General features: G+C 53.5%; 5 protein-coding genes and 1 long non-coding RNA gene across 16 annotated transcripts in view; 3 read left to right on the top strand and 3 right to left on the bottom strand.

Annotated features, from left to right (window-relative positions):
• Positions 1-18,092: 18,092 nt before the first annotated feature.
• Positions 18,093-24,142, bottom strand: LOC113247397 (leukocyte immunoglobulin-like receptor subfamily A member 2). 2 transcript variants are annotated; one of them, XM_044380099.3, is made up of 9 exons: positions 23,909-24,140; positions 23,713-23,748; positions 23,222-23,506; positions 22,465-22,767; positions 21,976-22,272; positions 21,421-21,729; positions 19,084-19,134; positions 18,821-18,950; positions 18,093-18,242 (listed from the first exon to the last, which is right to left on the bottom strand). In XM_044380099.3, the coding sequence occupies exons 1-9, from the start codon at positions 24,042-24,044 to the stop codon at positions 18,182-18,184; spliced, it is 1,608 nt and encodes a 535-aa protein (XP_044236034.3). In that variant the 5' UTR covers positions 24,045-24,140; the 3' UTR covers positions 18,093-18,181. The 2 variants fall into 2 exon arrangements, with proteins under 2 accessions (XP_044236034.3, XP_057170020.1); XM_057314037.1 differs by lacking the exons at positions 18,093-18,242; positions 18,821-18,950; positions 19,084-19,134 and adding an exon at positions 19,873-20,525 and having other exon boundaries at positions 23,909-24,142.
• A 10,286-nt stretch (positions 24,143-34,428) lies between these two features.
• Positions 34,429-39,008, top strand: CDC42EP5 (CDC42 effector protein 5). 3 transcript variants are annotated; one of them, XM_044380100.3, is made up of 3 exons: positions 34,441-34,743; positions 34,968-35,126; positions 38,455-39,008. In XM_044380100.3, the coding sequence occupies exon 3, from the start codon at positions 38,455-38,457 to the stop codon at positions 38,914-38,916; it is 462 nt and encodes a 153-aa protein (XP_044236035.1). In that variant the 5' UTR covers positions 34,441-34,743; positions 34,968-35,126; the 3' UTR covers positions 38,917-39,008. The 3 variants fall into 3 exon arrangements, with proteins under 3 accessions (XP_026344317.1, XP_044236035.1, XP_026344316.1); XM_026488531.4 differs by having other exon boundaries at positions 34,462-34,743; positions 34,994-35,126; XM_026488532.4 differs by lacking the exon at positions 34,968-35,126 and having other exon boundaries at positions 34,429-34,743.
• Positions 39,009-40,001: 993 nt separating this feature from the next.
• Positions 40,002-41,799, top strand: LENG9 (leukocyte receptor cluster member 9). The gene is given in 3 exon segments (XM_057314656.1): positions 40,002-40,432; positions 40,435-40,815; positions 40,952-41,799. Coding segments are annotated over 3 exon segments (1,374 nt in total). The 5' UTR covers positions 40,002-40,287.
• An 85-nt stretch (positions 41,800-41,884) lies between these two features.
• On the bottom strand, positions 41,885-53,838 carry LENG8 (leukocyte receptor cluster member 8). 4 transcript variants are annotated; one of them, XM_057314002.1, is made up of 17 exons: positions 53,732-53,838; positions 52,280-52,372; positions 51,384-51,558; positions 50,919-51,020; positions 49,833-49,943; positions 48,720-48,972; positions 48,347-48,488; positions 47,917-48,105; positions 47,627-47,647; positions 47,243-47,521; positions 47,009-47,149; positions 46,611-46,896; positions 45,938-46,039; positions 45,794-45,862; positions 45,575-45,704; positions 45,285-45,492; positions 41,885-43,158 (listed from the first exon to the last, which is right to left on the bottom strand). In XM_057314002.1, exons 2-17 carry the CDS (start codon positions 52,315-52,317, stop codon positions 42,996-42,998), a joined length of 2,409 nt encoding a protein of 802 aa, XP_057169985.1. In that variant the 5' UTR covers positions 52,318-52,372; positions 53,732-53,838; the 3' UTR covers positions 41,885-42,995. The 4 variants fall into 4 exon arrangements, with proteins under 4 accessions (XP_057169985.1, XP_026344180.1, XP_057169984.1 ...); XM_026488395.4 differs by lacking the exon at positions 47,627-47,647; XM_057314001.1 differs by having other exon boundaries at positions 41,885-45,492.
• The window catches only part of LOC113247444 (uncharacterized), a 40,674-nt gene continuing 27,153 nt past the window's right edge, over positions 53,741-67,261 (top strand). For 2 of the 4 annotated variants that reach the window (XR_007191113.2, XR_008960071.1), the window contains exons 1-2: positions 53,741-54,247; positions 63,059-63,687. This is a non-coding gene — a long non-coding RNA (uncharacterized LOC113247444). The remainder of the gene's footprint in view (positions 54,248-63,058; positions 63,688-67,261) is intronic. The other 2 variants (XR_008960070.1, XR_008960072.1) reach the window with 2 other exon arrangements.
• TTYH1 (tweety family member 1) overlaps positions 57,627-67,261 on the bottom strand; it is a 13,880-nt gene continuing 4,245 nt past the window's right edge. The window contains exons 3-14 of one of the 2 annotated variants that reach the window (XM_026488458.4): positions 66,300-66,411; positions 65,351-65,571; positions 63,302-63,397; positions 61,949-62,021; positions 61,539-61,614; positions 61,005-61,060; positions 60,784-60,876; positions 60,533-60,625; positions 58,412-58,554; positions 58,240-58,285; positions 58,068-58,148; positions 57,627-57,960 (exon numbers count right to left, since the gene is read on the bottom strand). In XM_026488458.4, coding sequence (XP_026344243.1) covers positions 58,110-58,148; positions 58,240-58,285; positions 58,412-58,554; positions 60,533-60,625; positions 60,784-60,876; positions 61,005-61,060; positions 61,539-61,614; positions 61,949-62,021; positions 63,302-63,397; positions 65,351-65,571; positions 66,300-66,411 — 1,048 coding nt within the window. In that variant the 3' untranslated portion in view covers positions 57,627-57,960; positions 58,068-58,109. The remainder of the gene's footprint in view (positions 57,961-58,067; positions 58,149-58,239; positions 58,286-58,411; positions 58,555-60,532; positions 60,626-60,783; positions 60,877-61,004; positions 61,061-61,538; positions 61,615-61,948; positions 62,022-63,301; positions 63,398-65,350; positions 65,572-66,299; positions 66,412-67,261) is intronic. The other variant, XM_026488457.4, reaches the window with a different exon arrangement.

Raw genomic sequence — 67,261 nt, forward strand, 5'->3', positions numbered from 1 at the left:
GTGGAAGACACCACTGCCTTGTGTCTCTCCGAGTTCTTGGTGGTGTATGAATCTGGGCAGTCTCTCCAAGAGTGAGAGTTACTTTTGTTTCACAGTTTTGGTAGGGAGAGGCATTTCCAGCACCTTCCACCTGGCCTTTCCTTCACCGAATCTCTTACTCCACACATCAGAAAACCAGTGTCCGCTGTTGAGGATGTCTCTTCAGTCTAAGGATTCCAGCAATTAGAGAAATAACCACAAGGGTGGGTCCGGGAACCCACCAATCACACCTCCTCCTTATGTCTTCACTCTCCCTGGTCCACTCAGATGGCCGTGGTTTGGGGGTCTCCAGAAGTAGTTGAGTATTTAACAAAATGGTAAGATCAACAAAGCACGTTTTAGTAAAAAAAAAAAAAAAAAAAAAAAATCCGCAGGAGACGACAGATTACTATTTTACCAATAGAGAAGGCAATGGCACTGTTTTTAAATGAGGAGAGAGAAAATGCTGAAAACGCACAGGGAATAGTGACTCTGTCCATCGTCAGCTTCCTACAGACCTTCCAGAACCTGCATGTGCGTGAGGTATGGCGCATAGAACTTCCTCCTCTCTGGAGAAGCAGACTCTATCGGAAAGAACTCCTCATCCCCATTTCTCCTGCTCAGAAATTCCCACTCTGTGACTTCCCATTTCAGAGTAGACACCAGATCTGAATCTGTCTCTCTTGGTGTCCTCACTCCCATCTCCCCTGAATTCCCCCCCCCAGAGCCAACATCATTTCACCTGGTGTCTAGGACCTTCATGGAAGTGACTAATTTTGCATTTCAAACGGATTTTATGCTATTTACACATTCAGTGTCTCTCCCTGCCTCATAAGTAATTGTCCCTGATAGGGTAGGTGGTGTATCTGAGGATTCGTTGTAACGATTCTGTAAGCAAGCGAAAGGCGTTGAGCAATAAGTTGCCCCATGGAATTCTAAGCCGTTATCTTCTCATTGCTAAATCGTGTAAAAGACAATAAAGGAACATTTACAGAGAAAATAACTACATTATTAATGATTGGTTAATAACGGCTTAGTTGATCACCAATGCTTAATGTAAGACTATTTATTAATGAGTAGTAAATTGATAATACACCCCTGAGAAGATAATTTGAGGGGAATTTTAAAGCGGAATTCGAGGCTCATTCTAAAAGTACAAAATGATATCATAAAAATATGACTCACTTTCCTTCCCTGCGGTGTAAGGCAGAGCAGGGTGGTGAGTTTCGCAACCTCGGTGACTTTCCTGCCTGCCCCAGCTGTGCGGAGGGGCCCGGGGTCAGAGCCTAGAAGGCCACACTGAGCAACAGGATGCATGGGTAGTCGTCCATTACCCTCCCATCCCGCTCGTGTTTCGACACTGACGTTCTACCGGAAGCAGAACTGCTACTTCCTCATTTGTCAGTCTCTGTAGTGGTCCCAAAGAAGACGTGGACTTCTCCTTTCTCCGAAGACCATTTCTTACCTGTCATAAGGGCACAGTTCTGCATTTCAGGCACTGTCCAAAGGTGCCATCGAGTGAAGACCGCCCCACACCTGGTTCAGAGCCGGACGGTCAGAAGATTCGTGGGTCCTGCCCAGGTCACCAGCTCTCCCCACACGTGGGTGGTGTGCGTGCATCTCCAGAGCTCCCTAGCTCATGGAGTCCCATCCGGATTAATGAAGTTTGAAACAAGTGCATGAACAGAGACCTTGGGTGCCTGTCCCCACAGCCGTTGGTCATGGCTGGGGTGGTGAGGTGAGAGACCCAGGGCGGAGGAGAAGGGGGAGGCTCTGCAGAGAGAGAAACCATGATGCAGACAAAAGAAGAGCTTTGTCCAAGGGAACCTCCCGTTTGGATTCAGGTTGTGCACTTGGCGTGGATACCACGCCAGTGACATTGTCCTTATTTTTCCTTAGGGGTGATTTTTGCTTTCATAACTTGGTTAATTTGACATCCCTCAGGTTTCTCCACAGTAAAGTTGCTATTTGCCCTTTGTAATGAATAACTGATCTGCGGGGAGATATTTTGGGAGTGTGTATATATCATGTTCCCCATTAAACTTCCACTTAGCTAATTCTACCAGCCGCTGACCGTTATGCTGAAGCAAACGCCTTCTCTTCATCCTACTGGATTCATTTCTATATAAATGATATTGTTGATAGTATCTCGCTGCTTTTAATTGCTTGTGAAATGTGGCCGATGCTCCTTGTATTTCTTTCTGCCATAATGAGCAGAGGCATCTAGGCTTTCTGATTTTCCTATGTCTTCATATTGATTTTTTTTAAAAGATTTTATTTATTTATTCGACAGAGAGAGAGACAGCCAGCGAGAGAGGGAACACAAGCAGGGGGAGTGGGAGAGGAAGAAGCAGGCTCATAGCGGAGGAGCCTGATGTGGGGCTCGATCCCATAGCGCCGGGATCACGCCCTGAGCCGAAGGCAGACGCCCAACCGCTGTGCCACCCAGGCGCCCCTTCATATTGATATTTGATGTTCTTAACCAACAGAGCCACCCAGGTGCCCCTTGATAGTTGATGTTCTTACAGCACTATTTTACTTCTCTTTACTATTTCCTCCTTTTCATTTAAACACCCACCCTAAAATTCACTTTATATAAAGATAACTTTCTTTCAAAAGAATGAAACTGGACCACTGTCTTAACACCACGCACAAAAATACAGCCTAAATGGATTAAAGACCTTGAGGTGAGACCTGAAACCATAAACATCCTAGAAGAGAATACAGGCAGTAATTACTCTGAAAGTGGCCATACCAACATTTTTCTAGATATGTTTCTTCAGGCAAGAGAAACAAAAGCAAAATTAAACTATTGGGACTACATCAAAATCAAAACTCAGCAAAGGAAACCATCAAAAAATAAAAAGGCAACCTATGGAATGGGAGACGATATTTGCAAATGACATATCTGATAAAGGGGTTAATATCCAAAATATATAAAGAACTTACACAACTCAACACCAAAAAAACCATAAATAATCCAATTACAATTGGCAGAAGGCCTGAATAGATATTTTTCAAAGAAGAAATCCAGAGAGTCAACAGATCCCCGAAGAGATACTCAACATCGCTCATCATTAGGGAAGTGCAAATCAAAACCACGGTGAGGTGTCACTTTACACCTGCCAGGATGGTTAGAGTCAGAAAGAGAAGAGACAACAAGTGTTGTTGAGGACGTGGAGAAAAAAACACCCCTCTTGCACCACTGATGGGAATGCAAACTGGGGCAGGCACTGTGGAAAACACTACGGAGGTTCCTCAAAAAATTAAAATAGAAATACCCTATGACCCAATAATTCCACTACTGGATATTTATCCCAAGAAAACAAAAACACTATTTTGAAGAGACATATGCACCCCTGGGTGCTCAGTTGGGTCAGTGGCCAACTCTTTATTTGGGCTCATGTCATGATCTTGGGGTTGTGAGATCGAGCCCCAAGTTAGGCTGCAAGCTCAGCGGGGTGTCTGCATGAGATTCTCTCTCCCGCTCCTTCTGCCCCTCCCCCCACTTGCTTGCTCTCTCTCTTTCTCTAAAATAAATAAAATATTTTTTTGAAAACATTTGCCCCTATGTTTACTGCAGCATTATTTACAATAGCCAAGATATGGAAGCCATCCAAGTGTGGGTAAGGGAGATGTGATGTAAGTATTCATATACACGTAATGGAATATTACTCAGCCTTGGGATGAGATTTGCCATTTGTGTGACACAGATGGACCTAGAGGGTATTACGCTAAGTAAACTAAGTCAGAGGGAAAAAGACAAGTATCATACGATTTCGCTTATATGTGGAATCTAAAAAACAAAACGAATGAATGAACAAAAAAACAAAAACCAGATTCAGATCTATAAATACAGGGAACAGACTGGTGGTTGCCAGAGAAGATGGGAATGGAGGGGGATGGGCAAAAGGGGTGAAGGGGAGTGGGAGGTACAGGCTTCCAGTCATGAAATGAGCAAGTCCTGAGAATACAAGGCACAGCCCAGGACGCCTGGGTGGCTCAGTCGGTTAAGGGTCTGCCGTTGGCTCAGGTCGTGATCCTGGGGTCCTGGGATAGAGCCCCCCATCGGGCTCCCTGCTCTGTGGGAAGACTGCTTCTCCCTCTCCCTCTCCCTCTGCCCGTCTCTCTTTCTCTTTCTCTCTCTCTCTCTGTCTTTCATGAATAAATAAATAAAATCTTAAAAAAAAAAAAAAAAGCACAGGGGCGTCTGAGTGGCACAGCGGTTAAGCGGCTGCCTTCGGCTCAGGGCGTGATCCCGGCGTTCTGGGATCGAGCCCCACATCAGGCTCCTCCGCTATGAGCCTGCTTCTTCCTCTCCCACTCCCCCTGCTTGTGTTCCCTCTCTCGCTGGCTGTCTCTATCTCTGTCGAATAAATAAATAAAATCTTTTAAAAAAAAAAAAGCACAGGGAATATGGTCAATGATACTGTAATAGCGTCATGTGGTGACCGACGGTTAGCTACACTTGCGGTGAGCACAGCTTGATGTGAAGAGACCTTAAATCGCTATGTTGTGCACCTGACACTAATGTAACATTTGTGTCAACTACACTCCAATTAAAAAAAAAAGCTCACTTTCTCTTGCCCTGCTCAGTGGTAAACGGCTCCACGTTGAGATGAACCTGCGTTTATTTAACTCAATTTCCCGATATTTCACAAGTACAAACAATACTTCAATCAGGAGCCTTGGGATATATCTTTTCATATTTTTGGCAGGCATTTCCTGGGGCAAAGGCATAATTTGCATATGTTGTTTGGCAAATAATGACAATTTCCCCTAAATGTGAACTGTCCCTTTCCCCCCCAGGCTTTCTTTTCTTTTCTTTTTCTTAATAATATTTATTTTGTTATATTAGTCACCATACAGTACATCCCCAGTTCTTGATGCAATGTTCCATGATTCATTACTTGCATATAACACCCTGTGCACCATGCAATACGTGCCCTCCTTAATACCCATCACCGGCCTATCCCATTCCCCCACCTCCCCCCTCTGAAACCCTCAGTTTGTTTCCCAGAGTCCAGAGTCTCTCATGGTTCATTCCCCCTTCTGTTTACCCCCCCTTCATTCTTCCCTTCCTTCTCCTACCGATCTCCCTGCTATTCCTTATGTTCCATAAATGAGTGAAACCATATGATAATTGTCTTTCTCTGCTTGACTTATTTCACTTAGCATAATCTCCTCCAGTGCCGTCCATGTTGCAGCAAATGTTGAGAGCTCATTCTTTCTGATAGCTGAGTAACATTCCATTATATATATGGACCACAACTTCTTAATCCAGTCATCTGTTGAAGGGCATCTCGGCTCCTTCCACAATTTAGCTATTGTGGACAATGCTGCTATGAACATTGGGGTACCTATGGCCCTTCTCTTCACTATGTCTATATCTTTGGGGTAAATACCCAGTAGTGCAATTGCTGGATCATAGGGTAGCTCAATTTTTAACTTTTTTAAAAAAATATTTTATTTATGTGACAGAGAGACAGCCAGCGAGAGAGGGAACACAGCAGGGGAGTGGGAGAGGAAGAAGCAGGCTCCCAGCGGAGGAGCCCGGAGAAGCCCGATGTGGGGCTCGATCCCGGAACGCCAGAACCACGCCCTGAGCCAAAGGCAGACGCTTAACGACTCCGCTACCCAGGCGTCCCCAATTTTTAACTTTTTAAGGGACCTCCACACTGTTTTCCAGAGTGGCTGTACCAACTTGCATTCCCACCAACAATGTAGGAGGGATCCCCTTTCTCCACATCCTCTCCAACATTTGTTGTTTCCTGCCTTGTCCATTTTTGCCATTCTAACTGGTGTAAGATGGTATCTCAAGGTGGTTTTGATTGAATTTCCCTAATGGCTAATGATTTTGAACATTTTTTCATGCATCTGTTAGCCATTTGTATGTCTTCAATGGAAAAGTGTCTATTCATATCTTCTGCCTATTTATTGATTTGATTATTTGTTTCACGTGTATTGAGTTTGAGAAGTTCTTTGTAGATCTTGGATACCAGTCTTTTATCTGTACTGTTATTTGGAAATATCTTCTCCCATTCCGTGGGTTGCCTCTTTGTTTTTTTGACTGTTTCTTTGGCTGTGCAGAAGCTTTTTATCTTGATGAAGTCCCACACATTCATTTTTTCTTTTGTTTCTCTTGCCTTTGGAGATGTGTCATGAAAAAAGTTGGTGTGGCTGATGTCAAAGAGGTTGCAGTCTATGTTCTCCTCTAGGATTTTGATGGATTCCTGTCTCACATCGAGGTCTTTCAACCATTTAGAGTTTATCTTTGTGTATGGTGTGAGAGAGTGGTCAAGTTTCATTCTTTTGCATGTAGCTGTCCAATTTTCCCAGCACCATTTACTGAAGAGACTGTCTTTTTTCCACTGGATGTTTTTTCCTGCTTTATCAAAGATTAGTTGCCCAAAGAGCCGAGGGTCCATTTCTGCACCTCTATTCTGTTCCATTGGTCTATGTGTCTGTTTTTGTGCCAGTACCATGCTGTCTTTGTGATCACGGCTTTGTAGTACAGCTTGAAATCCGCATTGTGATGCCCCCAGCTTTGTTTTTACTTTTCAACAGTTCCTTGGCGATTCGGGGCGTTTTCTGGTTCCACACAAATTTAAGGGCTGTTTGTTCCAGTTCTTTGAAAAATGTCCTCGGTATTTTGATCGGGATGGCATTGAAAGTGTAGATTGCTCTGGGTAGCATAGACATTTTAACTATGCTTATTCTTCCGATCCATGAGCATGGAATATTTTTCCATCTTTTTGTGTCTTCTTCAATGTCTTTCAAGAGTGATTTGTAGTTTCTAGAATATAGATCCTTTACGTCTCCGGTTAAGTTAATACCGAGGTAACATATGATTTTTGGTGCTATTGTAAATGGGATGGATTCCCTAATTTCTCTTTCTTCAGTCTCATTGTTTGTGTATAGAAATGCAACTGATTTCTGAGCATTGATTTTGTATCCCGCCACATTACTGATTGCTCTATAAGTTCTAGTAGTTTGGGGGTGGAGTCTTTTGGGTTTTCTATATAGAGTATCATGTCATCTGCAAAGAGAGACAGTTTGACTTCTTCTTTGCCAATTTGAATACCCTTTATCCCTTTTTGTTGTCCGATTGCTGTTGCAAGGACTTCTAGTACTATGTTGAGTAATAATGGTGAGAGTGGGCATCCTTGTCGTGTTCCTGATCTTAAGGGAAAGGCTTCCAGCTTTTCCCCATTGAGAATGATATTCGCTGTAGGCTTTTCATAGATGGTTTTTATGAAATTGAGGAAGGTACCCTCTATCCCTACACTCTGAAGGGTTTTAACCAGGAAAGGATGCTGTATTTTGTCAAATGCTTTTTCTGCATCTATTGAGAGGATCATATGGTTCTTGACTCTTTTTTTGTTGATATGATCTATCACACTGATAGATTTGCGAATGTTGAACCACCCTTGCGTCCCAGGGATGAATCTCACTTGGTCATGATGGATTATCCTTTTAATGTACTGTCGGATCCTATTAGCTAGGATCTTGTTGAGAATTTTGGTGTCCATATTCATCAGGGAAATCGGTCTGTAATTGTCCTTTTTGATGGGGTCTTTGCCTGGTTTGGGGATCAAGGTAATATTGGCCTCATAGAATGAGTTTGGTAGTTTTCCTTCTGTTTCTATTTTTTGAAACAGCTTCAGGAGAATAGGTATTATTTCTTATTTGAATGTTTGGTAGAATTCCCCGGGGAATCCGTCAGGCCCTGGACTCTTGTTTTTGGGGAGGTTTTTGATCACTGCTTCAATCTCTTCATAATTAATCGGTCTGTTTAAATAATCAGTTTCTTCCTGTTTCAGTCTTGGTAGTTTATAGGTTTCCAGGAAGGCATCCATTTCTTCCAGGTTGTTTAATTTATTGGCATAGAGCTGTTGATAAAAGTTTCTAATGATCCTTCCTATTTCATTGGTGTTGGTTGTGATCTCTCCCCTTTCATTCATAATTTTATTAATTTGGGTCCTTTCTCTATTCTTTTGGATAAGTCTTGCCAGTGGTTTGTCAATTTTATTTATTCCTTCAAAGAACCAGCTTCTAGTTCTGTTGATCTGCTCTACTGTGCTCCTGGTTTCTAATTCATTGATCTCTGCTCTAATCTTGATCAACTGCTTTCTCTTGGGTGAGTTAGGCCTATTCTTCTGTTCCAGCTCCAGCTTCTTGAGGTGAGAGTATAAAAACTGCATTTTAGACTTTTCTATTCTCTTGAGTGAGGCTTGGATGGCTATGTAATTACCCTTAGGACCACCTTTGCAGTGTCCCACAGGTTTTGGACCAATGTGTTTTCATTCTCATTGGTCTCCAGAAATTGTTTAAACTGATTTTTAATTTCCTGGTTTACCCAATCATTCTTGAGCAGGATGGTTCTTAGTTTCCAAGTGTTTGAGTTTCTTCCAAATTTTTCCTTGTGATTGACTTCCAGTTTCAAAGCATGGTGGTCTGAGAATATGCAGGGAATAATTTCAGTCTTTTGGTATCAGTTGAGACCTGTTTTGTGACCCAGTATATGGTCTATTCTGGAGAAAGTTCCATGTGCATTCGAAAAGAATGAGTATTCTGTTGTTCTGGGGTGTAGTGTTCTATATATATCTATGAGGTCCATCTGTTCCAGTATGTCATTCAAAGCTCTTGTATTTTTGTTGATTTTCTGCTTAGGTGATCTGTCTATTGCTAATAGTGGAGTGTTGAGGTCCCCTACTATTAATGTATTATTATCTATATGTCTCTTTATTCTGGTTAAGAGTTGGCTTATTTATCTAGCTGCTCCCCTGTTGGGGGCATAGATATTTATAATTGTCATATCCACTTGTTGGATACATCCTTTAAGAATAATATAGTGTCCTTCTGTATCTCTCACTACAGTCTTTAGTTTAATATCCAATCTGTTTGATATGAGAATTGCTACCCCAGCTTTGTTTTGAGGTCCATTGGCATGAAAAATGGTTTTCCATCCCTTCACTTTCAGTCTGGATGTATCTTTAGGTTCAAAATGAGTCTCTTGCAGACAGCAAGTGGATGGGTCATGTCTTTTTATCCAATCTGCAACCCTGTGGCATTTATGAGAGCATTTAGGCCATTCACATTGAGAGTGATTATTGAGAGAGATGATTTGAATGATGTCATGTTGCCTGTGAAGTCTTTGTTTCTATAGATTGTAAATTTCTGTTCTGTATCACTCTTGGGGCCTTTTTACTTTTATAGAACCCCCCTTAAAATCTCCTGTAGGGCTGGTTTGGTGGTTACGAATTCTGCCGATCCTGGAAGGTCCTTATCTCTCCATCAATTCTGAATGACAGCCTTGCTGGATAAAGGATCCTTGGCTGCATGTTCTTCTCAGATAGAGCTTTGAAAATCTGCTGCCACCCCTTCCTAGCCTGCCAGGTCTCTGTAGACAGGTCTGACGTTATTCTGATATTTTTCCCTCTGTACGTAAGGATTTTCTTCCCCCTGGCCGCTTTCAATACTATATCCTTGGATCTAATATTTGCGAATTTCTCTATGATGTGATGTGGTGTGGGTCTGTTCTCATTGACCTTGGGAGGGGTCCTCTCTGCTTCCTGGACACGAATGCTTGTTTCCGTTGCCAGATTAGGGAAGTTCTCAGCTACAGTTTGTTCAAATATCTCTTCTAGACCTCTCTCTTTCTCCACCCCCTCGGAGATGCCGATGATTCTGACACTGGAACGTTCCACTGAGTCAGTAATCTCCCGTAATCTACATTGTTGAGATTGGATTTTTTTGAGGCAAGTTTCTGTTTTAACTTTCTCTTCTACCATCCCATCCTCCAATTCACTTATTCATTCTTCTGCCTCATTTACCCTGGTCGTCAGAGCGTCTAGTTTAGACTGCATTTGATTCATAGCATTTTTAATTTCTGCCAGACTCGCTCTCATTTCTGCCCTTAGAGAGTCTATATTCTCGTTAGTATTTTCATTAATAGTTTTTTCAAGCCTACATATCATCTTGACCATTGTTACTCCGAACTCCATTTCTGACAATTTGGTTATATCCATATCCATCAGTTCTGTGGCAGAGGCCACAGACTGATTATCTTTTCTTTGCTTGGGGGGATTTCTCCTTCTCATCATTCTGATGAGGAGAGGTTGTGGGGATGCCCAGAGCCCAAGTTATTGACCAGGACACAGGCAGTGTCACTTGTTTTATAGGGACCTTAGGGATGTCGGCTTCCTGATTTTTCAGCCTGCCTTCTGGGCGAGGGGCCTGCCGCGCTGATATTCAGGAAACCCTGTTTGGGTTGAGTTGCCCCATCCCCTGCGAGGGGGTATAGGGCTGGGCACACTGTGAGCCAGTATTTCCGGGCTTTTGTTCTCTGGTGGCTTTCCCTGGCAGTTTTCTGTGCCTCTTCTGAGAGTCAGAGCAGCAGTAGCTGTATCCTAGCCTCTGTCTCAGAACAGAGAGATCACAGTCTGCTCTCCACTGAGCTCTCTTAAGCCACTTTAACTCTGTTTCTATCGGTACTGCTAAAAACCCTGCAGCGACCTGGGATGTGCGTCCCACAGCCTGTGTCCCAGCTCTCACTTCCCGGGCTGGGGCGTCTCTGTCCTTTATGCTTCTAACACCGCCAGCCGCCCCCAGTTCCCACGCGCGCTCCCGAGCTCCCTGTTTCAGTATGGTTCGCGTGCGCTCTGGAGCGCCGGTTTTCAGTCTGGTGGCGCGCGCTCCCGGCTCACGGTCTCAGTCCGCTCTCTCGCGGGTGCCCTCCGAGAGTCCGCCCGCTCCCCATGCAGGTGGCTACCGCTTCCCGGAGCCCGCCTGAGCGCGGAGACTCCCTCCCCCTTCCATTTATCTTCCTATATCTGTGCGCGGATGCACAGCTCCCCGTTTCATACCTCAATACTCAGCGCTGGAGATGTTCCTTTGTAGAGATCCAGATGCATCTTCCTGCGTCGCAGGCTGATTCCGTGGGTGTTCAGGATGGTCTGGTATGTATCCAGCTCGACTCAGGACCAGCTGAGAAAGGGGTCCCCTGCTCCTCCACCATCTTTTCTCCTCCTTGCAGAAAGTGGTCGCTTTTCTGTTCAGTTTCTGCTACTCTTTTCTTCGTTCTCCGGTTGCGCTCATAGGTATTCAGAATGGCTCGGTAGCTCTGTAGCTGAATTCCAGGGACCAGACGAACGTTAGGTCTCCTGCTCCTCCGCCATCTTGGAACGCCGAGCTGGAGCTCAACTCCTGTTTTAAACTGGGTTTCTTGCAGAAAGTGGTCACTTTTCTGTTTATAGAGTTGCTGCCATTCTTTTCTTCATTCTCCAGTTGAGTTTGTAGGCATTCAGAATGGTCTGATAGCTACCCAGCTGAATTCCGGGGACCAGACGAAGTTTAAGCCTCCGGCTCCTCCGCCATCTTGGACTCCTCCCCCCCCCCTTTTTTTAACGCAAAAAAGCAATCCCTTCATTTTAAGGAAGTTAATATTTCCCAAAGGTGTAGGACTTGGAGGGTCTGGGTGGCTATGTATTTTGATAAATACTAGCATAAGACTGGAAATTTTCTTTCACTACCTACCTTTGACACATGCCAGCTTTCTGTGTGTCCATGTTTCAATTTTGCATTCCTACCAACAATACGAGAGCATTTCTGTTTATTCTCAGATTTGTAAAAGCAAGCTGGCAAGCTTTAAATTTTTGCCAAACAGAAAAAATAACATGTCGGTTTAGTTTAAATTTGCATTTCTTTTTATAGAAGTAAATCTGAACAGATTTTCATACGTTAAGGTTCCATTTTATTTTATTTTTATGCTGTAGAAGAGTGTTCGTTTTTGTGGAAAATATTAAAATTAATTTGGAAAAGAATAGAACACATCGTGAAAAACTTGTATTGGGTTACTCCTTTTGTCATTGTGGGGTAAAAATATTCTGGGTTTTTTTTATTATTTTAATTTTTTTATGTTTTTATTTTTTTAGGATTTTTTAAAAACATTCCATAATAGTTAACATACGGTGTTGTATTAGCTTCAAGTGTACAATATAGTGATTCAATACTTCTATACATCACCTGAGCTCATCACAAGTACCATTTTAACCTTTTAAAAAATTTCCTATTCGTATAGTTTGCCATTTGTCTATTTTTCTTCAATAATTCACGTTCATATATATATAATGTCCACATATGTGTATCTGCATGTACATAGAAATACATACAGAATCTCTGATATATGTTATAAATATTTCCTCTTAGTCTCCATCTGTGTTTTGACCTATTACTTTTTGTGCCATGCAAAGATGTGCTTTATTTTTATGTAGCCTAATTTCCATTATTTCTTGGCACTGCATCTGGATTGTGAACTCTATTTTATTTTCTTTTAAAGACTGTATTTATTTATCTGACAGAAGGAGAGAGAGAGAGAGAGAGAGCACAAGCAGGGGGAGCAGGAGAGGGAGAAGCAGGCTCCCGCTGAGCAGAGAGCCCGATGTGGGGCTCGATCCCAGGACCCTGGGACCATGACCTGAGCTGAAAGCAGACACTTAACCGACCGAGCCACCCAGGCGCCCTTCTATTTTATTTTTAATTTTTTTTTTTAAGATTTTATTTATTTATTCGACAGAGAGAGAGACAGCCAGCGAGAGAGGGAACACAAGCAGGGCGAGTGGGAGAGGAAGAAGCAGGCTCCTAGCGGAGGAGCCTGATGTGGGGCTCGATCCCAGAACGCCGGGATCACGCCCTGAGCCGAAGGCAGACGCTTAACCGCTGTGCCACCCAGGCGCCCCCCTTCTATTTTATTTTTAAAAAATTTTCCCAGCTTTATTGAGGTATAATCAGCATATAACTGAATGACATCTTGAAAGTCATGTTTACTTTACATGCCTCTGAGGGACGTTGCTTTACCTATTTTATATTTATATCTGATTTGTTGGAAATGTAATCTGTGTACCGTGTGACCTACAGATCTAGCTACATCTCTTTCTCTCCGAATCCATCTTTGCCCCAGCGACTTGATACACTATCTCGTTAGAATCTATCACACCCTGAATTTCCGCATGCACTGGAGTCTACGTCTGAACTTTTTATCGTGTTGTTTTTTCTATGATTGTGTCCATAGCAACTTGGTTTAGTTACATGGTCACTTTTGGTTGAGCCAGCCCAGTCCTATCTCCACGGCTGTGCTTCTTTGGTGTTTTCCTAGCTTTTCTTCCTCTTTCGTTTTCCCATGTGGCTTTTCGTGTCAACTTGCATGGTTTGAGAAGGAAAGCTCCCCAGTAATATTTTGGGGACTCGAGGACATTTAAAAATTCAGTTACGGAGAACTCACATCTTTACGATGCTGAGTCAGTCTACCCAGTGATCAGGCACGTCTCTCCTTTCCTACAAGTCAAGTGTTGGTGTCGTTCAGTAATGTTCGAAAGTTATACCTTTGTGTGTGTCAAGTTATGCACATTTCTTAAAACATTCATTCCTTAGAATTTTCTTCTCTGGCTGTTGATATTCAAAGTGGGGTTGGGATTTATTTGTGCATATGAGGAACTGTTGGTTCCTAGAAATTAATTTTGTAACAGCTAACACATTTGATATTTTTTATTTACTTAAATTCAATTAGCCAAGTTATGGTACATCATTAGTTTTTGATACAATGTTCAGCGATTCATTACTTGAGTATATTTGACATTTTTTACTGCTGGGTGACTTTTATCATGGAGTCCCTAGGGCTTTCCAGGTTGTTTCCCTTCTTGCCATGCACTCTCACTCACGATAGAGCCCTCCTCACCCACATCCTTGTTTGCCCAATTCCCTAAGGACTTCGCACTCAAATTCTCCAAGTCTTCAAAGACCTGGCTCATTCTGCATTTCCAGCTCTGTTTTCCACTCAATATCCCTACCAGAGTAGAACCACCACGATCCATGTGAGGGTGAGGTCTTGCATTGCCAAAATTTCGGTAAAAACAAAAAAATGGCTATGGTCCATTCTAAGTCTTATCATAGACCCTCCTTGTTTTTCCTTGGCGACTGGCCTGGGTTCCTAGCGCAGGGCACAATGAGAAATTTGTGGAAATGCAAGCATTGTAAATATAGTCTAATCTGGAGAGTCAATGATGTTACAAAATTAGAATCCAAAAGTTGAACATTACATCAAAAACTAATGATGTAATATGTGTTGGCTAATTTAATTTAAAGTAAAAAAAAAAATCCAAAAGAACAAAAGGATGAAAAAAACAATAGGAATAAATGCTTTCTCCTAGGCCAGAATTTTCAGAAGTAGTTTCTTTTTCCTTTCCTTTCTTTTCTTTTCTTTTTTTTTCTTTTGTAATCTCTACTTGGGCTTAAACTCATGACCCTGAGATTGAGTCACATGCTCTTCTGGCTGAGCGAGCCAGGATCCCCTCCAGAAGTTTCTTTAAGAGCTGACGGAACCCAGTGAGGCAGGATCCTTTCTTTACCTTGGCCTTCTGGAAAATTCTTAGATGTTCCTTCCCAGAGCATAATCAGCCCCCTCCACTCCAGGTCGCTCCTATCGGAGCTCTCAGCTACCCCTGAGCATACACCAGCGGTGCGGGCAAGCAACCAGTGCCCGCTTGTCTTTCTGCCTTGCTCAGACAGCTGCCTTCACTGGCCAGGATGTGGTTTCCACCATCAGATGTCTGCTTGTGGTGGGCCCTGCAAGCATCTATCTCCAGATGACCATCAGTTCCAGCGGGTATGGCCTGGAATGATCTGGTATTGTGTCTGTTCTAGGTTGCCGTTCAGCTCTGTTCTCCCTAAAAAGGGTGAGAGGCGCTTCCAATTTCAGAAGTGAAACAGAAGATGGAAGGGAAAGAGGAAGCAGGGCTCAAAGCAAAAGTCAAGTCATTTCCATCTCGTGGTCCAGAAGGCAAAGAAGCAGAGGTTTGATAAAAGCCAAAGCTGAAGGTTATCCGCAGGCTGACCTGTGTGTTCGCTGTGGAAATCGAGGGCTTTATTTCCTACATTTGTGGGAGCGAATTCCGGCTTCTTGGGTCAAGTGACTGGGTCTTCAAAGACACGCAAAGCAAAGGGGACAATTGACCAGTGAGCTCTGTGCTGCCTGAGGTGACTGTTTATGACCCCTGAAAAGTGGAAATACCCTGAGTACCCACCTTTCAGTAAAGATATGGTCAATCCAGTTCCGGTTACAGACGACCTCCAGCCAATTAAAATCAGAGTTAAGGACATTTAATCATCTGAGAAGAAACACACCTTACTGAGCAAAGAAGTCAGGGAATGAAGGGACGTATATTTACAGGTGATCTTAATTTTTTATTATGCTCACGGGGAGAAAAGACTAGCAGGAAAACACCAGGATTAACGCAGGTTGATTTGAATTATGGGATTATTAGGTTTTTATTTCTTCTTCCTACTTCTCTGTGATTCCTGAGCGTTCTGGCATGAATCAATTTTTTATATAATAATAAAATACACACGAAGGCATTAAAAAAAGGAAACTTGCAGGAGGGCTAGGAGTCAAATTAGCAGATACTGCATTAAATCCACTGAATTTATGTTTTAAAGCATCGCCATTTCAGCTCCCTCTGGGTGACTACTGACTTCCTATTAGACCTGGTTGGCAGCTCTGCACGTTTCGGGAACATGTGTGTGTCACCCCATCTCAAGGATGTCCATGTAGCTCTCCACATTTGGTGTGAGGACTTCTTCAGAAGCAATTTCAACCCCAAACCGAAGGATCTAACAATTCCTGGGGGGAAACTCAAAGCAATAGGGAATGGGAGCCCATAAATATATGCCCGAGTGTCTCATCCTTTGGAAGGAAAATTCTGGGTGGTATTCTGTTCTCTCTTAGAGATCTCGGGGGAGTCTTATTCACATGACCTACTGCAGTGACCTCAGGAATGCATCCCTATTTCAGGAACCCCTCTCCCCATACCCACTCATTCTTGCTTCCAAATAAGCCACCTGCTCTCATATTCTTGTCCTAGACCCTGCCTTTGGAGTCACTCACACTAATTCAAGGACTAGAAAATGCCATGAGGCTTTTTCCCCCCCAATGATATGACTCCTTACCATAACCAGCCCAAGATTTCTTCTTACTCATTTATTCACCCATTCACCATTCAGGAAGTCTTACCCCTGTACATTTCAGAAATATGCATGTCAACCCGCAGCCTCCCCAGGAAATGAAGAGATAACGTTGAGCAAAGCAGATATATCTTCTGCCCTCACGCGAGGTCTAGTGTCATTAGGAAAGCCCAATTAATACACCAAATACAAAGAAGCCTAACATAGGAACAAGGATTAGTCCCACAGAGGAAAGGTTTAAGGCAACAGGACAACATAAGATAAAGAAATAACCTACTTAATGGACTTCGGATTGAAGATGATGAGGGAAAATTAAATTATGTCAGTTACAGCTAAATGCCAAGAATGAATTGCTATTACAGAAAGTAAGTGAGCTTAAGAGGAAGAAGGAGGTATTACAGACTATCTTGAGTGAAGGTCTTCAAATAGGTGAATCCTAACACATTAGAAGAAATAAAAAAATAATCAGAAATAAAAAATTTAGCTCTGATTCCTGAATGTGTTACACTGAAATCAAACCTTTGTGAGATACTCAAACCACCAACCAATTGAAATAGATGGTTGACCACCATTTTGATCGGGGGACCTGGGTATTCTGGGATTCAGTTTCAGTGACAACTTCCATGACATTGGGAAAGCAATTCCCAGCTCTGATTTCAAGTTGCTTGGTGTTCTGATTGGATTCAGTTAACATGGATTATTTGGGGAGTTTACAGTCACATGGTGGGGAGACCCCAAAATGCCAGCATTAGAGTATTATCTGTGGAGAATTGTCAGTTCTCCCATCAGTTAGGTCATTCTAAGCATGTGCTAGATTCCGGCTTTCTCCACGTATACATAACTTTCTTTAGACTATCAATTTTGTGGGACAGAGAAAAAAAATTGTCTCGGAATAGAATAAATCCCATGCCTGATCCCCACCCATTGCTTAACTGTACTGGGCCCAATGGATAATGAGCTAAACCCCAAAGTCCATATTGACCATCTTCCTCCCAATTTGAAAACAGGAGAATACACTTACTTATTATCTTGGATAATATTATTGGATAATATAAATATTCAACATAATATATTGGATATTTATTATATTTGTTGTATCTTGGATTTGCTGTTACCTAGACTTCACTCCAAATTCCTTCAGTTGGGGGGGCCTGGGTGGTGCAGTTAGTCAGTTCCTCTCTCATATCATAATCCAGTGACAGAATCAGCTGAGAAACCCCAAGAATTCCTGAGCATATCCCTGAGATCTTTATATCAGATGCAGGGTTCTCTTGGATTCAGAGATTTTGTTCACACTTTAAGGATTTTTAAAATTATGTTCAGTTAGCCAACATATCATCATCATTGGTGTAGTGTTCAATGATTCAATTATTGCGTATAACCCCCAGTGCTCATCACAGCACGTGCCCTCCTTAATACCCATCACCCAGTTACCCTGTCCCGCAACCGCCCTCCCTTCTGTAACCCTCAGTTTGGTTCCCGGAGTCCAGAGTCTCTCATGGTTTGTCTCCCTCTCTGATTTCTTCCCATTAAAGATTTTTTTTTAATATTCCATCTATCTATGAGATAGAGAGAGCGCATGAGTGGGCAGAGAAGCAGAGGGAAAGGGTGAAGCAGACTCCCCGCTGAGCAGGGAGCCCAATGCGAGGCTCCATCCCAAGACCCTGAGATCATGAGCTAAGCCAAAGGCAGGCATTTAACCTACTAAGCCACCCAGGAGCCCTTCATTTTAAGGATAGAGTGTGCAGATTACCAATTCCGAGTGTGGCCCCACAGGATTTTGGAGCTCCATCAGCATATCCAGTCATGACTTGTTGGCTGAGAAATAACCGCCATGTTGGAAACAACAAAGTATCTCTTATGCTCCAATTTGAGGCAGTGGACAGTGCCAGGTGTCGGACTGCCTGATCATAGCTACATGTCTTTTCCGCTGAACCAGAAAATCCACACTACCCGCTACCAAACTGGCCGGAGCAATTTGCACACTCAGCAGTACGTGAGATGCTGCCTGTCGTCCAGCAATTAACACTGAAATCAAAACAAGCAACAAACATCTATCATCTTGGAATTCACAATCTCATTTAATTGGCACCCCAGCTCGGAAGGAGCCATCATCACCACCAGCCACCCAGGAAGCACTGCAGGCTCAGGCAGGAGAGTGCCGATTCCAGGTGCCTGTGCGGGGGGAAGAGCCGTGCAGGCAGCACCTGGGGAAGAGAGAGAAGCCTGCACAATCCAGAGAGGGTGCTGGGATGTCATTCTGGGCTTGCACCTTCCAGGCGGGATAGAAATTTCGGTCTGTCGAAGCAGTTGCTCAACCACATGACCTGAGTCTCTGCGCTTAGAGCCGGAGGCACAGACCGGAAACTCACATGGCGGCGGGGGGCGGGGGGGGGGGGGGCGTGCACATGATAAAAAAGACATTTGCGACACACAGTGTTGGAACAGAACAAAAAAGGGAATGGAGTTATGGACACAAACGTTCTGTGGGATGAAGCTTCATGTCATCAGGATGGGGGAATGACAGAAGCCCGACACTAAGGAACAGCGAGGCAGGGGTAAGGCTGGTGGTAGAGAAGCCCCCTCTGGGGAGCATTCCCAGCTTTGGTCCTTGCCTCCCGCACAGACAACACGGCTTCGCTGCCTTTAGGTCTTCAGCTCAGAGTTCACACAGCTCATGAACCTTTTCAGAATCTTCTGGGTCATTGCAGCCTTGTGTGTGTGTGGTTCTGTTCTAAGGTTCTACAAACCCCAAAGAGTGTGTGCAGCGTCGTCCTCACGTTACCTCTCGGTTTCACCGTGGGAACCTCTCTGGCTGTGCCACGCCTGAAAGACCCACACCGCTAGCGCCACCAGGACCAGTGTGGACAGACCCATTCGGATGAGATTCTCCAGTGTGTGATCTGGGAGTGGGGCTGGGGACAATGGCACAGAGAGGTCATGCACGGTAGGACAGGTCACGTCCACCACGGCACCCAGAGGGGAGCTCTAGGTCTCCCCTCCCCTTGAACAGGTCATATGTGCCCCAGCCTGTGTTCCGTTACTCACCACTCGTGGAGTCTGGAGTCTCCACGGACGGGGTGAGAGTAACAGCAGCCCCTGAGAGTCAGGAAAGCAGAGCAAATGAGTAGCTGGGGACATCTCAGCCCAGCGTTCCCCCGAGGATCTGAACGATCAACTCTCCCTTCCCCTGTCCCGAGGAGCGAGCTCGGCTCTCACAGTGATCCCTCCCGCAGCCGGAGGTGAGGCGCAATCCCTCTTGTCTCCGATTCCTTTGCATTTAGACTTTGCTCTGGGGTCTCAATGACAAAAAAGGGTTCCGCCACTCCCCACGCCATGAGCTGACAGTGCACCTGTTTGGAAATCCCTCAGGTCTAGATCTTTCTTGCTCTCTCAGCAGACTGAGCAATAGCCCACACTGAGCTTAATTTCCTGGTGAGGAGGGTCCTGAGTTAATCCTTAGCTGAGAAGCCTGGATTCATGGATGAGAGGAACCCCAGGGATTCCTGAAGGTCAGAAACACAAAGGGCTGGGCACCCAGGGCTACCAGTCTCTGCTCAGCCTTGGCTCATTCTGTTTTATCCCGCATCTATGTTAAGAACCTTCAAATGATTTTCTTTTCCTATTTCATCCATCCATCCATCCATCCATTCATTCATTCATTCATTCACTATTGAGCTAATAGTTACGGACTATCTGGAAATACAAATAGATGTACTTATATACATATGTGTGTATTTATGTATATTATTTACACATTTGATATAGGATATATTTATGTATAAAAATATATAAAATCACATACTATACATAAATACAAACAATATACACATTATACATCATATAATGTATTTTATATGTAACGTATATCTGTATGCAAATAGAGACATATGTGGTGAGACAATTGTATGCATGCAATACACAGGGTACGTGGGCCAGCATGCCCGCGTGGGTCTTGGTGAAGTTAATAAAGAAAAATCAATGTTCTTATTAAGAAGTAAAATGTGGAGTTAGCAAAAACATAAAACAAAATGAAAAATAAAAAAATGAAAAAATAAATTGAAATCAACCAAATTTTTTGTAAAAAAGGAGGAGAAGAAGAAAAATGTGCAGTGCCTGGATGACTCAGTCATTAAGCATCTGACTCTTGATCTCAGCTCAGGTCTGGATCCCAAGGTTGTGAGTTCGAGCCCCACATTGGGCTCCACGCTCAAGGAAGAAGGAGAAGGAGGAGGAAAATGTGTATCAGATAATGTGGAGCTATGAATAGAGAAGTCTATAATACATTTAGGACTGATGAAACACCTTTTAAAAATAATAAGAGGTTGAGGCGCCTGGGTGGCACAGCGGTTAAGCGTCTGCCTTCGGCTCAGGGTGTGATCCCGGCGTTATGGGATCGAGCCCCACATCAGGCTCCTCCGCTATGAGCCTGCTTCTTCCTCTCCCATTCCCCCTGCTTGTGTTCCCTCTCTCGCTGGCTGTCTCTATCTCTGTCAAATAAATAAATAAAATCTTTAAAAATAATAATAATTTAAAAAAATAAAAAAATAAAAATTATAAGAGGTGTGAACGGGGTCTTTGTATAGGGTCAGCAGCCAAGGTGTCATTTGGAAGAGGATTTTAAGTCAAACCTGAAGGGGAGCAAACCGTGAGGCATAGGAAGGGAGGGCCAGTATCTGGCACACAATGAATGTCCCTGTCCTCTGCCTAAGCTATTCTGTTCTAAGAACTTCACCATGAGATAAGGGGCAATTGCATCCACACAGCCCTGGGCGTTGGGTACGTGCAAGGACAGTCATCACAGGATAGTCTGAAGTATCAAAAGGCTGGGAACAAACAAACTGCCGAATTAGAGGGCATTGGATACATATATCCTGACCCTTTCAAGCAAGAAACTACTAAACAACCATTAAAAAGTGTAGAAGAGACTTACATACACTGATACCAGATAATTCTTTAGAACGTATTATTTCATTAAAAACAAATAGAGCTGATCAGAACTGTGTCTGTAAGATGTTGATGTTTGCCCACCCACGGAAAATATGTTTGTAGGGTGTCCCGGACTGTTTGGGGGGAAAATGTAGCCGAGTGTGGTCAGGCTGATTTGGGAGGATTGAGCAAGTGGTAGCAGAGATTGGGAGGTAACTACTCTTCTTGTACCCCATTTGTGAACACTAGCTGGCATAGACCCTGTCGATGCCCTCCCGTGAAAGACGGAGGGAAAAGCAAGGCCTCTGGCTTTTTCAGAGAGGCTGCATTTCACACGTGGGTGGGGGCCCAGCGGGAGGTGTGGGGCAGAGGAGGGAAGGACAAGGTGCCTGCAGAGAGGTCATCCAGACACGAGACAGAAGGGATGGGGAGGAAGACATTCCGACAGCCCCTCACCTGTGACCACGAGCTCCAGGGGGTCGCTGGGGTGCGACAGCAGGAAAGGGGTGCTGCCCAGTGACCCGTAGCACCTGTAAGTCCCCCCGTGATCCAGAGTCGCAGGGCGCAAGGGAAAGTTCGCCTGAAATACTCCATCTTGGTGCTGAGACCTGAGGTGCAGGGGGGGCCCGGCTTCCCCCTCCTTGGACAGAAGGAACGCATCAAACAAGCTGGGGCTCTGACAGCGCAGGGTCACATTCTCTCCTGGGGCCACAGTGGGGCTCGGCCAGGCAGACAGAGTGGGAGCTGGCCCCTGCGGCGGCAGGACTGGGAGAGAGAGTCCTGGGTGTTAGGGGCGGCTCCGCGCTCTCGCCCCTCCCCTGAGCCGAGCTGTCACTCAGGTGCTCCACCCAAGTGCAGCTGCTTCCGCTTCCAGATTGCCGAAGATCTCGAAGATCTCGCACTTTCCTGTGCTGGCGCCTCTCTGCCTGTGCTCCCCGCCCCCACCTCCAACAAGACCCTGAGATGCCAGTCCAGGAAAAGTGAAGTGCGGGCTGGGATATGACTCCTCACCTGCGACCAGGATGTCCAGGAGGTCACTGGGGGCGGACCACTTGGAGGAGAGGGTGTGTCCACCATAGCACGTGTACCGGCCCCCGTGGGAGGGTCTCACAGGGCCCAGGGCGAAGTCAGCCCCAGAGAGTCCCTCCTGGAGCTGCCTGGCAAGGTACTGGGGAGGGTCACCTGCGCCCTCCTTGGACAGAGCGAATCTGTCGTAGCTGACATCAGAGCGACACTGGAGGGTCAGGCTCTGTCCAGGAGCCACCACCGGCCCTGGCAAGACTGACAGGGATGGTTTCCTAGACACACCTGGGAGAAAAGGCGGTTCTGGTTTCCAAGGCGGTCAGGTTCCTCCTCCTCCCACAGGCCTCCCACTGCTGCCTCTGAGTCCTGAGCCCTCTTGCCCCAACCTCATCCTGCCCAGTGCTCCACCTGAGATGAGGCTTCTCTCACTGATCTGGACACCCAAGGAGTTCTAGGGTCGTGCCCTGAATTCCTCACCTGAGATCAGCAGCTCCAAAATGAGGCTGGAGGTGGACCACACATAGGGGGAACTCGAGAAATAACCATAGCACCTGTACGTTGGCCTGTGACTTGGGCTCACGGGGTCCACGGGGAAGAGCGCCTGGAACCACCCGTCAGCTTGGTGCTGTGCGTCCAAGTGTCTGGGGTGGCCCTCGCCTCCTTCGCTACACAGAACGAACCAGTCAAATGCCTGCCATGAGCCACACTGGAGGGTCACGCTCCCTCCCGAGGTCACGATGGGGCTGGGGAGCGCCACGAGGCTGGGTTTGTTGAACATTCCTGGGAGAGAAAAAGCCAGATGTGTTCAAAGGGGAGGGGGCGCCTGAGGACGTTGTGCTAGGTGAATTAGGGTAGGCACAGAGGGACACATATTGCATGATTCCACTTCTATGAGGAATCCAAAGATGGTCAGATTCGTAGAGGCAGAGAGTAGAATGGGGGTTGCTGGGGGCTGCAGGGAGGGGAAGGGGGAGGATCATGGGTATAGAGCTTTGGTTCTGCAAGAGGATTCCGTTCTGGAGACCTGCTGGGCAGCTCCGTGCTTATAACAATACTGTGTTGTGCGCTTAAGAATCTGAGAAGAAGGTAGATCTTGTTATAAGTGCTTTACCATAATAAAAAAGGGGGAGAGAGGAACACCACCCCCTGATTGTCGATGGGACGCTGCTGTAGAAAGGGAGGTCCCTTCCGGGGCACAGCCACCTCACCTGTGCAGATGGAAGGGCCCGCTCACCTGTGACCGCCAAGTCCAGAGGCTTGCTGGGAATGGACCGGCGTGTTCGTCGGTGATACAAGCAGAAGTAGCGCCCAGCAAGGTTGTAGGTCATGTGTGGGAATGGGAACTTGGCCTTGTTGCTGGGTCCCATGGGAAACTCTCTTCTCAAGGGCTCTGAGACCCCTTCCCGGTACAGGAAGTACTGGTCAGCGTGCTGAGACCCCTGACACCAGATGCTCACAGGCTTCCCCTGGGCCACCTCAGGGCCTGGCTCTGCCCAGATGATGGGTGTGAGCAGCGTCTCTGGAAGAGAGTCTGAGTTGCAGTCCCTATAATCCCTATGCCTCAGTTTCCCCTAGCTCTCAGCCCTCCGGCCCCTTGTACATGTTCTTTATTGATCAATTTAAGATTCCTCTCCTCCATCCTCCAGATGCTCTGGCAGGGCAGGGGGGGTCCTCTATTGTGCCCAAGGAGAAAGTGGGACCTGGGACCCTCGGGATTGGGCTCACCTGCCTGCACGTGGGTCATCTGGCCCAGACGCGGTCCTGGAAGAGAGATCCCAGTGAGAGGCCAGTGACTCCTGAGCAGATCCCCGCCTTTGCTGAGCATCCCAAATTCATGAGATCTCCTGAGAGATCACAGCCTGGCTCTGAGGGGCTCCCCTCTCCCACACAGGTGTCTACCCCCAACCTTCCAAAAACTCACCGAGGCAGAGAAGGACCATGAAGGTGATGGTCATGGCGCTGCTTCCCACTGGACAAGCCTGCACAGATGGACAAAACCACAGAAACTGGCAGAACAGACAGACCCACAGGATGCCGGCAGCAGGGGGCTTTCCCATTGGTGGGCTCAGGGGAAGGGGCTCCAAAGGATGCCTGCTTTCCTGCAGACAAGTGAGACCTGATCTGTGGTATGCCCAAGCTTCCACCTACCAGGCACGACCTCTTCCTGAAGAGGGTGGGGACCCAGTTTCCAATCCTGAGTCAGCCTCATTGGCCACATACAACCTGGGTGTGCCCAAGGGAATACCACTTCCCTTCTCAAGAACTCCATATATGGGGATTTCTTTTTGTCTGCCAGTCACCCAGCAAATGTCCATTTGAACCCTTAGATTGTTTCCAGGCCCTGCACATTCATCTGTGAACGAGAAGATGTTGTCACAGTGACGGCAGGGCTCAAATTATCAGAAGACGTTCAGCAATGGATCTCACAATTACTTATTTGAAAAAGAGAAATGCACAGGGCAGGTGGTGTTCGGCTCAGGTTCGCTGCTCTTGTCTCTGCCCCCCTCTGCTTCACTCACCCCTGACTCTCAGCTGGTCAGGCCAGCCTCTCTTTTTAGGGGGCGGTGACGGGGCTGCGGGGCTGGAGGAGGAGGCAGGACAGGACGACTTTCATGCTGACTTCCATCCCAGCTCTGGGGTGCCTGGCTGGTTCCGTCCATAGAGCCTGTGACTCTTGCTCTTGGGGCCGTAGTTGAAGCCCCACGTTGGCTGTGCAGATTACTTAAGAATAAAATCTTTAAAAAGAAAATCCCGGTTTTAACAGAAAGCCCTAAAGTCTACAGATGTAAAAGCACTAAAGAAACAATTGTTTGTGCGAACGTTGGTGGGCGGGGCTCCTTGGCTGGTTCTTGTCTGGACCCCCTCCCAGGGTCCATTTACGGCACAGAACACGGGACCATGACTAGGGGAGGTGGTCTGGAGCCCCATCCCTGATGACGACGCACAGTCAGACTCCTCCCTGCCTGTTCCCCTCCCTCCCAGGCTGCTAGCAGCTTAGGGCTTTTGCTTGTCCTTGATTCTCAAAAGCTTCTCTTACAGCTCTACCGGCCTTTACGTTTCAGCAAATCCTATGTTCCTTTCAGAGTTTCTACTAGTGCCCGGTTCCTGGAGGGACTGAAAGCATCCACTGGACTCTGACATGTCCAGTGGCCTTGTCCAGCGTTTGTGCCACCTGTTCACCCTGGGGAGGAAGGCTGAGGACCCGACTGTGTCCTGGGGCTTCTAAGACCTTCAGTGACCTCCCAGAAGGAAGAAGCAGGCAAGAGAAAGGCTTGGGCCTTTTAGGGTCAGAGCCCATGGGAGTGGTTGGCTGAGCCATGGACACCAGGTGGGCTCCCAGGCAGAGCCGGAGTCCTGGGGAAGGGACTGCCTCAGGGTCCTGCGGTCAGCAAGGTGAGGTCTGACAGGGACAAAGGATGGGTTTGTGGTGTCCTCCTCAATGGGGGGACACAGATGCGGGGCTTTCCCCAGACCTGGCGCACAAGCCCAGGGCAGACCCAGCCCCTGTAGCCCCTGTTTTTCCAGGACAAGAGAATCAAGCTCTCTATGTCTTCCATCCCTCTGGGCATCAAGACCCACATGCTCTATGATTCTTGGCCTGAAACCGCATGTCTGACGTCCAGACCTGTGTGCTCTCCAGCCTCAAAGAAACAGAAGGTCCAGACCCATGGGCTCTGCTATGGACACAAGCCAGGAAGCAGCCCTGTGGATTCAGAGGCCATGTGGCCCCCGCAGAGAGTGTCCCCCGCCTGCTGCAGGGAACCTGGGCACCGTGGTCAGGGCCACTCTCCCCAAAAAATCACTTCTTTTTCTATGTGAAAGCAACCACCCTTGATTCCCAAAGAAGCAGGAGGATAAGGTGGTGACGCTCTGTTGAAACTTACCCCTATAGAAAGACCCCAACACCGCAAATAGGTGTTGCCATTTACTGCCTCCCAATCAGTGACCCTTGCTTAGGTGGTGTTGCCCAGGCAGGAAAGTGGTGCCAGAGGGATGGAGAGGGTACTTAGCAGCTGAGCGGGACCTTGGGGAGAGGGCAGGGGCTCAGCAGGGTGTGCTACAAACCACGAGAGGGTGCCATGGAAGCCCACGCATGCAAGCATGCCTTTGGAGGATTTCAGTGACAAAGCAGTTGAAGGAGGGCCTCTAGATGAAACAATGAGTAAAGGGTTTCCTTTGGGGATGATGAACATATCCTGAAACTAGTTAGAGGTGATGGTTGCACAAAACTGTACCAAACGCCACTGAATGTACACTTTTAAATGGTGAACAGTCAGTTTTATGTTATATGAACTTTACTGCGATAGGAGAAAAAGCAATGATGTGATGTTTGTTTGTAAAGTGGGCAGCACAGCCCTGACAGTTTGTGGGTGCGTTTTTATCGCACCCAGACTGTACACTTGTATCCAGAAAGGACAACATAATGACCCAACCAACCCCAGAGTCCTTTGATGTTTGCTGTCTCTCTGCCTGCCCCAGGGTACAGTAGAAATTATGTTCCCCAGATGACAGCGTTCTGTGGTCCAGCTCATCCTCGTCTACATGTTGAGCTTCCCTGCCTACTGCAAAATTGCCTCTTTTGGGTGTCCCCAACACCCCTGGACCTGTGCATAGACACCCTCCCCATTTCACCCATCGGGACCCAACCCCGGGAGGGTGGGCTCTGCGGTTGCTGTCTGTGGTGCTGATTGGCCCTTGGACATTTGGTCCGTTTCAGCACCATGGCCAGAGTCTATGAGGGCAACAAAGTTACTCTATTCTGATATCTTGGTTGGCAAGTTTGTCTCAGTGAACCCCCATCTTTGGATCTCCTATGTAGCCCCCACACAGAAGTCAGAAAATATTCAGTCAGAGCGTGAGGGTGAGTTGGAAAAATACAGGGAGATGCCAGTAGTTGACATTAATTCAGACTCCCTTCACCATCTGTGCATCCTGAACAGAGATCGAATTTGGAAGCTCAGGATGTTGGCCCCATACTCAGCATGCCAGCCACTGGAACAGCCTGTGGGGTCATACAATGTTAGCTCTCCCTATCTGCCTCAGAACATCTCTTACCAGACCAGGTTCAGGGTACCAGCTATTGGGTATGACCAAAAGATACTGGACTTTTTTGGGGGGGCACATCAAACTGGTTTCAAAACCTTGAGCTGCCTCTTGCTAGCTCTGGGTCCTTGGGAATATCATTTCACCTCTTTGAGGCTCACTTGGCTCTTCTGTAATATGGCAGTGATAATGGTGACTGCTTCGTAGGAATGTTTGGAAGACTGATGGTCAGAGATTATTATACTCAGCCTTTCACAGGAGGCAAAACGTTTAGCTAGGAGGGCAGGATCCAGAGCTAGGCAGTGATGTGATCGTAGCTCTGTCTCCTCAACTATGTTGGGACTTAGGGAAAGCCACCCTCAAACCTCTGTGTTGTCACCTATAGAATGAGGATAATGCTAGGACCTACTTCACAGGGTTTGGGTAAGAAATTAAACAGTTTCTATGTGTGATGTGTGGAGTAAAGTGTCTGACATAGAGTTAGCCCTCATGCTATCTCTGGGAGAATGGGAGCTGTTACTACCACGATTGCCATCATCATTGCCCTGGTCGCTATGTGTCTAGATGCAGCCTGATACACTGTCTGTGTTCAGGAACAGTAGCTGTTTTTATAGATTACTGTTAGGATGGCTGACAGCTGACACAGATGAAGACATTGCAGCTAAGAGTTGAAAATGACTAGCCTGGGGCTAAAGGGCAAGAGATGGTGGAAGTGAAACATGAAGTCAAGTCTGTGTGAGGCCAATGAATGGGCTTTTGCCACAATCCACCCACCCACCCGCCACCCACCGTTCAGCATCAAGGAGAGAAGGACCTTAGGAATCCTCTCCTTCACCGCAGAGGGAAAACCACGGCTCACGGTACTTTGGCCAGAAGTTTGCAAGGATCATCTTTTGGTCCTTCCCTCCTTCCTCAGCTTTGCTACTTGTACCAGAAAAGTTGCTCCTTTCTTTCACAGAACCTGCAGCAGGCTCCCAGGGACTGTTCCTGGTGGGATGGGGGCAGAGGAGGAAGGAACTGTAGATGGTCATGGTTGCATGGGGTACCGGGAGATGGCTCAGCAGAAGGAGGAAGGAGCTGAGACTCAAGAGACGGAGCTCCAGCGTCAGAGCTCAGCAGTCCTGGGAAGCAGGCGGACTGGCTGCAGGCCACTCCCAGTGCAATGGTTCTCCTGGGGCTCCCTCTGCTGGCCTCGTGCTCACTCCTTCTTCTGCCTCCCTCCCTCTATCTGTCTCCATCTTTCTGGGGCATCCTCTCTCTATAGACTTCTCTTCCTCTTTGTGTGTGTTTCTGCCTCTCTGTCTCTGTCTCTGTCCCTATCTCTCTGGGTCTTTCTCCTCTCCCTCTGAACCTAGATGGTGGTGTTTCAAAGTCCTTTTGAGTGGTAGAAATCCTTTCTGATGGGGCGTGATCCTGGCATTACGGGATCGAGCCCCACATCAGGCTCCTCCGCTATGAGCCTGCTTCTTCCTCTCCCATTCCCCCTGCTTGTGTTCCCTCTCTCGCTGGCTGTCTCTATCTCTGTCAAATAAATAAATAAAATCTTTAAAAAAAAAAAAAAAAGAAATCCTTTCTGATGGCAAAACATGACCCTGGGTCACTTCGCCCCTCGGCCTCCCCCGTTCACATCCCTGAGCAGCTGGAGAAATCCCCGTAGCCTGTGCATTGGCCTGGCACACAGCAAGGGCTCAACAGATGTTGTCCTGCAGTTCTGGGGCTCAGATCTGAGCCCTCTTCCCCTTCCTGTCCAGCACAGCTGAACTAACACCTTGCCTGCCCACCCCAGCCTCCTTGGCGCCAGGATCCAGGCCTGGGGGGGGGGGGAGCCTCCCCAGCACCCACCCACCCCTACCCCACCCCCACATAAGATGGCCAGGCTGCAGTCACCCCTCCACCTTCCGCCTGCTCTTTCAAGAAGCAGCAAGCAACTCCCCTGCCCTGGGCTAAACCCACTTCATGTGCTCTGGACCTGGACTAGCCAACACCAGCCACTACTGGCAATTTCCTTCTAAATCAATTAAAATTAAGTAAAATTTAAATTTCAGTTCTTCCATTCTGCTAGCCACATTCCAAGTGCTCAGCAGCCACATGTGGTTACCATATAGTACAATGCAGATAATAGGACATTCTCATCATTCCAGAAAGTCCTGTCAGACAGATCCCTGTCTTCCTTGCTCCGGGGGGCTCTCTCCATCATAGAGCATACCTTCTCCTGGATCTTGCATTGCTCCTTCTCTGTCAGGGTCAGCCTGCCTGAGTTCAAATCCCACCTGCACACGTTATTAGCTGTAGCAGCTGTTATCTAAGATTTTAAAAAATTAATTAAAAAAAAAAAACCTGTATGTAGGGGCTCCTGGCTGGCTCAGTCGGTAGAGTATGTAACTCTTTTTTTTTTTTTTTAAGATTTTATTTATTTATTTGACAGAGAGACAGCCAGTGAGAGAAGGAACACAACAGGGGGAGTGGGAGAGAAAGAAGCAGGCTCCCAGCAGAGGAGCCTGATGTGGGGCTCGATCCCGGAACGCCGGGATCACGCCCTGAGCCGAAGGCAGATGCTTAACAACTGCACCACCCAGGCGCCCCGAGCATGTAACTCTTGATCTTGGGGTCGTGAATTTGAGCCCCATGTTGGACGTAGAGATTACCTAAAAACATAAACTAAAATAAAATCTGTATGCAGTAACGATGAATGATTCCCAAAAGAAACTGCTAAGTGGGAAAGAAAAAAGTGGTAGGTCAAAATCATCCAGTAGGAGTTCATTTGTGCATCTAAAATGTTTTCTTGGACCGCCATCTAGGTCAGCAGTTCTCAACAGGGGGCAATGTCCCCCCACCAGGGAAATAGAGAAACGTTGTTAGTTGACCACACTGGGGGTGGGGGGAGCTACCGGCAACCCGTGGGTGGAGGGCAGGGATGCAGCTGAACACCCCAAATGCACAGGGGAGCCCACCCATGGCAAAGAATGATCTGGCCCCAAATGGCAACAGCACAGAGATGGGAAATGCCCGTCTGTGTGTTTGCAAGGACCCGGCCCATTTGGGAGGCAAACACCCCATACTAATTTCAGGGGATACATGAGATGGAGATTGTATTGGGAGAGGTTGTCCAAACCTTACTAGTCAAAGTTTATTTCTCTCTCGTTCTTTACAAACAGGGTGTATTCATGTATTGTTCATGTAACTAAAAATGACACTAAAAAAAAAACAACAACAAAATAGTACCAAATGTATCCAAACCAAGCAAAGAAGCAACACTCTTTCTCTGACCCTTACCTCTCCCTCCAGATACCCTATCTCTCCTTCTTCCTTCCTGTCACTGCCAGACTCCTGGGGTCTTCACCTCCTCTCTCCTGCCTCCCCCACCCGCCCCAATCTGGCTTCCGGTGCCAGCCCCTTACAACTCACCCAGGCCACAGCTGTCTCTGGGTTGTTACTGAATCCAGTGCATCTTGTTATCATTGTTGACCTGCTTTTGAAACTGCGGGGAGGGACTGTGCAACCTCCCTGAGCTTCTGGAGCCCATCTCTCTCCCCTTCCTTCTCTGGCTGCTGCCCAGGACCTGCCAAGTTCCTTTCCTTCTTGCTATCCCTCCAATGTTACCCTTCTCAGAGGCTTTGTCCCAAGCCTCTGCTCTTCCTGCATTTCAGTCCAGAACCGTCTATGCAATTGGTGGGGTGCAAAGTAAAAATGTGGGGTCCCTTGTTCAAAATTATTAATAATTTCAAGAGGGTCACAGTAAATCATTAAACCAAGTGCAGAGCCCTTCTGAGCATGGGGCCCCAAGGGGCTGTGCAGGTCAGTTGCCCACAGAGCCAGCCATGCTTCCCGCTTTCCTGGGTATAGGCCCCAGCCTGTCTCACTGGCCTGCTCCCCCCGACCCCAAGTTCTCCGCTTTGGTGTTGGCCCCACCATCCCCCAAGACCTGCTCTCTGAGGGTTGTTGGGGTAGACAGAATGCACCTCTAAAGATGTCCAGGCATGAATGCCTGAAACATATGAATATGTTGATCACATAGCAAAGGGACTTTGCAGATACAATTCAAGTATCTTACAGATCTTAAAAAAGATTATCGTGGGGGCGCCTGGGTGGCTCAGTCGTTGGGCGTCTGCCTTCGGCTCAGGGCGTGATCCCGGCGTTCTGGGATCGAGCCCCAGGTCAGGCTCCTCCAATGGGAGCCTGCTTCTTCCTCTCCCACTCCCCCTGCTTGTGTTCCCTCTCTCGCTGGCTGTCTCTATCTCTGTCGGATAAATAAATAAAATCTTTAAAAAAAAAAAAAAGATTATCCTGGTGTGATGGTGAATCTTATTGTGTCCACGTGGCCTGGCCACGGTGCCTGGTTATGCACTCAAACACTAACCCAGGTGTTGCTGTGGAAGCATTTGGTAGACGTGGTTGACACCTGCAATCCCTTGACTCTAACTAAAGGAGATTACCCTTGAGAGCATGGGTGGGCCTCATCCAATCAGTTGAGTAAAGCAAAGGTTTCTCTGGAGAAGAAATTCTTCAAGACAGCAGCATCTGCTCCTGCCCAATAGGGTTTCCACTCTGCCCTGCGGACTTGTGGCTAGCCAGCCCCTACAAGCGCAAAATCCAATTCCTTACAATAAATCATATATGTGTGATTAGGGATATGTATTACCTGGTAATCGGTAAAAATTAATATTTTATATATCTTAACTATATAGATATCCTAGTTATATATCTTAATACACATATCTTAAGACGTGTGTGTATGTATATACACGTAGGATATGTTCTGGTTCCCTGGAGAACCCTGATCGATACACCTGTGTTATCCAGGTGGGCCCAATCTAATCACATGAGCCCGTGAAAGCAGAGGACTTTCTCTGGCTAGAGGCAGGAGAGAGATGAGCAGAACGGGAAATCAGAGAGATTTGAAGCCTCAGAGGGATCCGACTCACCGCCAGCAGAGGGGAGCTGCATGGAAAGTACCAGAAAGACGCAGGCAGCTTCCAGACACCAGCCCCCAGCTGGCAGGAGCCGGAGACCTCAGGGCTACTCCCATGAGGAAATGAATTCAGCCAATGGCTCCAATGAGCTTGGAAGAGGATTATTCCAAGTAAGGGGCACAGCCCTGCTGGCATCTTGATTTCAGCCCTGGCAGACCTAAGGTCCCACCCAGACTCCGACTTACAGAAACTGTGGAATAAAAATGTTGGTGGCAGGGGCGCCTGGGTGGTGCAGTCGTTAAAGCGTCTGCCTTCGCCTCAGGGCGTGATCCCGGCGTGCCGGGATCGAGTCCCACATCGGGCTCCTCCGCTGTGAGCCTGCTTCTTCCTCTCCCACTCCCCCTGCTGTGTTCCCTCTCTCGCTGTCACATAAATAAATAAAAATCTTAAAAAAAAAAAAAAATGTGGGTGGCTGTCAACCACACAGGTTGTGGAGATCCCTTACACCAGCGACAGAAAACCAATCCTCTCATCCTTGGCTCCTCTCTCTCCTGCAAATCCTGTCTGTCTTTGTTCTTAAGTCCAAGTAAGCCTATCCGGATCCCTTTTGGTTGTACCTTCTCCATCCTTGTGGCCCCTGCACCCAGCCTCCCAGCCTCCTGGCCAGGGCCAGGAGGAGGGTGATGCCAAAAAAAATAAAAAATAAAAAAAATAAGGCAACATCAAAGAGTCAGTAACCAAGATTGACAACAATGTGACACAACAAATAAATAAATAAATGCAACAAAAGAATCAATCACACATCCATGATGAACAAAATATCAACGTTTTAGATGAAGATGTCATCAGTGTGACTGATTTTTCCTTTGAGCCCCAGGATCCAATAAAGCTTATCATAACCCTGATCCTGTCTTTATTTGAAGTTTGGGGGGGGGGTTTAAGATTTTTTTATTTATTTTATTTGAGAGACAGAGAGCACAGAGGGAGAGGGAGAAGCAGACTCCCCATTGAGGAGGGAACCTGATGTGCGGCTCGATCCCAGGACCCTGGGATCATGACCTGAGCCGACGGCAGATGCTTAATGACTCAGCCACCCAGGCACCCCGTTTATTTGAAGTTTTTGATTTTTTTTTGTTCATTATGGATTTTTCCTGCATCCATCCTTAAAATATTGCATTAAAATCTTATTCACCCTAAACAAAATGTGGTCTATCCATGCCATGGAATATTATTCAGCCTTGAAAAATATTCAACGCCGCCCCATGCTGTGATGTGGGTGACCCTTGAGGACATCCCACTCTGTGAGAGAAGCCACGCACAGAAGGCCCCGTACCTAGGATTCCCTGTATATGAAACATGGGGAACAAGCAAACCCACAGAGATGGAAAGCAGATTGGTGGCTGTCAGGAGCAGGGGGAGGGGAGATAGGGAGGAACTGCTGATGAGTAAGGGGTTTCCTCTGTGCGGGGGTGGGGAATGCAAATGTTTTGGAGCAAGACAGAGGTGGTGGTGGCACAACCCTGGGAATGTACCAAACACCGCTTTTAAATAGTTCCTTTTATGTGATGTGACTTTAACATCTGTAAAAATATTTAACAAAAATCTGTATTTAAATATATCACTTATCTTAGTTACTGAGTTTTGTGTAACCCCCCTCCCCCACCCCCCCCCACCCCCGCCCGGGTCTAAATTTTGCTCTGGATTTGAATCACAGCCTGCTGCGGTCCGTCCATCCCCCTCGTGAATCCCAGAGGGAACTTTGTAGTACCTGGATCTGACCCTGCTATCCTGTCCACACCCTGCCTGGTTCAGTACTCCACAGTCTCCAGTGGCTTTTGAGCTGATCTCTCCAGGCAAAAGGAAGTCCACTTTATGGAGACCTTAGTGCCCTCCGCTCCACCTGGCCTCCAGCCTGCTCTGACCTCTCTTCCTTCTTCCCTCTGCCCTGTAACCTGCCACTTCTTGGAGATTTCGTTCAAGCTGCAGCTCCTTCTGATCCGTGGAACAGACTCTCTTCTGCAGCCCCAGCCCCAGCTCACCACCGGACCAGCCTCCACCCTGGGCCTCTATCTCCACACCTCTCCCCCAACCAGCCTCCGCCCTGGGCACTCTGCTCTCCTTCAACGGGAAGGCCCTCCTTCACACCGGCCTGGGACGGATCTTCCCAACACTCAAATCCGAGACTCTTCTTGTCACCAAAAGGCACAAGCTCCAGGCAGGGACGTTCATCAGGAAACTCTCCAAAGCGGGGGTCAGAGCTGCCCCCGGAGACTAGCTCCACCCTCCCGCGAACTCAGGGACCGTGTCTGTTTCGTTCTCTCTCTTCCACTCCCTCTGTCTCTCTTTGTCTCTCTCCCTCCCTCTCCCTTCCTCTCTCCTGTCCTCCCTCTACACACACACACTCTGTCTCTCCTCCAACTGCGGCAATCTGGAAGAAATTACCCTTCTAAACAGCCAGACTGCCCCAGCTTCAGGAAATTCCAAGCTGGGCAGGGGGAGGGGCCGGGCTGGGGGGCGCGCCCTGGCCATCCCCCACCCCTCCTGCGTGTCCTCTGTGCACACCCAGTCCAGGCCTCGTCCCGCCCCCACACTCTGCCCGGAGGCCTCAGCTTCTCCACCGCTGCTTTCGAGTCCTTTAAATCCTAGAGGCAAACTTTTGGGGGATAAGGAAGGCTGGGAGGGGCCTGTGCCTTAACCCTCTCTGCCCCAGACGGGCTGAGCTGGCCTGGACGGTGACTCCGCGGCCCGTTTGGGTTCCTACCATGGCCCCCGAGAGGGGCTGACACTTCGGTCCCCGGTGCAGGTAAAGAAGGGACCTGGTGCCAGGGCCTGCCAGGGGTGGGGCTCGGGCTCCTGGGTCTGAGGCCTGGACCGCAGGGCCTGAGAGAGGGGGGCTTGGGACCTCTGACTCCTGGGTCTGAGGAGTAAGAAAGGTAGGAGGCAGGACTCCTGGGACCTGAGAGAGGAGGGGTCCTGAGGAGGCGGCACTGCGGACCCGGACGCCTGGGTCCTGGACCCCCCTTCCAGGTTCCGCAGGACACTTCCTTTGCCAGGTGAGAACCGCCTGGAGGAAGAAGGAAGAAGGCGCGGGCCTGGGCCGCGGAGGCGGGCTCCGAACCAAGGAGAGGGGGGGTCCCCCAGCCTGAGCCTGAGAGCGCGCCTGCCCCGCTTAGCGAGCACCAAGAGGTAAGGGCAGCGGGGAGCCGGGCCCCCGGGGTCCCGGGTCAGATCCGGGGAGGGACGCGGGACACGCAGGCAAAGGGACCGCGGGCGCTCAAGTCGGGGCGGCAGCCACGTGGCCCGAGGAAGCGCGGCGAGCCCACGGGCCGGGGGTCTCCCACTCCCGGGCCCGCCCCGCCCGGCTCGCCGCCTCCCCCAGAGCCGGGAACCGGTCGGGCCGGGTGTGGAGCGGGCGGTGATTTCCGTCTTGGCGGGGCTGGGGCCGAAGAGGACAGAGGTGAACCAGCTGTGCCCTCCACTCCAGCAGCTGGGGCGGCGGGCCTGCTGGGGCGGAGGAGGGCAGGAGCAGGGCGGCTCCGCCGAGTCGCGAGTCGCGGGGCCGGGGCCCCTCGGGGTCCCACCCTCGCTCCTGCACGCTCTGTCTCTTTGGCGTTTGTCACAAACAACAGCCCCTCTGTAGGAGCCCTGGCCGGCTGACGGAGTTTTTTCCTAGCATGACCTCATTGCATCAAGTGCCCAGCTCTGCTAGAGGGAGGTTAGAGTACCTTCTAGTTAAGAGGACCCTGAGGTTCCAGCCTCCGAGAAGTGGAGTGACTGACTTGCCCGAGGCCCTCGCAGCTAGCAAGAGGCCGCACTCAGAAACGATTTCTAGCTCATTATTCTCTGTCTGGAATGGAAAAAAGGAAAGAAACGCAAACAAACATGGTCGGGGGTGGAGGAAATCCCTGGCCTTTATAACATATCCAAACCTTGTTTCCATGGGGACGCACACCCTCCCACCCTGTCCAAGGGGGGCTGTGAACAATAGGAGGTCATCTTTAGGCTCTCATCAGGCTCAGCCTCTGCCTGGTTTCCAAATCCAGCCCCCAACATTTGTTGCTGTGTGACCCAGGACAACTTACTCCACCTCTCTGTGCCTCAGCCACCACCTCTGTACAACTCACTGAGTTGTTCTGAGGACTGAGTTTGTATATTTGAGTAACGCACTTAGGTCCCCTACCTGGCCCAGGACACGTGCTTAGGAAATAGCACATCAGCATCGTGAATATACTTCACAAGGACCCCTAGCAAACAGGCACGCCGACTTCTGTTTTTCAGTGGACTAAACTGAGGTTTAAGGTTGAGGAAGTGAGTTCAGGGTCCCACAGAAAGGAAGTGGCAGGTGTGTTTGGCCAGGCACTGGAAATGGCAGTGGCGTTGCCTGGTAGGGCAATAGAAGGTTGGGATGAGGGACAAACTAGGGCATGGGCAGGGGAAGAGCCAGTGGCGGAGAGCTGTCCAGGGAGGGGTCAGTTCAAGAGGCAACAGGCAGTGGAAGTGGTAAGTCTGGGTTCTGGAGTCCCGCAGAGCTGGCTTTGTGACCCTGGGCAAGTCACATACCTTCTCTGAGTGTGTCCTTCTCTGGGACATGGGAGAATGATCTCAGGTGGCCGCCGAGCATTTTATTGAACTTTTGCTGTGTCCTGGGTACTGCCAAGACTTCACTGGCAACATCCCACCCCTCTTGCAAAGAGACTGTGAAGTGGTATAGGAACATCCTATCTTCCTATGTTCCATTTTTGAGAAGAGGAAATGAGGTCAAAAGGGTTAAGCAGCTTGCCCAAAGCCACACACACACACACACACACACACACAGCCAGATGGAAACCTAGGCATTTGGCTGAGTAAGGCCAGACACTGCTAGCACGGGGAGAGGGTTTTTTGTTTTTGTTTTTTAAGTTCAAACTGTGGATTGAGATTTATTCATGAGTAGAGGTAAGCATTAAAAAATAAATAAAATAGATTAGAATTGAGACTATCTGAGTGCCTAGCATGTTGTAAGTCTTGTTTCATGAAATGTTTGTTTCCCTTAGGGGAGGTGGGGAGGAGAGGTGATTGCATGTCACGTTGCAGTTAAAATATGTTTATTCATGTAGGCTGAGGTCAGAGAAGTTTGAGAAACACTACAGAGGTGGTGAATCAAGACTGGTTTTCCCAGAGAAATAAATGTAAAGTGTGTGTGTGTGTGTGTGTGTGTGTGTGTGTGTGTGTTTGTGTGTGGGTGTGTGTGTTTGTGTGTGGGGGGGTGTGTTTGTGGGTATGTGTTTGTGTGTGTGGGGGTGGGTGGGTGGTTGTGTGTGTGTGTGGGTGGGTGTGTTTGTGGGTGGGTGTGTTTGTGTGTGGGGGTGGGGGTGTGGGGGGGTGGGTGTGTTTGTGTGTGTGTGTTTGTGTGTGTGTGTGTTTGTGGGTGGGTGTGTTTGTGTGTGGGGGTGTGGGGGGGTGTGGGTGTGGGTGTGTGTGTGTTGGGATAGGGTACAGGGCGATCCTCAGAACACATCCAACTACCTACGTTAAATCCTCTTCACTTTAATTTTTCTCTGCATTACCAGTGAGGTTCCCAGGGTGCTACTCACTGAAGGGATAGTGCTGGGTGTTTTGACTTCTTCATAGGATTTTACCAGATCTTGGTCTTGTTCTACAGGTGTTTGAGGACACATCCTCCCCCCGCCCCAGCACTGGCACTGCTAATTAGCTGGCACTCTTACATAGTTTTCTTTAACTGAGATTTTCTATGTGCCCTGCAAGGAAGGTAGTGTTATTTTATCCATTTTACAGAGAGGAAACAGACATAGAGAAATCACATAATTTATCCCAGTCATACAGCTGGCAAAGGGTGGGGCTTCGAGGCAAACATTTTTTTATTATTATTATGATAACAGTGACTGTTAAAACAGAAGTAAAGTCATCAAAGTCCTTCCCAGAAGTTCCATAAAAACAGCCAGGTTCCAGGATATAGGCAAAGGTTGGCAATTTACCGTATTTACCGTAGAATCCAGGGCAGCGAAGAGTCAAGAGAGCACCGAGTTTATGGTGTACAAACTGCCAGTTTCAAATTTATGCCATTCTTGCTATTTTTAGAGAAATTTGCAAAAATGTAAGACATTATATTGTCTCTTTCAAAATCAAATAACTCGAATTATAAACTGCTGTGCAAGTATACGGATTCCCAGGCCCACCCTGCACCTGAATTTGAGTTTTTAGGCAGACCTGCGTTATGACTTTTTGGTGCCCTAGGCAAAGCTTTCATGCATACATATTTTAATTATTTATAGTTTATAACTGTGTTGGTGTAAAGACAGATATCATCCACAGATTTTAAAATAAGTTAAAACATTGTAACATTTTCTTGGGCTTCTAGAAGTGTGGTGGGCCCTAGGCACTGTGCCTGGGGCACTTGCTGGACAAAGTTGGGAGAGCATCCTCTGAACCCCTGCCTAGGCCCAGGGTGGGGATGCGGGCCGGGTCGCTCCCTCCGGCGGAGGCTGCCCTGACCCATCTCCCCTACTCCCCGCAGATGCCGGTGCTGAAGCAGCTGGGCCCCGCGCAGCCCAAGAAGCGGCCTGAGCGCGGCGCCCTGTCCATCTCCGCGCCGCTCGGCGACTTCCGGCACACGCTGCACGTGGGGCGCGGCGGCGACGCCTTCGGGGACACTTCGTTCCTGAGCCGTCACGGCGGCGGGCCGCCCCCCGAGCCCCGGGCGCCGCCCGCCGGGGCCCCGCGCTCGGCGCCGCCGCCCGCCGTGCCGCAACCCCCGCCGCCTGCACTCCGCGCGCCCGCGCCTGCCGACCCGCTGCTGTCCTTCCACCTGGATTTGGGCCCCTCCATGCTGGACGCGGTGCTGGGCGTCATGGACGCGGAGCGCCCGGGGGCCGCTGCCGCCAAGCCCGACTTGGACTCCAGCTCCGGGGCACAGCGCCCCAGGGCCCACTGCCGCCCCAATGCGGACCTCGAGCTGGACGACGTCATCGGCCTGTAGGCACCCCTGTTCCGGATGCGTTCACAGGCCAGCATTCTACTTTATACATAAACGCCTAAGGTCTCTGCCGCGAGTTCTGTCTCTTCACTTTGCACGTGGGAAGGGAAGACGGGGGGCGGGGAGCGGCAAGGGGGTCGGTGTTGGGGTCCCGGCGCCTTTAAGGGCCAGGTGTGTCACCTGTAGCACCGCTCCGCTCAGAGACTGAACCAAGGCCGAGGTCGGATGGTTGGCCTGGAGAAGTGGGATGTGGCCGGTAACTGAGGGGGGCGTGGTTAGACGGAGCCCCTTTGAGGGGCGGTGTCCCAACGTGGCAGCTCCGACAGCCTCATTCATTCATCAGTTTTGACAGAGCGCCTGGCCTGCCAGACCTGGCCCAGGGCCCGGCCTGACTCGTTCCCAGGGCCACCTGACTTGTTCCCGGGGGCCCGGCCTGACTCGCTCCCGGGGTCCAACTGATTCGATCCCGGGAGCCATGTGACTCGCTCCAGGAGGCCCGGCCTGACTCGCTAACGGGGTCCACCTGACTCGATCCCGGGGTCCATCTAACTCGCTCCCGGGAACTCAGCCTGTCTCGCTCCCGGCGACCCGGCCTGTCTCGCTCCAGGCGACTGGCTTGATTCACTCCGGGGGCCGAGAACAGTGGCTCCGGGAGCCTGACGTCTCCAGTGAACCCCTCGGGGCGAGCTGCCCTTTACCCTGTGAGCGGCAGCGCAGGAATGTGGCTGGGAAGAGGCAAGGTCCCGGTGGAGAAGAGACACCCCGCCTCGGAAACATGTGTCGGCCCAAGGGGTGGCAGCGGCGTCCCAAGTCTGGGCTACTTAGTCTGAGCCTGCTAGGGTACAGGTGTCGTGCCGAGGGCACTACCCACAGGGGGCGGAAGAGCGGGGCAGCACGTGCAAATCTTCAGGCGAGGGGCGGAATCCAGAAGGCGGGGCCCCCCGTAGACATCCCTAGGTGAGGGCGGAGCCAGCCTCCTTAAGAACTTAGAGGAGGCGGGGCTGCACGCGCAGAGCTTAGCCGAGGGCGGGGCCAGGCGCCCTAAGGGCCTGGAGAGGGCGTGGTCGCACCATTAAACCTGGTGGACCGAGGCCGCGGGTGGGGGTGGTGGGTCCGGTTCCCCAAGAGCACTGAGGGAGGCGGTGACCCTGCGGGCGGTGCCCAGCCTGTAGGCCCTTTGGACCGGTGGAGGGCCACACGAGCATCCCGGGCCGCGCAGGCGGCGTCAGGCTCCCTAAGGACACGGTCCGCAGAGCACCGCCCGCCAGGCCCGGGATCGGAGGCCCCGCGAGCGCGCGTGCGCGGTTCCCTGGGCGGCGGGGACCGGGCGTGGCCGGTGACGTCCCGGCGGGGCCCCTACCGCACCCCGTTCCCATGGCGGCTGCCCCCGCAGCCGAGCCCGCGCCTCCGCCGGCCTGTCGCTTCTTCCTGGAGGGCCGCTGCCGCTTCGGCGCCCGCTGCCGCCAGCCCCACCCGGGGGCGCCGGCGCCGCCTAGCCGCGGGGCCGAGGCCGAGGCCGGGGCAAGAAGCCGCCGCTGCGCACGGCCGCGGCCGTCATCCAGCGCATCCGCTGGGACCCGCGCCTCGACCCGGCCGACTTCTCGGTGGGCTATGCCGACCGCTTCCTGGGCGTGCGCGAGGAGCCCTTCGTTGCCTTCTGCTGGGACGAGCCGCTGGCGGCGCTCGGGCCTGGCGTCCTGGCCGTGCCGCAGCACCGGGTGCGCTACTTCCGCTTCCGCGGCCGCATCGTGTGGGACCGCGCCTCGCGCACCGACCTCGTCTTCGGCTCGGGCTCGGCGGCGGGCCGCGGGCCCACCATCCTGGACGCGCTCGCCGGCGGGGGCGCGCACGACGGTGAGGACGCGCACGGCGAAGAGGCCCATGGCGGCGAGGACGAGCATGGTGGCGGGGGGCGCGCACCGCGAGGAGGCCCTTGGCGGCGAGGAAGCGTCCGTTGGCGAAGACGAAGCGCATGGCGGCGGGGGCGCGCACGACGATGAGGACGCCCGTGGCGGCGGGGGCGCGCACGAAGGGGTAGCTGCGGCTCCCGAAGACACCAGCACAGAACCCCGAGCGCCCGACTGCACTAGGCTGGAAGCCAGGGAGCGGCGCAGGGCCGGAGGCCAGGCTTCCCCGTGGACAGAGCTGGAAAGGGTGCCGAAGCTGGCCGCCGCGGGCAGGACCTCGGAGCCTCAGAGTGGACCGGCACAGGCAGCCCCGGGACAGACCCCCAGAGGAGGTTTTCCTGAGACGGAAGCACAGTGGGGTCCTGGCGCCTGGCCCTCGGAAGGCGGAGAGGCCGCTAGAGCCAGGGCCACGGCGCCTCGCCAGCCCCGCCCCACGCATTTTGTGGCTCTCATGGTGACTGATCCCGGGCTGCAGGCGGGGGTGGCCAAGGCCCAGGAAGAGCTGGTTCGAGCCGCACCCTCGTGCGCTGCATTCATGGTACCCGCGGGGGCCCTACACCTGACGCTAGCCCTCCTGAGGCTGACAGGCCCTGGGGAGGTAGCCGCTGCAGTCGGTGCACTAAGACGCGCGCTCTTGGCCCCAGGCCTTCAGGCACCCCCGCAGCTGAGCTTTGGGAGCCTGCTTCTCCTGGGGCAGCATGTGCTCTGTGCCCCACCCTCCCCTTCCATGGAAGGTATGGCCCGAGTGCTGGGACAGAGGCTGGAAGCCGAGGGACTCAGAGTAGTACAGCCCCTAGGTGGGCTACACCCCCACCTCACCCTAGCCAAGGTGCCCCACGGTTCTCAAGTCTGCCTCCCCCAGCCTGGGTTCAGCCCAAGGCAGGAGCTGGGAAGCCAGCCCCTAGGGGCAGTCTGGCTGTGCCGCATAGGCAGGGCAGGAGACACCTACCAGCCCCTGGCTGAGCTGCCCCTGGGATGATGGTCCCCTCAGACCTCTGCAGGAGACCACCCTCCACCCCAGAGAACCTGGGAAGATCCAGTCCAAGCAGGAAGGGACAAAGTGCTCTCTCTCTCTCTCTCTTTAATTTTGGTTTCTCTCAAGCTTCCAAATGATGCTCAGTGATCCAAGGAAAGAATGAAGGAAGGAGAAGGGAGGGAAGAGGGAAGGGAGGGGAGGCAGAGGAGGAACATCTGGAAAAAAAGCAGCCTGACAGTCCAGCTGTTTGCAAACTCATCGCACATCCTCCAGTTACATGGCAGAAGAGGGGGAGGGCCAAAAAGAAAAAGGGGAGGAAGAAAAATAACTTAAATAAACACACACAAAAAGAAAAGAGAAGGAAACATGACGTGAGCTGGTGATCCATGAAGGCAGGGAGGGAGGGAGGGTAACCGTTTTACCTGTGCTGAACCAAAGAAGGGTGGGGAGCAGGAGGAGGGAGGGAGGGAAGGAAAAAAAAACCAGAAGAAACACTGGGGTGGAGGGAGGAGGGACACGGAGACAACTTAATACAACTGTAGACGAGGCGGCCCGGCCGAGGTCCCGCGATGGCCTCCGGAGTCCTCAGTGCGGAGTGTCGGCGTGGACGTGGTGGTGGCTTGGCGTCGGCATTTCTGGCATGGGGGGCTGAGGGCGGGGCACAGTCTCTACACAGCTCCCCTAGCCCCGAACACTGAGGCCCCGGAGGGCTGGGCAACAAGAGTCTGTGGTGAGGCGGGCAGGTGGCGGGCGGCGGGCTGCTGTGCTGGTGGCCCCGCCGCGGGCGGGCACGGGCGGAGCGGCCTGTCTTCTTCTGGCCCCCCCGGCATGGGATGGGCCAGGGTGCCAGGTCGGTACCGGAGTACAAGCTCGAGAGAGAGAGAGAAAAAACACTGAGACAGCATTAGTGGAGGTGCCAGGGGGACACAGAGAAGCCCACAGACCACACCCCCAGTCCCCCGCTGTCCCACCCCCTCCTCCCCCAATCCCATCCCTCTGAGGCAAAAAATAAAAATGTAGAAAAATCTCTGTACAGACTCCCCGGTGGGAAAACGGGAACAGGGATGGTGGCTCTTCCTGGAGCCCACTCCCCACGAATTAATTTACAACCCAAGTCCATGGCTCAAAAACAAAATCGGCAAAGGCGGCGCTGGGGGGCCACAGCCCTGCCCCCACCCCGCCCCCATCCGCGCTGGTGCTCAGAAGGCTGACAGCTGCGCCAGGCTGAGGCGGCAGTCGATGCTGGCGTTGTCCGGGCCCGTGTATGCCAGGCCCAGGGGCTCTAGGAAGGCCCGGCAGGCGGCCTCGCCCTCGAAGGCCAGCTCGGCCTGCAGGTAGGAGACTGGCAGCGCAGGGCGGAAGCTACGGAGACAAGAGGAGAATGTGATGAGGCGGGCAGTGGGCAGGGGAGGGCCCCACGAGCAGGGAGTGGGTGCCCCCCCTTTGGGCACCCAAAGGGTCTCCTCAGCACGTTACCTGCTGACCTCTCACCCCTCCCCACCCAGCCTCCCCACCTCCAGGGGCTTGGGGGGGCCCGGGGTGGGGTTTGTGGCCCCGCCCCGGCTGTGCCCCCCTTCACCCTCACTTACCTGTACAGGGGGACCAAGGAGAGGGGACAGGAGGAAAGGGCCCAGCTGGCTCCTCCACTGCTCAAGGGCCTGAGCAGTCCCTCAGAAGAGGGCCCACTGTGGCCCAAGGGCAGGGGGCCAGGCAGAGGGAGTGACCCGAGGGCATGGGCATGGGCATGGGTTGGCAGGTCTGACAGCTACTCTGGGGGACCCGCCCTGGCGGTTTCCCCTGCCTGGGTCAAAGTGCCTCGGGAATTCCAGGCACAGGGTCAGCCAACGCGTATTACACGCTGGCAACAATCACTTGCAGTTGCTAACAAGACTTGGCGTGTGCCGGAAAATAGATGTTAACTCACTGAATTCTCTCCCAGAAACTGCGTCACCCTACCCTTTAGAAACAAACGCTGAGGGAACTGTAGCCCCAAAAGCAGAGCTGCCTGGCCAGCATCACACAGGGAGGACACAGCATGAAGGACATGAACCAGTCCTGCCTCGAGTCCATGCCACACCACAGCTCTGGATATCCATGGGGGCACAAGAGAGCCTATTTCTCCCCACAACTGAGCTGGCCTCATGGCCACCCTGCAGGGACCTGGTTCTGGGGGCTCTGGGAGGGAGGGACATATCTGCTAAGGGGGGGGGATGAGAGCATGTGGCCAGTGATAGGCCAAGGCCCCTCCTACAAGGTACCTTCACAGCTGTGGCCCCAACCCACACCCAGCACGTATAAGTAACCAGACAGTGACCGGCCCCTGCAACAGCCTGGGAGCCGCCGTCCTGCTACAGAGCGCAGACTCAGGGACAGCCCGCAGGGCCTGTACACATACCACCTCCCCATCACTCCTGAAGGTGACCACGTCCTGTGTACCCTGCCACCTTCACGTTTCTGTCCCACGTCCTTGTCTACTTCTGTGGCCCCTGCCCAGGCTCAACCTCTGCCTTAAATCTTCTGGACCCAAACTGGATCCTGGAGTGTGTGTCTCCTAACTTCAGGGTGATGGTCCCTCCCCAGTTCCACAGCCACAGGAATGTGGCTCCTAAGCTAAGTGATGTGGCCCCCTGGGCCTGCTACCTCTGGCTGAGGGTTCTCTACCGCGGCAAGACTGACGCTGGGGCCAGGTGATTCTGCTGCGGGGCGAACCAGGCACTGCAGGAGGCCGAGCAGCACCCCTGGCCTCCACCCGCTAGACACCAGCAGCAGCGCCTCCATGTGCCAACGAGAGGTCACCTGACATCACCGTGTCACCCAGGAGCATCTCACGACCCTGACAGAGAACTGCAGGTTCCCTACCACGCACGCACGCACACACACAGCCACACACACAGCGCGCGCACGGCACAGGCGACAGCTAATGTAGAGAGAGCTTGCTCTTTTTACCTACAGTCCCTGATCTGGCTAACCCCCGCATCACACCTGGCTCCCTACATATTTCCTGCCCTCTTGAAGGAGCTCAAGTCGGAATGGGGTCTTGGTCCCATTAGATCAGAAGCTACCAAGAGCACGGCCATCTTTTCTAGTTTGTCTCTACTGAGTGGGAGCTCAGTGTCAGGAGAGTCTTGAAAGGTGAACAGAGACCTCGGAGTGAGGAAACCAAGAGCCCAGAGCAAGAAAACAAACCAGGGTCCAGGGTGACGTGAGCAGGAGAGAGACAGACTCAGGGGTAGAGAGGGAACCCTGGAGCAGCGAGACACAATGGGGAAGAAACGAGATGCAGAGGCGGGCCTGGGAGACAGAGGGCCAACTGTGGGAAGGGAGGGGCTGGGGAGCAGGATACAGGTAGAAAGAAGAGATGGGGAGCCAGGACCAGCCAGGACATAGGAGCTGGAGGCCTGACAGCCCAGGAGTGTGCGGGGGCAGGGGGGGTGGTGGAGGCAGGGCCAGCAGAGCAGAGGCGCGGGGGAGAACCCAGCTTCACATACGTTTTGATCATCGCCTTGAGGGCAGCTCTGCGCTCCCGGTCCGCAAACTTGTCCACCAGGTACCCAGACATGCAGGGTGCGTGACAGTAGAGCCGGAAGAAGCGGTGGTAGTTGCCCAGAGCCCAGGCTGCCCTTAGTGCCAAGGCGTGAGCCACACAAGGGTCTGCCTTCAGTTCCCGAGTCAGGTACGCCAGCTCCGTGGTGATGTCTGCGGCCCGAGCAAAAGAGCATCAGCAGCGCCCAACCCTGGGGGCCTGGGGCCTCCCCGTCCTGCAGGCAGCGCTTCTCACCTCCTGAGTTCTTGGTGAAGATATAGTAGAGGATGCGGTAGGCAGTGAACTCGCCCACGTTGCCTGGCAGGTTCTCGGCGTACAGCGACTTGAGCTGCGTCTGGCACTGGTTGAACTCCTCGTGGTCGCCCTGGAGCCCGGGCACAAAGGGAGAGAAAGACCATGAGGCCAGGACAGGGAGCCCAGGAAGAACCCGAAAGGGCTCAGCACCCCCCTCACCTTCTCCAAGGCGATGCGGGCGTGCGTCTCGTACACCTCCACCGTGAACTCTGTTCGCACACCTTGCACCTGGAACGGCAAGAGAGCAGTGAGGCCACCGCAGGGCAGGACTGCCCACGCAGGCCGTCCCAGCACCCCCCTCACCGTCAGGTCCTGCCGTATTGACTTCATCTGCTCGCAGGCAAAGGCATAGTCTTGCTTCTCTTTCCAGTGGGACTTGACCATGCACAGAGACTTTTTCAAAACCTGAGAAGGGAACCGAATTAGGGCTCAGTGAGATTTCAGCAGCGCGAGCAAAGCCATAACTAAAACCCACTAGGCTTCCACCAACTCAGTGCTCTAGAATGAAGGTTGCGACATCAGACTCGTTTAACAACTCACTACCAACTTTAAAAAGAACCCAACGTGTTTGGCGAGTTACTGCTCCTGACCTCAGCTGCCCACGTCAGCGTGCCCCAGGGATGGAACATGAAACACGCCGCTGCTGCGTGTCCTCAGCCGAGGACACAAGGGCCTGACTGCCCCCGTCTCAGGAAAGCTGGCCTGGGAAGGGGCCACTTCCTTAGGAGCCAGAGGCTCAGAGCCCAGCAAGTCTGCCGACGAGGCCACGTGACCCACACCTCCTCTCCAAAACACAAGTTCCGTCTTCAAGTCACCTCTCTGAGAGCTCCCAGGCCCCAAAGTCCCGGCGCAGCTGCAGGCCCAGCCACCACACCACAGCCTTGGGTGCTGCCTCTGCCGTCCTTCCTGCGCGGGGACCACGGCCTAGCGCTAGCACCCGGCCCGCAGGAAGGACCTGCCCTTCCCAGCCACTTACTGCCACAGGGCGCACAGTAGATGGGTCGGGGGCGCAGGTGAGACGCAGGTAGTGCTTGGTGATGTCAGGGCAGGTGCCCACGATCTGAAGTTCCTGCCAGTCTGGGTCAGCACCACTGCTCTCCAGGCTGCCCATCTGCAGCACCAGGGGCTCGAGGCGCAGGCGGCGGGAATGTCCGTGCTGGAAGCGGGCCGCCCGCTTCTGCTTCTTCAGCTCACGCTCAGGGTCCTCGCACTCCAGCGCGGCCATCTTTTTGCGGCTGCGCTTGGTGGGAGCAAGATCATGCCTGGAAAGGGAGGTCGGGGTGAACAAGGCAGACATCACAGGCTGCCCTCCTGCTACGCCTCAAGAACCCCGACCTTAGTCCCACCCCCCTGGCCACCTGCCCGGAGTCTCACCTCTTCCCACGCTGCGCCCTGCCTCGGCCCCGATCCATGTGGGCTCCCCGACCTCCTCGGCCCTTAGGGGGTGGGTTCCTGCGACCCACAGGGTGACACTCATTCCCTGAGTAAGAACTGTCTGAATCCGAGTGGGAGTCACTACACAGAAAAAGCAGGAAAGTAAGGCCTGAAGTGGCTCCTCCCCCCAAGCCCACCCTCCACGCCCCACCCCCACCCCCCCAGTCCTCGCACCTGCGGCGGAAGTGGCGGGTGGGGGACCGGGAGGAGGAACGGGAGCGGGAGTCCGTGCTGGAGGAAGAGCTGTTGTCCTTCATGAAGACATTGCGGTTGCCAAACTTGGCGAAGCTGCTGCCCCGGGCTCGGCCAGCACCCCCAGCCCCTGGTGTCCCTCGCTGGGACTGGGCACCCCCGCCCCTTGTCGCTGAGCCTGCCCCCCTGGGAGGATGAAGGCTGCTAGGGGCCTCCCACCGCTTCTTCTTGGGGCTCTCAGCCACAGGCTCCCGAGTCAGCCTGAGGATATAGCAGGGCAGGGCATCACCAACCCAGCGCCCCCACCATCCCCAACATCTGCCGGCCGCCCCAGGAACACACGCCTCAGGCACGAAAGGAACTTACCCAGGCGACTCAGCTAATGCACTGCAAAAATGGGAGGCAGACCCAAGGTTTTCTCTGTCTAGAGAGTGCTCCTCGCGGCTGAGTACCACGCACTCGCCAGCCTTCAGGGCCCCCACCCCGCCCAGGACTGCACCCCCAGGCAGCACCTGGACCTCAGCTCTACCTTCCTGGCCTTCCACCCCTGGGATCCAACTTTCCTGCTCATTCTCGGGGCTTCAGGTACATAAATCTGCAGGTCTCCACTTCAGCACCCAGAATCGCCCTCCGCCCCATCCCTGGCCTGGACTAACCCTGGCAGGGGCTCCCGGCTCCAGTCAATGGTGTAGGCCGAACCGTCCTGCAGCCGGGCCTGCAGCAGCTCCTTGAGCAGCTTCTCCGTCCGGTCCTTGTCCTCCTCCGACTCGCAGGCAGTGAAGCAGCGCTCCACATACTCCTTCATGTCCTGGGGCCAATCGTCGGGCTTCCCGGACAGGCTCCCCCTGGGGAAGGGCAGATGTGGGACTCAGCCGGGCAGCAAAGACAGTCAACGCTACTGCTCACGGAGCGGACACACACCAGACACAATTCAAGCGTCTTCTTTTAAATCCCCTCTCGTTCCATGCTCACAGCAACCCTGAGGGAGGGACCCCTCCCCATTCTAGAAGAGCAGGCTGAGGCTCAGGGTGCAGACGGACTGCAGAGGCAAGGAGACTGGGACAAGAGCAAGGGGATGGCCATCACCTGTGGTTCTGGGCTTTCTCAGGGTTGGGCTGGGGGCCGAAACTGCTGTGCTGGGCCTCTGACGTGGAGCTAAAGCTCTGGCTGGTGACAGCAAAGGGCCGTTTCTGAATGTTGAACTTGAGACCGCCAGTCCCAGGGGCTGCTGTGAGAGCCACAAAAGCTGGGGTTAGACCTTACCCCGGCCCACCTCAGGCTGCCCCATACCCAGGAATGGGAGACGCCAAACTCCAGAGAGGGGCTCCAGGGCAGGTGCACCCGAAGCCTGGGGATGACCCCGCCCAGAAGCGCCCAAGGCTTGGCTCTGTAAGGCCCAGCCCCCAAGGCCTCTCTCCTTCCGAAGTCTACCGCCAACTTACGTCTACCGCCAACTTACGCTTCATCCGGTTCCACAGCTGCTGGCCCTTCTTGGGCTTGGCAGGCTCAGAGTAGGTGTGTGGCCCGTAGGCCTGGCCCGAGGCAGGCCCTGCCTGGCTGTGCTGTGTGGCTGGGGCTGTTCCAGGCTGGGGGCCGCTGTTCAGAGTATGAGCCCCATGCGGGGGGTTGGAGGGCTGAGGGGGCTGGGCTGCCGGCAGCTGCTGAGGGGGGGCCTGGTAGGACATGCTTTCTTCCATGCCAGGGACTGGGGGCTGGTGGAGGAAGCGGGTGCTGAGGGCAGGAGCAGAGCTCCCTGTGCTGGCTCTCACACTGTCCTCACACTCACGGCATCCCTTAGCTCCCAAGCCTGTGCTGTGACCCTCCCCCATCTCATTGCCCAGGGCGCTCAGAGCGACTCCCTGAGGAATGGAGCGTCAGTGCCCACACTCTTCACAGCTGAGAGGACTCCGGCTCAGACTCTGAGCTGCTCTCCCATGGCCCCCAGCCACTGACGGGCAGCAGTGGGCATTTAAACCCTGCCAACCACCTCCTAGCGAGCACCGCCCCGACAGCGCACCCATCTGGGGGTTGCTGCCTGAGCACAGCCCGCGTACCGATCAAGACCCACACGTGATTATACACATTCTCAGCGCCCCTGTGAAGTGATTATCCTTCCCAACTGACAGGACTGGCTGAGATGCAAAGAAATTACATGACTTGTAATGATACCACTAGAGGGGGAGCTGGGATCCCAGCCCAGGTCTATCCACCTCCCCTGCACCAGCTCCACACTCCTCCGCACTGCACGCTAAGTGCAAGGCCAGACTGTGTGTGTGACTGTGCACTTATGTGTGCACGTGCTGCAGGAAAACTCAGAAGACAGGCTGCCACGCTGCACACTGCTCCCACCGTCACCCTAACACCGAGCCCCCACGCCTTGCCCAAGTCCTAAACCCATCCTGGTTTCAAAAACTATGCTTTGCCCTCCTCATTATTAGACCAGGAGTTGCTTGGCAGGAGAGAAGGCGGGGAGTGGGCAGCTTAAAAAATGCAGGCGTCCCCACTGCTCACTCGCTCACAAAAACTACATTCCCCTTCTTGAACACGCCACTAAGCTAGGTGGAGGCGTTACCTGGTTCAGAGTCCCCTGGTGCTGGGGTGCCGATGGCTGCTGGGGTGTGGCAGAGCCGTACGAGCTGGCCATGCCATACTGGGAGGGAGAACCGTAGCTCTGGTACATGCTCTGCCCAAGGCACAGGAACGAGAGTCAGTGGAGGCCCAATTCCCTCCCTCTTCTCCTGCCTGCTCAGGAGCCGTATGTAATCTGTGATGCTCCGCTTCGCCCTGGCCCCTTCCTATTTCTCTCCACTGCACAGATGCAACAAATCCTCTTACGTTAAAAACGACTAAAATAGGGGCGCCTGGGTGGCACAGCGGTTAAGCGTCTGCCTTCGGCTCAGGGCGTGATCCCAGCATTATGGGATCGAGCCCCGCATCAGGCTCCCCTGCTATGAGCCTGCTTCTTCCTCTCCCACTCCCCCTGCTTGTGTTCCCACTCTCGCTGGCTGTCTCTATCTCTGTCAAATAAATAAATAAAATCTTAAAAAAAAAAAAAAAAAAAACAACTAAAATGAAACAGAAACCTCTAACGATTCCATCCTCTATTTAATATTTACTGAGCACCAACTTTCCTAACCACCACAACAGAACCAAAAATAAAATACGAAAATCCACGCTCTAATGAAATCTACACTCAAAATACATGCCCGGTTGCAGACACAGAACACAGCGTGTCCAGCAGCAAACACTGTGAAAGCAAGCCAGGGTGGGGCAGGATGGGGCAAAACACTGCTCTAACTAATCCAGTTAAGAGACGAGGGCTCCCGGAGGCATGACCTGGGAAGCCCTCCGCACGGGGAGGACACGGAGAGACAGGGCAACAGGTGGAGAGCGCTAAAGCAGGGCACAGGTGGACGTTGCAGGCGACAGACCCAGCATGGGGAGAGGAGTGGCCAGAGGCAGAGAAGGCAGGACCTGGATCTGGGAAGGGCTCTCAACTTGACCATGGGAGCAACGTGCTAGTGGAAAGTGTTTCAGAAGCTGTCACTGCTGTCTTCAAGCCCTCCCCTGGCCCCTGGAAACCATCCCACCGGCTCCCACTGCCACCACGCCGCCATCCCGCTGCCCACCTGCCGCCCCTGCTGGGCAGGGCACTCACCATGGGATAATAGTAGCTGTAAGGATAAGCGTAGTTGTACTGCTGGTACCACTGGTAGTACTGCTGCTGCTGCAGAGCTGAGGCCTCCGCCTGAGACACGTACTGTGGAGAGAGGCACACGTGCCATCAGCACTGCTAGCAGGAGCCCACACACCCTGCGGCCCCCAAATGTGGTTAATTCCTGCGAACACAACCAGGTCCACCTCTTTCCAAAGAGCCACAGCCACTACCCATGGACTCGGGGCACCTTAGGGACCCGGGGCACGTCTCCCTCTTCAGGCTGGATTTCCAGGAACAAGGACCACATGGTGCCCTGGGCTCTTCAAGGAAACAGACCTTGCTCCCCTATCCGAGGCTCCTAGAGTATCTTCAGGGCACTCTGTCCTTGTGATACCAGAGAACACCAAGTGCTTCCCTCCCTGGCAACCCCCACTCAGGGCACTCAGGTCCTGGGTGCCTTCTCACTTGTGCACTGGCCACAGGCCCATTGCTGCTGGCCTTGGCGGAGCTGCCAGCGGCTCCTGCTTTGCTGATGCTGGCCAGAGCCTGGCGGGCCTTCTCCCACTCCGGGTTCTCATGCATAGGAGCCTCCATGCCGTTCTCTCTGCCTGCCCCGGCCACCATACTGTACTGAGAAGACCTGCAAAAAAGGGACATCGAGTCAGTCTTTCTCTCCCTGTATACAACGGGTAAAATGCAGACAGACACATACCAGGGACTGAATCCTAAACTCCCTCACACTACTTACTAGAGTCTAAACGTCTAAATCTAGAATATATTTTGATCTGTAATGCTGACGACCGCTTTCTGTCTCACGCCTTCCTGTGAGGGAAAATCCGACTAGACATACAGACCTAAGGCACTTTTCCAAGTGCCTGATACACAGCAGTTGTTAAATACCAAACGAAAAGAATACCAGGATCCAAAGAATTTAACGTAGCACCTAGTGCCTAGTAGGTCTAAATGATTTATGAGTCAGTTCTGACACGTCCCAGCCAGCAGGCTATCATCACACTGTTTTGGAAAAAACAACGTATTAACAAACAGATAAACAAGAGTATTAAGTGTTGGAGACTGCCCCTTAATCATAGTTCACAAAATGAATCATCCTGATTTTGAGAAATAAGCACTGTACTGTGAATACACAATGCTCAGAGAAGTGAAGACCTGACTGTCCCCATTACAACCAAATGCTTCCCTTTATCCTGTGGCCAGAAGGGGAGCTCATCCACACTCCACCGGCAAGAACTGCCCCAGCACTTCCCCCACGCCATGGGACCTCCCATCCCAGAAGAGGACAACACTGGGTCCTGCTTCCTCTTGCCCTCCCCTCCGGCCTCTGTCCCTCCAGCCACACTAACCAATCTGTGCTACGTTGATCACCCACGTTGGCCGCCATCTGGACCTTGGGGCATAAGGGGTGGACCTCAGGAGCCAGACTGCTTTCTCACCGTCTATGAGAAAAAGAAGGTGTTAAAGAGACTCGAGAAGGAGCAAGAAAAAGTCACAAAGCGGGGAAGAGGAGGAGATGGGCTCACGAGAAGCCAGGCAGAAAAGGAGAGTTTGTGAAATAGGGACTCACTGAAGAGAATTCTGGGTGTGGAATAAAAGGGCTTCTGTGTGAGGGGAAGATCTTCACCTCCCTGCAGTGCTCTGGGTGGAACACGAAGGATTTGAAAACAGGGAAGGCTGAAGGAATTTCCCAAAGGGAAACGGAAGGACCTGAAACCCCTAAGAGAAAAGGGAAGCCCTGGCACAGAAGAAAGGTGCAGAGGGCGGGATGGGGTGGGGGGACCTCAGGGAAGGGCTAGAAAACATTCCACAGGGAAAGACAGCTCCTGGAAGGAAGCAGAAAGAAGGGTGCTCTAAGGAGCAAAGTCTGTAAACAGGGAATCTAGAGACAACTCCAGAGGAAAACAAATCTGAGAGGAAAGGGGCTTCCGGAAGTTACTCCGGGAAATGGGGAGAAGCCCCGAGTGCCCACGGGGAGCCCTGAAGTGAAGAAACGAGTTCTCAGAAAGCTCTCAAGAGACTGCTATTAGAAACAACCCCCATGGGCTGAGGGATTGGGAGGAGGAGAGCTGGAGATGCTTAACAACGTCCAAACCACCTTCCAGAAACTCCGAGTGGGGCACAGAGAGTGGGGCACGCGAGAAAGCGAGGGGTGTCCTGGGGGCCTAAACCTGGGTGGGCTCCGAGGCGAGTCCCCGCCGGAGGCCACGACGGCCCTACAACAAGTGAGGAAACGGGAACGGAGCCTGGAAAACGCCCTGGACAAGCAAGCTCGGGAAGGAGGGAGCAGGAGGAGACGAGTAGGGACAGCGCGTGGGGACGGCGGGCAGGTCTCACGGGCACCGGACGCGAGGGGCACCTGGCCGTCCCGCGGGCCCCGAGAAGGCAAAGGCGCCAGGTGGAGGCAGAGCCCGTCGGGACGCCGGCGACACGCTCCAGAATCACCACCCGGCCGCGCCGCGCGTTCGCACCACGGCTCCGGGGGGCTGCGGGGGCTGTGGCGCCGGGGCCGCGCGTCGCCGGGGCAACGCCATCCTCCCGGTGGAATCGCCAGGTCAATGGGGGTTGAGAAAGGGGTCGCTCGGGGCCCAGGAATTCCGAGGGCGGGGGCGGGGAGCCCGGCCGACGGCGCAGGCGCGAGGGCGCGCAGGCGCAGTGGCTGCCCGTGCCCGCCACACCCTGTCGTCGCTCGCGCGCGGCGTCCGTTGGTGCGACGGTCCACCAGGCCTCGGAACCCGCTGGGCGTAGGGCCGGAAGGAGACACCGTCCCCGCCCGCCCGCCCGGCGCTCCCCATACCCACCTCAGCCGTTCGCCCCCTGGACTCGTCAGCAGCGGCCCAAGACGACAGCGACACGGCCGCGGAACTGCTCGCGACCCGGCTGGTTCTTGTCTTCCTTGGGCTTCGACGTTCTGACCGCGGCGTCCTGACGTCACGCGGAGGCCTCGCCCCACCTCCCTCGGCCCTGCACCGCCAATGGGCGCCGCGGGCTTGACTTGAGCCCGCCCTCCGCTTTCGCAAGGACGCGTGGGCGTTTAAGGCAAGCCGGAAGACAGGGGAGAGGACGGTGGCCCCGAGGGGACAGGCGCGGCTGAGTCGGCCGGCACTGTGACCGCGCACGCAACCCTATTTTGGCTCAGTGAGTGGTAGCCATTGTTGTTTCGAGATACAAGTTGTAGCACTACCTCCGTACAGCGATGTGGAAGCCCAGGGCAGGGAATGGCGAAGTCGGAGAAAGGGAGTGAGAGCAGCGTCCAGCCGGGAAGGGGAGCTTCCCTAGTACAGAAAATTGCAGAGGCGCCCCTGGCTGAGGACGCGGTGCGTGCAAACACAGAGGCGGGCGACGGGCAGAGCCTGGGGACCATGGGGGGAGCAGGTGGCTGCGGCTGAGTAGATGTGTGCGGGGTCCTGGGCTGAGCGGATAGGTGTGTACAGTTGAGCAGGTGGGGGTCCGGGGCTGAGCGGATAGGTCTGGGCAGGGGGGCATGTGGGGGCCCGGGGCTGAGCGGAGAGGTTGTACAGGTGGGCATGTGGGGGTCTGGGGCTGAGCGGGTAGGTTGTACAGGTGGGCATGTGGCAGCCCCTGGAAGCGCGCTGGGGCCAGGCTGGGGAATGTGGACCTGGAGGGTAGCAGTGTGCCACGTGTTTCCATCCAGGCTTCTGGCCGATGACAGGACCCGGTCCAGCTCAGGCACCACTTTTTACTGTTAGAAACTTTTGTATTGATGACAGGGTATCATTTTGTTAGTTAGCACAGTTGGTCTTTTCTGTCCTTTCACTTAAAAAAAAAAAACACAAAAACTATTTGTTGTAGGACAATTTGGGGTTTACAGAAAGTTGCAAAGGTAATTCAGAGTCCTGGGTACCCTACAGCCGGCTTTCCCTAATGCTATTATCTCGCATTCCTGTAGTATATTTGGTAAAACCAAGAAACCAACGCTGGCACATTCCTGATAACTGCAGCTTTATTTGAATTTCTCTTTTTCAACTAATGTGTCCTTTATGTGCTGGAGTCCAATCTAGGGGACCCCACTGCATTTAGCATACCTTTACTTTCCACCATTATATTTAAGGTGGGTTTCTGATACATACTGTGTAGTGGGATCTTTTAATCCAAGCCAACAATCTCTGCCTTTTAAAAGAGATGTTTATAACTGCATTTTTAACATGATTTTTGGTATGATTATGTGTAAATCTATAGTCTTGCTGTTGGGTTTCTGTCTGTCCCGTCTTTGTTTTCCCTTTCCCCTTTTTCTGCCTTCTGGTTTGAGGTTTTTTTTTTAAATAGTCTATTTTTTAGAGCAGTTTTAGGTGGGGTCTTTGGGAGGTGTTCTGCCTCAGTTGCCCTTGGCGGCCCTGCAGTCGGACTGTGATGACTGCGGGCTGTGGCGATGTCAGGGCTCACCTTGATGTCCTCCGTCTCAAGGATCACTCTCCTTCTTTGCTTGGGGCTGAGTCTTGAGCGCTGTTGTTTTACATATTTTGTCTGGCCTTTTGGTTGTTTGAGGAAGGAGAGCAAATCTAGTCCCTGTTCCTCCATCTTGGCTGGAAGTGAAAGTCCTCATATGTATGATTTTTAAATAAAAGTAGATTTCCCTTTTGTGAAGGTCATGCGAAATGTCCTTCTTTCTTGGTTAAAGCCTCCAGGGTAAAGATCACGACCGGGCCTGTTGGCGGGAAATCAGCTGGCCTGAATCTCAGGGTGCTTTTAGAATATCCGCATACATCAGCTTCAGCTTGTGGACAGGATTCCGGTCACTGGAGGGCAGTGTTTGGTGTGTGGGCCAGTGGCGCAATGGATAACGCGTCTGACTATGGAGGGCAGTGTTCGAGATCAGAGCAACCAGAGCAGCTGCGGGCAGCCCAGGGTCCGGCAGCTCAGCTAGCAGCAGTCAAGAGGAGAAACTGAGTCCAGGCCTGGCCCCCAGAGCCCCTCACTGGAAACTGTGGTGGATTTCTCCCTCCCAGCTTCAGGCCACTCCCCACGGAGAGCTTCCTCAATCATTCCTTGCCGTGCACAAGACGGAGATGTTTAGGAAGCACAAGAGCAGCTCCCCGTGGCAGGCCCCCCGCTTGGGCCCGACAGCTGGCGCTCCGGGCCACCAAACCCTGACCTGAACCCCTCGTGTACAGTTTTGAGCTTCAGGCTGCTTCCATTTCGAGGGGCAGCATGGCTTGTGTCCCACACGGTATGTTACCCTGACAGCGCTTGGGAGTGACCCCATCAGTGTTTCAGAGGGGGGAGATGAGCATTCACACCAGGCGGGGGTCGGAGTTGGGGGGAGTAGTCTGTTTCTGCTGCCCAGCGAGTTAAGGGAGACTTGTGGTCTAGGAGAGCCATGAACTTGGGGATCTAGAGAAGGGCCTGGGGAAGCTGTCTTATATCTGTCGTTGTGTCCCCCCACCCCCACCAGTGGGTGAGGCCCTTGAGCTCCTACAGGTCATGTGACTGCCCACGGCCATCTGGTGGTGACTGGCAGCCAGGGCCCTTAATCATGGCCTCCCCTGCATTTGGCCACTGTGCTGCCACTGTCTGTCACGCCCAGCTCACCTCTCCTTTCTTAGGCTGTCCCTAAAATCCCGAACCCAAGAGCTGTCCTGTTCCGGAGATCCCTGCCGTGCGGTGATTTATGGGACCCGGCCTCTCTGTGGCATTCACCTCGTTTAGCCTGTCCACAGCCCTTGCTAAACGTCCTGAGATGTCGATGCCTCTGCTTCGTTTCCGTGCGGTGAATCCCCAGCATAGAACAGCCTGGCCAGAGGGTCGCACGCAAGCACACTGTGGTCATGGCGTCGGGAGCCGCGCATTGGGGCGTCAGACGGGGCACCTGCTCCTGCACAGGCCAGCTCTGCCGGCAGCGGTTCTCGCGCTGTGCTCCTTGTGCAAGAAAAGCGCTCCTCCTCCTTTCAGGTTGCACTTCCTGCCTGTCAGCACCTGAACACCTTGCTGTCTGTTCTCTGCTATTGGGGTTTGCGCTTCATCGAATGTGCGTCATAATTGCTCATTGTCAAGTTAAGTTGTCCTTTTCCTAGTTTATGGAAGCTTGGTGGATTGTTTATGTAGTAATAACACATTTCTCTGCCATATGTGTGAAAACAATTTTTCCCTAGACTACCAGTTTGCCTCCTAGCTTTACGTCATTTTTTTAGTTCCACAATTTGTCAAAGAGATTACCTTCCCCTTGCCAGCTTTGGGGTGTCTTGCTGGAAATCCTCCCTTTCTGGCCAAGGTACCCCACATACGAGAGTCTCCTGCTTAGTCTTTGTGATACGTCTGCCCCTCCCCTTGTCTATGCCTAGAGTTTCACCTGTCTTGTATGTAGAACATTTTCTTCCAGACGGAGACCAACTGTGTCCGTGGAGCTTTGAAAACACACAGCCTTTCACTCTGACTTGACATCTGTTTTCTGTCACACACACACACACACACACACACACACACACACACACACACACTCAGATCTATTCCTGGTTGTCTGATCTCTTCCTGGGTCAGGACATGTGTCCTGCTTTTAGAATCGGGCAAAAAAGTTACTATTATTTTAAGAACAACAAAACAGACAAAAACCCAATGTCTTTGGAAATGCCTGGCAGCCAGGAGACTACAGTGGAGAGGTCTCCCCAGCCCCAACCAGGAGGCCAAAGCAGGGAGGAAACAAATAAGGACCCAGCTGCTTGTAAAATAAAGTTTTCCCTTTTATTTCAAATCAACCCATTCCCAAGTTAGTGCCGCAAGTTGAGATCACAGCCCTAAGCCCCCGGGGGCATGGCAGAGGCCGGGGCACTCGTGTCCCTTCAAGGATGGGCCTGGTGGCCAGGGATGAGGGGTGCAGGGCTGGCTGGCTGCCCCTCCCTGCCAGCCCCAGGGCCTGGCCTGCCCCCTCTCTGACTCAGAGGGGCAAGGGCATGTGGGAGAGGGGGCAGGACAGGGAGGCAGTCCCGTGTGCGTGTCCGTGGCCAGAGGTCCTGTTAGAGGCGAGAGCCCAGTCAGGCTGGGTTAGTGGGGTCTTCTCCGGCAGCCAGGGAAGGAACTGCAGAGAGAGGCAGACACAGGGCGCCAGATGCAGGTGGCAGCCCCCCCCCCCCCCGCACCCAGAGTGAGGGAGAGGCGAGCAGGGGCATCGCCCCGGAAGCTCACCGGGGTGGGGGCACAGGCTCCAGTCCGGCATGGAGGAGAGGCTCAGATAGATGACTGCCACTGCACGAAGCGCTTGGATTCCTGCAGGGAGATCGGGGAGGGGGCGTGGAGGGGATCTGGCTTTGCAGCGCAGGCCCCCCGGCCTCCTCCCTCAGACCAGTGAGTCCGTTACCTGAGGGTTGAAAGGGTCGTCATCGTCTGTGTCGTCATAGTCGTCACTGGGGGGCAGTGGGAGTGGCAGAGAAGCAGGATGGGGGATCCATCAGGAGCCTGCCCCCCAACAGCGTCCCAGGGGTCCACCCTCCACTGCTTCCCCCGGCCCACGCCCTCCCTCCCCTGCTGACCTGGGCGGGAAGAGGGCCCAGGCGCGGGGCAGGCTGCAGAGGGCTGTGGCTAGGGCCCCCGCAGACAGGAGGGAGAAGAGCAGCAGGAACAGCAGGCCTTCCAGGGCGTCCTCGCACAGGCCCCGCAGGGCAGCGCCGTAATCCTGGGGTGGGCGGGGGACGGTGTCAGCGGGCAGTCCCCCTCCCCCCCACACCTGGCTGTGCCATGCTGCACAAGTCCCTCAACGTCTCTGTGCCTCAGTACAAGCACACAGGAGGTGCTCCAAGCACACTCATTATACCTGCCGGTATAAACCCAAGTCTTGGCCTCCTCTCCACCCCACCCTCAGCCACCACACCGGCGCAGCCGCGGTCCAGCGCAGGGCTTCGGACTTCACGAGGTGGATCATTCTCCATTGTGGGGCGTCCCACGCACGTGGGATGTTGAGCCGCATCCCTGGGCTCTGCCCTCTACCTGCCACCCTGGCTGTGACAGCCACTGCCAAACGCCCCCCCGGGGGCAAAATCTCTGGCCTAGAACAACACTTAGAATAATGCTTAGAAGAACCTCTGACTTGTGATTACACCTTGCACGAAATGCACACTCAGTAAATGCTGGCCTCCACTCCCGTCATCCCTGGAAATGAGCTGAGCCGTTTCCTGAATGTCCAGCCATCATTCATCCCACAGACCAGCCAAGGGCCTGCTCGTGCCTGGTGTGGCTCCCAGTTCCAGGGATACTTGAGTAACCGGGCTCCAGAAGGTCATTTCAGATGACCGTAAGCTGAGAGGGGACCAGAAGGCAGGGCTGGGCCCCGACAGCAGAGCCAGCGCCTGACAGGAAGGAACCGCTGGCTGGAGGCCCTGGAGCTGTCTGAGGGCCGCTGTGGCCCGTGCGGGGTGGGGGTGGGAGTGCAAGGGGCTGAGGCTGGGACCAGCCAGGGCCTCTGCAGGTGAGGCCCAGGAGCTGCGCTTTAATCCATGTGCAGGGCGGTCACGGGAGGGTTTTAGTGGAGAAAGAACTTGATCGGATTGTCTGTGAGAGGCTCACCCAGTTGCTGGCTGTTGCTGGAGGACAGATGGGGGTGGGTGGGGCAAGCAGGGGGACAGGGAAAATGCTTTGTGGCCACTGGGTGGGAGGCGAGCAGGGTGACCGGAGTAGCAGCAGTGGCGGAGGGAGCCATGCTCGGAGTCCAGATGGCCTTCAGAGGAAGGGCTGGCAGAACTTGTCTGGGGAGTGGTTGTGGGAGGTAAGGACAGACGGCAAAAGGGGTGAGCCTGGGTTTCCGCTTGAGCCCCTGAGCAGGGGACAGCCGTGTCTGGTACCGTGCCAGTGAAGCCCAGCGAGGGGCCCGTCAGAGCAATGGGGCGTTCTCCTTCTACTGTATCGGGCACCTATACGATGTCCTTCTGCAAGGCAGAATTCCCACCCCCCTCACACTGCTGCCTTTTGCAGTGGCAGAAAGTTGAAGCCCAGAGAGGGCAAGCCACTTGCCCAGAGTCACAAAGCCTGAAAGGGGCAGAGCTGGAATTGGAGCCAGATCTGTCAGGCTCCAGAGGCACCCTCCTGCCACTTTATCCCCGATGTCCCTCAACCTTGGAGGGATAATGCGTGGGGGCCCTAAAGCCCAGAGAGGGGAAACTGAGGCCCGGAGTCACAGGGTGCACGAGTAAAGGGTGAGACTCTGACCCACCCTCCTCCCTCCCTCGCTCCCCTCTGTCCACAGTGAACCTGGGGAAGTGTGATCCAGCCCAGTGTTGGCCTGGACCATAGAGAAATTTGTGGGCCTCAGTTTGCCCTTGAATAAAAGAGCAGGGTTGCCTTCTAGGGTTCTGCAGCTCAGGTATTCAGCAATTCTGAGTATTGATTCTTTGCCTTTCCCATCACTGCCCCCTTGCTAGAGGGCCAATCTGAGCAGTTTTGGGGACAGTGGGAGCCATGGAAGGGATGTGATCACAGCACGGGTCGGGGAGGGAGGGAGACAGGGAGGGAGGGGTGAGGGCGGAGCGAGCGGTAGGTGACGACGGATGGACAGATGGGGGTGGGTGGGTAGGTAAGCAACAGCTCTGTGGTAGGTAGGAGAGAGGAACGTAAGGATTTCTCAGGCTCCCTGGAAGAATTGGACGGGGGACAGGGCGCACCTTGTGCAGGCCGCGACAGTGCAGCAGCGCCACCAGCTGGTGGAAATTTCCCTCTGTCACATTCAGCGTCTCCTCCAAAGACAACAGGGGCTTCTGCGAGCGAGGGCAGTGTTACTCCAGTTGCTCCTCTGGGGCCGGGCTAACCCGGGCTCCGCCCATCTCGGTGGGCCCCGCCCACAGCCCGAGGGCCCCACCCACAGCCCCCCCTTCCCCTTGGAGTCGGGGTGTGGGGGGAGCGCCCCGCTGCCGACCTGGGCAGAAGGGAACTGGGGGACAGCTTCCCGCTCGAGGCCCTGCAGCTGGGAGTGGATGCTGGCCAGAGCTCGCTGCGACAGAGTCAGCCTCTGTGGGAAGACAGAGGAAGGACCGGGGAGTGGACACCCCCAGCCACCCTCCTCCCTGGGACACGGGACCTGCAGTGCAGGCCCCAGACCGCCCTCCTCCACCCGGTTCCCTTGCCCGCACCCCTAACCTGTTGAAAGGGGTTGGAGACTGCCTGATTGCAGAGGAAGTAATAGTTCAGGATGTCTGAAGTGGGAAGGAAAGGGGGAGCCATGAGCCTGGGTCCCCGGAGCCTCCCCCCCCCCCCCCGAAGGTGGGAAGGGGCACGGCCCTGCCTTTCCACCCCAGCCCGGGGGCCTCCTGTGGTCCCAGCCACCTGGCATTCAGGGACAGGCCACCCACACCCTCCCCATCCCTTCTGCTCCAACCACAGCCAAAAACACCTCCACACTCCTTGGGAACCCCTGCTTCTGCCGGCTTAACCTTGACTAAATTGTGCAACATTTCCCCCAAGTGGCCAAATCCTCCCACTCCCGGGAGGGAAGCCCAACCCCGTCTCCTGACCGCTCTCTCCTGAGTCCAGCATCTGTACCCTGTCTCTTTCCCAGGCCACCAGGAGAGGTGCTGAGCGCTTCTGGGACTGGGCACCCACCCCACCCGACCCCAGGCAGGACCAGCAGAGAGGCCTGGGGATGCAGGGCCTGCACGGGGTTGATGGGGTCACCTGAGCTGAGCCCAGTCTCCTCCTGGGTCAGGTTCAGGATGTAGGTGTCAGGACTGGAGCAGAAGTCGCTGAGGCCCTGTGAGAGGCATTCGGAAGAGGGGCTCAGACCAGAAACTGCTCCAATTCCACACTCCCACAGAACTCAGTGTCTGGCTCACCACCCCTCACCCCTGCCCTGATCATCCCTGGGGAGCCCGGGGTCCGGGCCCCCAGACCCTCCTCCCTCAGACCCAGGAGTCCAGACCCCCAGCCCCTCGGACCCAGGAGCCCAGGCCCCCCCAGCCCCATCCTCCCTTAGAACCCAAGGGTCCAACTCTCTAGCTTTTAGACCTCAGAACCTGTGGTCCCGGCCCCAAGTCCTTCCCCTCAGGACCTGCCCCAGGCCCAGGAGCCTCGCCTCCAGCACTCACCACAGCTGTGGCTGCCTCCAGGCCCATGGAGCCCCAGCTCAGGATAAGAACCAGGAGACTCATGACAGTCATCCTATAAAGAGGGGATTGGTTTGGGATTCTGGGGCTCTTAATTTCCCTGCCTCACCTCTTTCCTTCCCCCACTCCAAATCCCATCACAGCCCCACCCCCTGCCCTACCAGCCTCTGGAGCCTGGAGAATCAGAATTAGGGCCAGAGAAACTGGGGGGGGGGGGGGGGTGCAGGTTGTGGACCTGTGATTGTTCACACCCAACTGAACATCCGGTCCCTGCCCAGGAGTGAGGGGGGGACGGCGAGAAGGGCCCTGGGCTGGCAAGCCAGCAGCCCAGACCCCAGCCCGGCTCTGCCCCCGCCTCGCTTCGGGATTCTGGGAGAGTTACTGCCCACTTCTGGGCTCTGCTTCCTGGCTTCCAATCCGCGCGGGCCCAGTGGTTCCCAAGCATGTCTCCCAGGTGTGAGCACAGCTTGGTCAGCCCCTGCTCTGCCCACACTCCTCCTCCAAGGCGTGGGCCCTGCCAGGGCTGGACTGCAGCCTGGTCTCTCTCTGGGGATGGGGCCTCGGGGCGAGGGTCAGCACTGGAGGGTGGTCACGGTCTCAAAGCCTCAGGGGGAGCCTGAAAGGGACAGCAGGACTTCTCGCCCAGGGTGGGTGTGGAGACTGGGGAGCACCAGCAGGGGCCCCAGAGGCAGGGAGGATTCCCAGGCTCCTCTGCATGGGGTAGGCTGGCCTGAGTCGAAGATCAGCTCCAGCACTTCCTGGCTGTGTGGCCCTGGGCAAGTGGCCCAACCTCTCTGAGCCCCTGTCTCCCCCTGTGTTAAGTGGGGAGAAGGAAAGCATCTCACAGGGTCAGCGTGAGGGTTCCAGAAGAGGGCTGGCCACACAGAATGAGCCGTTAAATAAGGGTGTGGTCTTGAGATTCCCGTGAGCCACATAACGGCCACCACGCAGCCTCAGATGTGGCTGCCTTCTGCCTCCAGTCCTTCCTCTGCAAGTCAGGGGCCTGAGGGGCCCTCCTCCACGGGGCTGTGTCTGCGAGGCCCTCCAGTAATCACCCCATCCTCAGTGCAACCATTGTATTTTTTTTTCTAGGATTCTGGAGCCCTTTCCTTGCCTCAAGGCCTATGTTTCCAGATTTGCCGGCCCGTCCTGTGCTCGGACTGGGGTCTCTGTATGTGCTGGCCCAGCCCAGGACCTCCATGGAAGTTTGTGGGATGAGGGAATGAAAGCATGAACCTGGCAAGGACAGTGGTCCCTCTTACAAGAGCGCTGTGGGATGGAAAGAGGTCCCCTTGTGCTGGGACGTGAGCCTGCCCCGAGGGCCCCCAGACTTACACGATCACCAGCCACTTGCTCTGCTTTGCCAGGCCCAGGAGGGTGAAGAGACAGACCAGCAGCTCCAGGAGCAGCAGGAGGACATAGGCCAGCCACCTGAAGAAGGGGCAGGGTGACACTGGGCAGCAAATCCAGCGCTCCATCCCCAGGCTCCCAGACCAGGGCCTGGCAGAGGGGGACGGCACCCCCACATGGGTTCATGCCCTGGTCCCCGGGCCACAGCCAGCTTCTTGTGAGATGCGTGCATCGGGAGGCGGGCCCCTGCAGCCGTTCAGAGCTCAGGTGCCAGGGTCCAGGCGCCTGGAACCCCACCCCTGCTGGACCACGCTGGGCATGAGCGATTGGCCCCCTCGCGCCCCACCTGCCACCGCACCCTGCAGAGCGAAGTAAGTGGTTCCTGGGGCGTGGGCCAAGTGTCCTATGGCTCGACCGGGGGCTCGCGCCAGCCTCTCCACTTCCTACCTGCACACAACCTTGTCTCAGGAGCTTTGCCTCTGTGCCTTGGTTTCCCCGCCTGTAACGTGGGGGAGAACAGCAGCAGCTGCTCCGAGAGGGTGTTGTGAGGCTAAGGAGTGCCGAGGCCGGGGCGCCCCGGCGGCAAGAGGACCCTCCTTTCCCAGGGAAGGAGCTGGGCCGCGTGGCTCCCAGAGACTTTCAGGCCTTTGCTCCCGGTGTCCCCGCCGCACACCCCAGCTTCACTCTCACTTCCGTCAGGGGCAGCCGACCCTTCTGCCCTAAGCCGCTGTGAACACCTGCTCTGGTCCTCCAGGATCTCAGCCAGGAAGCTCGCCCTCCAGGGGCCCCAGTAACTGTGCAGGAAACTGGCCACCTTCGCCGAGGACTCCCAAGTGTCAGGCACGCCTACCGGTCCATCCAGGGACGTGCCTGTTGGTGGTGGGTCTGCCTCACTCCGGCAGAGCCTGCACAGCTCCCTGGGGCCCCTGGAAGGCGGCTGAGGCCTAGCATGTGGCTGAGCCACAGGCAGAACCTGGACTCCCTGGGACCCAGGCCTGTCTGATGGGTGCCCCACGGGGGCGTCCTCGTCGGGGACTGCTTCAGCCCTGGTCTGCCTCCACCCTGGCGCCTGGTCTCATGCCTCTGCCCCCACGCCTGGGCAGGGCCCTCAGAGGGCGTCGGATAAAGGAGACATAATTGCAAGCAGCCGAAGCAATGAGGACGTCATCATATTGGCTGCTGGGAAGGGGGGCTGCCCCAGATATCTGCATAACCTGCTCCTCCTTCAAATACCACCTTATCAGTGTGGCCTCTCCAGACCCCCCCACTCCCACACACACCCACTGCACATGCAAACTGCCGGCCTCTGTCCCCAGCCCATCCCCCTCCCTTGCTTCACTTTCCTCCAGAGCTCTTACCACCCAGCACCTTGACACGCATGTGTTTCTTATTGGGCCGCTTACTGGAAGACAGACAGGAATCGCTGTCTGTTTTGTTCGTTGCCCTGTCTTATAGAAACTTAACATCTTACACACACCTGCCTCGTGTGTGCCAATCACTGTCGTAAGCACTTAACAAATACGGGCTCATCTGATCCTCCACAGTCCAGTGAGGGGAGCACTACCCATCATTCGCGTTTTACAGATCAGGACACCAAGGCCGGAACTGCTAATTTGTCACACGCTCATGGAGTGGCCCTCTGGCTGTAGAGCTCGTGTTCCTAACCACTGGGGCACCCCCCTCGCTCACCAGAAGGTGCTAAATAAATATTTGTGGAGTGGATGCACGTGTCCGATGGATGACTGAGGGGTGAGTGAGTGGATGAATGCGAGGATGTGAGCGGGCCGCGGGGTCTACCCCTGTCGCAGGGTTCCTCAGCCTGGGCACTGTGACACTCAGGACAGGTCACCCTTTGCAGGGAACGTCCTGTGCATCGAAAGATGAATCTCTGGTCCCCACCTACCGGGTGCGAGTAGCGCCCCCTCCCCGAGTTGTGACAACCAGACATGTTCCCAGACGCCCGATGTCCCCGGGAGGCACAGTCACCCAGGGCGAGAACCCTGCCACACAGGGCAAGGAAGAGCGGTCACCCACCTGTACTCCTCCACGAAGGACACATCTTCGGCCACTTGCAGGGGGCTCAAGGGCACTCCCTGCCAGAAGGCCAGCTCCTGGAGCTGCTGGGCCACCGCCTCCGCCTGCCGCCTAGCCCCCCGGGCAGCAGCCACCAGCTCCGTGCGCTGAGCAAGCACCTCCTCCAGAGTGGTCAGCTCTGCCCTCACGGCCTCACCCAGCCTCTCCACCGTCTCCAGCACCTGTGTGCAGGGGGGAGGCTGGGGTCAGAGGAGGGCATTCTTTGGGGAGGCCAGGGTTGAGTACAGGGATGTGGGGGTGAAGTAGGAGTGGCAGGTGTCTGTGATCTGGGGGCTCGGACATCTGTGGAATGAGGACAGGAAGGGGGGTACAGGTCTGTGGCCTCCTTCAGGAGCTCTGGGCGGTCAGTGGCTTGGGTCCCAGGTAAGATTAAGGCCCCAGAACTGGAATTATGCCTGAGCGTCTGAGTCTGAAGTTGGCATCTGCCTGCCTGGGTCTGGGTCCTAAGTCTGGATTCCATGGTCCCAGGGTCTGGGTCTGGAGCCCTGGGGATGGGAGTGAGGCCTCATGTCACAGTCCAGGGTCTCAGCGCCGAGGTCCCTGAGCTTTTGTTTAGGCCACAGATCAGGTCTGGGGGCCTGGATCTGACCCGAGGGTAGGTGTTCACGGCTGAGACTAAGTGTGAGTAATTTGAGCCCCATGTTCCAGATCTGGGTTGAGGGTCTGAGGGTGCCATGTGTAAGGTCCTCATTGCAGTCAGGGTCAGAGGTGGGGTGTATAGTCTGAGGTCTACCAGTTTCAAGCTGAAGTTCTGAGCTTGGGGTCGTGTCATGTGTGGGGTCTTGGCTCTGAGTTTGGGTCCCGTTGCTCTGGGAGGTGGCCCTTTGTCCGAGTATGGGGAACCAGTCTCGGTGTGGGTCTGGGGTCTGGCCGGTGCCTGGCCCCTCACCAGGTGGTCTATGGCGCTGAGCGTATGGTTGGCATGCAGCAGTGCTGAGCTGAGCTGGGACACCCCGTCACTGGTCTCGCTGTTGCCATAGAAACCGATGCCAATGCCGGCGCTGAGAGGGGGAGGGACGGGAAATCACAACCTGTCCTGGGACCCTGGGGCCGCGTCCCCCCAGCTCCTCACACACCCAATCCCTTCTCCCACCCCCACCCCATTGGTCCAGCCCATCGTGGGAAAGCAACATCTCCAGCCTGACCCCCACAGGTTGCCAAGGTAACGGGAAGCCCCCCTCCCCCGCCCCAGGGACGTCATTGTGATGCTAATGGTGGGTGGAGGGGAGGGGCGGGGGGGGCAGATTTAACCCGCACCTTACTGGAGCGGAACCCCCGTCACGCCCAACCCCAGGCGAAGCCCTCCCCCCAGGACTGCCGGCCCCACACCCATCCCTCCATCCTTTCTTCAAGCATCCAGAGTCCTCAGCACCTGTCCCTTCAGGGTGCCGCCGTTCCCTCCCCGCCTCCTGGGGGTTCCTAGGAGTGCTGGCCCCCAGTCATCTCCTCAGGGGCCCTGAGCCTGGAGCTCCCGCCTTCCCCCGCCCCCAGGACCCAAGCGTCTGGCCAGCTGAGAGCGAAGCAAGGGAATGTGGGCCGATGGGCCTGAGGCCTGCGCCCCCGCCCTTCCGCGGCCGGCACACAGAGCTCCATTGTGGGGTCTGAATGTAGGCCCATTCCCCCCCCACCCCCAGTGTGTCCCCCCCCGTGGAGGGGCCAGGCTCGACCGGGCGGAGGGAGCCGGGCGCCCTCACAGTTCCCAGCCCCGGCCCCCGGGCCCCACCCCCAGCCCTGGGATCCCACGCCCGCCCCGGCGCCCCCGCCCATTGTTCACAGTGGGACAAAGCCGCTCTTGTTCCCAGGCCGCTGGGGGCCGGCCGTGTCTCTCCCCCACCGGGCCTTTGTCCACCA

This window comes from Ursus arctos, unplaced genomic scaffold, assembly GCF_023065955.2.
Source record: "Ursus arctos isolate Adak ecotype North America unplaced genomic scaffold, UrsArc2.0 scaffold_19, whole genome shotgun sequence".
NCBI lineage: Eukaryota > Metazoa > Chordata > Mammalia > Carnivora > Ursidae > Ursus > Ursus arctos.

Excerpts from the sequence above, each read along its gene's own strand:
- LOC113247397 (XM_044380099.3), bottom strand. The coding sequence starts at position 24,044 with ATGGGAAAGCCCCCTGCTGCCGGCATCCTGTGGGTCTGTCTGTTCTGC. Across the intron at positions 23,749-23,908 it reads CATGGTCCTTCTCTGCCTCG|GACCGCGTCTGGGCCAGATG; the intron begins GTGAGTTTTTGG and ends TCTCTCTTCCAG. Across the intron at positions 23,507-23,712 it reads GATGACCCACGTGCAGGCAG|AGACGCTGCTCACACCCATC; the intron begins GTGAGCCCAATC and ends ACTCTCTTCCAG.
- CDC42EP5 (XM_026488532.4), top strand. The coding sequence starts at position 38,455 with ATGCCGGTGCTGAAGCAGCTGGGCCCCGCGCAGCCCAAGAAGCGGCCT.
- LENG8 (XM_057314001.1), bottom strand. The coding sequence starts at position 52,317 with ATGGCGGCCAACGTGGGTGATCAACGTAGCACAGATTG. Across the intron at positions 46,897-47,008 it reads AGGGCGCAGCGTGGGAAGAG|GCATGATCTTGCTCCCACCA; the intron begins GTGAGACTCCGG and ends CTCCCTTTCCAG. Across the intron at positions 45,863-45,937 it reads CAATACGGCAGGACCTGACG|GTGCAAGGTGTGCGAACAGA; the intron begins GTGAGGGGGGTG and ends TTGCCGTTCCAG.